Raw genomic sequence first — 72,089 nt, 5'->3', positions numbered from 1 at the left:
GAAAGACAAATATCATATGCTAACACATATATATGGAATTTAAGAAAAAACAATGTCATGAAGAACCTAGGGGTAAGACAGGAATAAAGACACAGACCTACTAGAGAATGGACTTGAGGATATGGGGAGGGGGAAGGGTAAGCTGTGACAAAGTGAGAGAGAGGCATGTACATATATACACTACCAAATGTAAAATAGCTAGCTAGTGGGAAGCAGCCGCATAGCACAGGGAGATCAGCTCGGTGCTTTGTGACCACCTAGAGGGGTGGGATAGGGAGGGTGGGAGGGAGGGAGATGCAAGAGGGAAGAGATATGGGAACATATGTATATGTATAGCTGATTCACTTTGTTATAAAGCAGAAACTAACACACCATTGTAAGGCAATTATACTCCAATAAAGATGTAAAAAAATAATAATAAGGAAATCCTCTTGTATGCTACAACTTGAAGATGGAGGACATTGTGCTAAGTGAAATAAGTCAATCACAAAGAGACCAACAATTCCATGATTCCACTTATATGAGGTACCTAAAGTAGTCAAACTCTTAGAAACAAAACTTAGAATGGTGGCTTCCAGGGAAAAGGAGCAGAAAAAGTGGAGTTGTTGCACAATGGGTATAGAGTTTCAGTTCTGCAAGATAAAAAATTCTAGAGATCTGCTGTACAATATTGTGATTATAGTTAACACTGTTGAACTGGATATTTAAAAATGGTTAAGATGGTAAATTTTATGTTATGTGTTTATTTTACCACAATGTTTAAAAAAAACCCAAACTAAGCACCCTGATTAATACAATTTTTTAAAGTTAAAAACAAACAAACTATCCTGTTGTAGACCCCTAGAACTTAAAGAATGTTCTTAACTAACTGGGGATAGATGAGCTCTCTTAGAGTGGGATACTTCTCCTTGGACATCCTGTAAACTTCAGTGCCTTTGTGTGGAAGAGGAGTCTTTCCTATAAGCTCGCTTAGTTTTCCCTCTGTAGGTTAGTGTCTCCCAGGCACCCGTCTTTTTAGAACCTGGTTGAGCTGCCTGAAGGAATCAGAACAGCGCCCCCAACTCTTCAGTATCAGAAGCCTCAATCTCAGAGATCTAGTTGCCTTCTGGGGCTGGTCTTAGATCAATTTTAAGCACTTCTCTTTGTTTCTTCTGTTGGTTACTTCCAGGTTTCCAGTAATGAAAGTAATGCTTTCATTACTATTTCTCGTTTATTTAATTTCTGATTATCTCTCAACTCCCTATCTTAAAAGATTTAGGCTACTTAAAATCCTCCCTCATACATACATCAGAATTATACACTTTATCCCTTAACTTAATTATTTTTTGCTCCATTAGTCATATCCCTTACAGAATCATAGCATTTTCCACACGAAATTATTTTTGCCATTTTCTTATACAAGCCTTTCATTCAGTATACTGAGACTCAGAGTGATTCAAATTAATTGAGAATTACAATAGGGAAGAAGTTTGAAACTTAGAGTTTGTGTCAAGCCCTGTGTAATTGTAAAGAGGGAGTTGTGAAGAGTGAATCTTACTTCTTTCATCACTTGGGTAAAAAGACTTCAGTACATAGATATGCATGAGTTTTCTTCTTTCCATACCCTCTGTTAACCTCATAGTCTAGTCCATTAATATCTTTTACTGAGAAAACTACACAGAGTTGCTAGTGTTAATTACCCCAAAACACAAATCCGATTATATCATTTTCTTACTTAAATGTTTCAGCAAAACTTAGCATGGCTTACAAGCTATTGCATTTTTCATTTTATAGAGGAGAAAACTAAGAACAAGACTCTAATAACTTTCCTAAAAAGAAATGACTAATAAAAGGCCAGAACCAGATTCAAACTTAGCTTTGTCAGTATTGACATGTTGAGGGCTAGTGAAATGATCTGAGACAGCTGAAAGAAAAAAACTGGAACTTTCAAATTTTTATCTGGTACCTGCCACACAACAGGCACTTTGTTAATTTCTGATGCTACAAAAATAAGTAAAATATTAGTCCCAGTGCAAGGTAAGGAAGAAGTAAAGGAAAGTATTAGCCTTTATGTCATTTAGTTTTCTTTCCTGTTAATCAAGGAGACTATACCGTGAGTAATTTATTAAGTTTCCTATGGTATGACTGTGGACTCTAGCCCAGCTCCATACAGTGTAGCTGTGGAGATTAAAAGTGATAATTCATGCAAAATTATTAGTCCAGTCCTGGTAAATAATACATTTTCAGTCCATAGCAGCTATCGTTAAATGAGTTTTTACTTATCTGTCTTCCTCCTGAACAGCAGGGTTCAGAAAGGGACTGTATCTTTAATAATAGAATTTTTAGCGTCTGACAATGCATAGACTATATATAGTACCAATTCGATAAACATTACTTGGACAAATGGCATGAATTATGGCACATAATTCTTTGCATGTACAAAAACAAAGACTCCCGAGAGGGTAAAACTGTTTCGAGTAGCTTAGTATGGATGGAGGCAGTGGAAGAAGCACGGGCTGTAAAGGTAGACAGATATACCTTGAACAGCTTTATAAGCCACATAAAGAAGAATGAGCTTCATTCTGAACAGGGGAACATGTAAAGCATTTTATGCTTAAACAGCACAATCCAATTTCAAAATTTTAAGCACAAACACTTTGACTGCTAAATGAAGGCATTACTGGAGAGGAAGCTGATGGGAAGCATGGAGAACAGTTAAGAGGACACTGATATAATTCAGGTAAGAATGCAAGGAAAGCCTTATGCAAGGCAGTGGCAATACAGGCATCCTTGTGAACTACTTGAAGGAAAAAATTCACAGAACTCTTTTGTGAATTATTGGGGTGCTAAAAAATAGGAAGAAGTCTATATAGTAATTCTTGAATACCAGTGTTTAGACTTGCAAAATCAAAACCACTCTGAGGAGCTTTTTAAGAAGGCAGTTTCCTGGGCTCATCCACAGAGACTTAATTCAGTATATCAAAGGTAGTCCTAAGTTACAGCTTTTACGCATTGTTTAAACTTGAACTGCACAATGTTCTAGGTTTTATTTTATTGCCGTAATACATGAATGGCAAAATTATCAATTTCATGCAGCCAATGGCTAGCTCTGTTCTAGGTGAAGTGGTGCATACAAGAGAAATGAAGACAATTCTTAATTCAAGTACTTTGCAATTTGACTGAGAGGACAAAGAGAACATACATTATACAACTAGAGACCTAACTGCTAAACCATAAGCCACTGGTGATGGATGGTATAAATGTTTTAGAGACACAAGATCATCATGGGAACTGGAGCAGATGTAAATTGAATGGACCCATAACAGGGAGAGTATTAGAAAATTAAAGGAGGAAACATGACAGCCCAACTACATGACCAGCACAAATTGAGCCACTCGTGGAGAAGAATGAGAAGAAAGCCATGAATGGAGTGAAGGGAGAGTCAGAGAGTAAATGGAAATCAGTATGATTTGATAGGCTGGGTAAGATAATGGAAAACTTCAAGGAAATAATATTCTAGGAAAACTGAATGGAAGAATGGAGAAACTGGGAGGAGGCAGACTAGCCTGGGGTGGGGGTGGGTATGTTTCAATAATTTCAAGCATGAGGTGATGAAAGCTTAGGTCTAAGTTAAATATATAAATTGAAAGGAAAGTGTGATCATTAATTTTATGTGTTAACTTGGCAAACCTGTGGTACACAATTGTTTGGTCAAACAGCAGTCTAGGTGTTGCTGTTAAGGAATTTTTAGATATGATTAACATTTAGAACATTAACATTGGGCTTCCCTGGTAGCGCACTGGTTGAGAGTCTGCCTGCCGATGCAGGGGACACGGGTTCGTGCCCTGGTCCGGGAAGATCCCACATGCCGCGGAGCCGCTGGGCCTGCGTGTCCGGAGCCTGTGCTCCACAACGGGAGAGGCCGCAACAGTGAGAGGCCCGCATACCGCAAAAACAAACAAACAAACAAAAAAAACATTAACATTGCCAGGCTTTGAGTAAAGCAGATTACCCTCCAGAATGTGGATAAGCCTCATCCAAACAGTTGAAGGCCTTAAGAGCAAAGACTGAGCTTTCTCAAAGAAGAAGGAATTCTCCTCAAGAATGCAACATAGAAACCCTGCCTCAGTCTCAAGCCTGGTGCCCTATGGAATTCAGACTCAAGACTATAACATCAACTCTGACTTGAATTTCCAGCCTGCTGGTCTGCCCTACAGACTTTGGAGTTGCCAGTCCCCACCATCGCATGAGCCAATTTCTTAAACTCTCTTTCTCTATGTATATATTCTATTAATTCTGTTTCTCTAGAGAACCCTACTAAACAGAAAGAATGAATACCAGAGATACTATGAAGGGAAAAAAACTGAGAATAAAAAGAACACTAAAAAAAATCAAAGGTAACTTCAAAGTTTCTAGAAGACTGATAACAGCTGCAGCTTCAGGAGCTGGCTACAATCTATTGCCTTCATGTGCTTCCCTCAAAGGAGTTTTGCTCCCCTGAGTGTTTAATGATGCTGGTAGATGAGCTGTATTATATCACTGTGCTGTCAGAAATCCCATTGACCTTTTAAGAATCTGGTTTCTTTTATTGTCAGTACTACACAATTTGGAATTTTCTTCTAAATTTTTGATGTTTTCTAATTTTAGTATGTTTCAAATATCCCGTTCAACTTAAATATAAGCTTAATTGCCTTGGAATTTAAATTTTGAGTTCCCCTTTATAAATATTTAAAAGAACTAGCAGAAGCTATTCCCCCTGGATTACAGAACAGGGAAGTAGACCCAGAAGGCAATATAATATCTCTGCTTTGATGTCAATGAGAGGGTGAGCACAAATGTAATGCTGGAGTAACCAATTATTCTTACTTGAAATTATGATTCAGTTCTTGTATAATATCATTCTGCCTCAGATCCATCAAGTACATTTTTCAATTCTCTCCTGTTCATACCAACCTCTGATGAATGTTTCCTATAATGGAAAGCCAAGGGGGAAAAAAATCTCAAAAGCCTTGTGTGGTGCTGTAATTTTCCTTACATATGGTACTATATGCCAGTAAAGTACTCTGTTGAGTGCTTGTTTAATCTAATTCACCACTCCTGCCAATTTCAGCGCATTTCAGCTAAATATCTAGTCTCATTATGCATCTTATAATTCCCAATGTGCTTAGAGAATTCAACAAAAGTTTTTGAATTAATCAACTATAATTTTTAATAACATTATATCTTAGTCACCTGCAATAGATGTAATAACTATGGTTCTTTTCAGCTTAGGAGATGACTGCAGCAGAGTACTCTATTTGTTAATCTACATGCAAACACGTATTTTATAAACTGCTTGCTGTAGAAGCACATGTAGCAGACACCACTTCCCTTGAAAACCAATCCACCCCTTTTTTGGAAACTCCAATTTTACTTAGGTATCTAGTCTCAGCTATTTGCTTCAGGGAAGGCTGGTAAGTCTAAAACACTTCTGCCCAAAAGAACATTCTGTAATGATGAAAGTATTCTATATCCATGTTGTCCAATATGGTAGCCTCATGTCACATGTGACTATCGAGCATTTGAAATGTGGCTAAATGCAACTGAAGAACTAAACAGCCACATGTGGAGGGTGGTTATCATATTGGACAGCATAAGAAAGCAATGATGATGGTATTCTTTTAATAATCTTGCAAGTGCTGGGTTTAAATATACATGGTTATAAGACAATGCTGACCAATAATGTGAAATGGAAAGTCTGAAGGGGGATTTATGAGAATATTTTAGCATATATACTAGAAATACAAGTCAACTAATACTAAGTGAGCAAGAATGTGGATCACCTAGAATTCTCATGTAAAATTTTCATAGGAGACTAAATAAATACAACAACTTTGGAGGAAATAAGTTTTATCTTGTAAAAGCTGTACTTCTTTATACCTAATGATCAAGCAATACTTTAGGTTTATACTTTAGAGAAATGTTTGTGCATATTCATGAGAAACAAAAAAAGAATAATCAAAGCATCACTGTTTGAAATTGCAAAAATTAGAAACAGCCATATCAATCAAGAGAGAACTAAAGAAAGGCATCGAAGAATCCTACATATCAGTGAAAATGAGTAAAGGACAACCGAATATGCCAAAAGAGATAAGATTTAGAATCATAATTTTTTACCTGAGAAAAAAGATAGTTACAGATGACAATATAAATCATGACAGTATTTTTATAAAGTAAAAATAAAACAAAATTAAAAGGTATACATTTTATGGATGCATACATATATGGCAAAACTAAAGAAAATCAAGGAAATCTTTTATTTAATTGAAGACACCTGAGGAGTTAGGGGTGAATAGGGCTAGAATCTGGGTGAAGTAAACATACAGGTTCTGCAGGGTTGTAAATATTCTAAGTTGTCACTGTGCTTCATAAATTCCATGTATATTACATACATTGTTTTGAATGTATGAAACCTTTCTTGCTTAAAAGAAAAAAGGAGACAAACAAGAGACAGGTATTTTACTGCATCAAAAATCAACAAGGGAAAACATCCAGAATCGAGATGATACAATACATTGCCTAAAATTTCTAGGTTTTAGTAAAAACTTTATGAGAGAAGCAAATAAATGGGAAAGTGTGACCAATACTGAGGGGAGAAAGCAGTGAATAGAAATTTACTCCAAGCTGTTCCAGATCATGGATGGAGCAGACATCAAAGCAGCTGTTATAAATTTATTCAAATAATTAAACTATATGAAGAATGAAAGGAAACTATGATGACAATAACTCATCTCATTGCGTTAAAGTAATCTCAAAAAAAGAAATACAAACTATTAAAAGTTGAAAATTACAGTAACTGAGCTCAACAGTAGATTTGAACTGAAAAATGAATCATCGAGCTTGAAGATAGATCATAAAAATTATCAATTAGAAGAACACAAAGAGAAAGACTGAAAAACAAAAAGAACTCAGTCTCAGTTATTTATGGGACAATATCAGGTATATCACCATATATATAATGGAAGTTTCAGAGTAGACGAGATAGAGAAAATGGTATACACAAAAAAATTAAAGAAATATGGCCAAAAACCTCCTAAATGTTATGAAAAAACATTACATCTTGAACATTTAGATCCAAGGAAGTCAGTGACATTCAAGTAGGAGAAACACCAAGAGATTCACTCCTAAACACATCACAGTCAAATTTTTGAAAGTCAAAAACAAAGAGAAAATCTTGAAAACAAAGAGAAAAGCAAATGAAAACTGACTTCTTATCAGAAATAACAGAAGCAGTGGAATCATATATTCAAAGTGCTGAGAGGACACACTTCTGGAATATAGTTTGCAGTTTCTCAAAAAGCTAAGCATAAAGTTATCATATGACCCAGCATTCCACTCCCAGGTATATACCCAAGAAAAATGAAAGCATATGTCCACACAAAAACTTTTGTATGAATATTCACGGCAGCATTATTCATACTATTAAAAAGTCAGAAACAACCAAATTTCCATCAGTTGATAGATAAACATGTGTTATACTCAAACAATTGAATATTATTCAGCTATGAGAAAGAAATGAAATTCTTATATATGCCACAAGATGAATAAAACCTGAAAACATTATGGTAAGTGAAAGAACCCAGTCACAAAAGGCCATATGTTGTACTTTTACATTTACTGAAATAACCAGAATAGGAAAACCTATAGAAAAAGAAAGATTAGTGGTTTCTAGGTTCGAAATAGAACCTAACAGAAGCTGGGTAACTTATGAAAAAAAGTTCAAAGACTTTTTTTGGTATGATAGAATGTTATAAAATTGGATTGTGATGATGAATGCACAACTCTATAAATTTACTAAATGTCATTGAATTGTATACTTATACAATGGGCAATTTACAGTTTGCAAATTATACTCCAATAAAGCTGTTAAAACACATATGCAAAAATATTCAACCAAATTCAGTATTCCTTCCATTTCAGTTTTAACTGTAACTTGTCAATTCAAAAGTTATCTAAGTTTCAGCAAACTGCTAAGGGAGTTCAATCATAAATAAATAAGCTGCCTGAAAAACCTAAAGTTAATTAACTAATTATTCATTTTTAACTCAGGTTTTGTATTGACAAAAATACTCTTTGAAAGCACTGAAATTAAACTGTGATTAAAAATGTTCCAAAAAACAAAAGCCCAGGACCAGATGGCTTCACAGGCGAATTCTATTAAACATTTAGAGAAGACCTAACACCTATCCTTCTCAAACTCTTCCAAAATAAAGCAGAGGGAGGATCACTCCCAAACTCATTCTACGAGGCCACCATCACCCTGATATCAAAACCAGACAAAGATGTCACAAAGAAAGAAAACTACAGGCCAATACCACTGATGAACATAGATGCAAAAATGCTCAACAAAATACTAGCAAACAGAATCCAACAGCACAGTAAAAGGATCATACACCATGATCAAGTGGGGTTTATCCCAGGAATGCAAGGATTCTGCAATATACACAAATCAATCAATGTGATACACCATATTAACGAACTGAAGGAGAAAAACCATATGATCATCTCAAGTCATGCAGAGAAAGCTTGACAAAACTGAACACCAATTTATGATAAAAACCCTCCAGAAAGTAGGCATAGAGGGAACTTGCCTCAACATAATAAACGCCATATATGACAAACCCACAGCCAACATCGTCCTCAATGGTGAAAAACTGAAAGCATTTCCACTAAGAACAGGAACAAGACAAGGCTGCCCACTATCATCACTATTATTCAACACAGTTTTGGAAGTTTTAGCCACAGCAATCAGAGAAGAAAAACAAATAAAAGGAATCCAAATCAGAAAAGAAGAAGTAAAGCTGTCACTGTTTGCAGATGACATGATAATATACATAGAGAATCCTAAAGATGCTACCAGAAAAGTACTAGAGCTAATCAATGAATTTGGTAAAGTAGCAGGATGCAAAATTAATGCACAGAAATCCCTTGCATTCCTATACACTAATGATGAAAAATCTGAAAGTGAAATTAAGAAAACACTCCCGTTTACCACTGCCACAAAAAGAAAAAAATATCTAGGAATAAACCTACCTAAGGAGACAAAAGACCTGTATGCAGAAAATTATAAGACACTGATGAAAGAAATTAAAGATGATACAAATAGATGGAGAGATATACCATGTGCTTGGATTGGAAAAATCAACATTGTGAAAATGACTCTACTACCCAAAGCAATCTACAGATTCAATGCAATCCCTATCAAACTACCACCAGCATTTTTCACAGAACTAGAACAAAAAATTTCACAATTTGTATGGAAACACAAAAGACCACAAATAGCCAAAGCAATCTTGAGAAAGAAAAACGGAGCTGGAGGAATCAGGCTCCCAGACTTCAGACTATATTACAAAGCTACAGTAATCAAGACAGTATGGTACTGGCACGAAAACAGAAATATAGATCAATGGAACAGGAGAGAAAGCCCAGAGATAAACCCATGAACATATGGTCACCTTATCTTTGAAAAAGGAGGCAAGAATATACAGTGGAGAAAAGACAGCCTCTTCAATAAGTGGTGCTGGTAAAACTGGACAGGTACATATAAAAGTATGAAATTAGAACAGTCCCTAACACCATACACAAAAATAACTCAAAATGGATTAAAGACCTAAATGTAAGGCCAGACACCATCAAACTCTTAGAGGAAAACAGAGGCAGAACACTCTATGACATAAATCACAGCAAGATCCTTTTTGACCCACCTCCTAGAGAAATGGAAATAAAAACAAAAATAAACAAATGGGACCTAATGAAACTTCAAAGCTTTTGCACAGCAAAGGAAACCATAAACAAGATGAAAAGACAACCCTCAGAATGGAAGAAAATATTTACAAATGAAGCAACTGACAAAAGATTAATCTCCAAAATTTACAAGCAGCTCATTCAGCTCAATAACAAAAAAAAAACAACCCAATCCAAAAATGCGCAGAAGACCTAAATAGACATTTCTCCAAAGAAGACATACAGATTGCCAACAATCACATGAAAGGATGCTCAACCTCATTAATCATCAGAGAAATGCAAAATAAAACTACAATGAGATATCATCTCACACTGGTCAGAATGGCCATAATCAAAAAATCTACAAACAATAAATGCTGGAGAGGGTGTGGAGAAAAGGGAACCCTCTTGCACTGTTGGTGGGAATGTAAATTGATACAGCCACTATGGAGAACAGTATGGAGGTTCCTTAAAAAGCTACAAATAGAACTACCATACAACCCAGCAACCCCACTACTGGTCAAATACCCTGAGAAAACCATAATTCAAAAAGAGCCATGTACCAAAATGTTCATTGCAGCTCTATTTACAATAGCCAGGACATGGAAGCAACCTAAGTGTCCATCAACAAGTGAATGGATAAAGAAGATGTGGCATATATATACAATGGAATACTACTCAGCCATAAAAAGAAACGAAATTGAGTTATTTGTAGTGAGGTGGATAGACCTAGAGTCTGTCATACAGAGGGATGTAAGTCAGAAAGAGAAAGACAAATACCGTATGCTAACACATATATATGGAATCTAAGAAAAAAATAAGGTCATGAAGAACCTAAGGGCAAGATGGGAAATAAAGACACAGACCTACTACAGAATGGACTTGAGGATATGGGGAGGCGGAAAGGTAAGCTGTGACAAAGTGAGAGTGGCATGGACATATATACACTACCAAATGTAAAATAGATAGCCAGTGGGAAGCAGCCACATAGCACAGGGAGATCAGCTCGGTGCTTTGTGACCACCTAGAGGGGTGGGATAGGGAGGGTGGGAGGGAGGGAGACGCAAGAGGGAAGAGATATGGGAACATATGTATATGTATAACTGATTCACTTTGTTATAAAGCAGAAACTAACACACCACTGTAAAGCAATTATACTCCAATAATGATGTTAAAAAAAAAAACTCTTTGAAAGATCCATCATTATTGACAAATTGATTTAATGTGAAATTGCCTAATTATGATTTCTTTCTGCATTGTACATGTACAATTATCCTAGGTATGTATTCAAATTCTATGCAAGAATAATAACATGAAATCACGTTGTAATTTACAAAATAAAATATAGTTAAAAAATAGATATTATCTAGCTATCTTTTTTTTTTTTTTTTTTTTTTTTTTTTTTTTTTTTTTTTTTTTTTTTTTTTTTTTTTTTTTTTTTTTTTTGTGGTATGTGGGCCTCTCACTGCCGTGGCCTCTCCCGCCGCGGAGCACAGGCTCCGGACGCGCAGGCCCAGCAGCCATGGCTCACGGGCCCAGCCGCTCCGCGGCATGCGGGATCCTCCCGATCCGGGGCACGAACCCGCGCCCCCCGCACCGGCAGGCAGACCCCCAACCACTGCGCCACCAGGGAAGCCCTAGCTATCTTTTTGAATGGCTTCAATTAACTCCCTACTTTTATACAGCCTATCTCTGTTATCTGCAGGAAATTTAACCTTAAATGCTTTTCTAAAATGAACTTTCCACATTAATTAATTCTAATTGTTCATTGCTCCAACATCAGATCAGCATTACTGACTTTTAAAGATAATTGTATGTTAATATAATCAGAAGTTTACTACTTAAATACCTTGATCCTATCTAGAATTTGGAACTGGAAAGGGTATATAAGTGTATGCAGTCTGGAACGGCTTACTGGCAAATATTTAACAACTGGATCTTCAGAGAAAAAATTCTGATTTATAAGATTGCCCAATTTTCATAAATAATATCACCAAAGCCAATTTCAAGCTGGTGATGTCAACCAACTTGCAAAATTCCTGCACATTTAATAATTGTCTCTTACAAGCTAGTACAAACAAATTCCAGCATTCCACTTCCAGAATGTCTCTTTTTGCTTTACTAAAATGGGAACGGTCTTGATTTGCACTTATTTTCAGAATCTTTGATTCATGATGCTGTATTATGTTTCCCCAGTAGAAGGGTAAGTTCATTGAGGGTAGGAATTCACACAGAACTCTTCACAGAGAGCATTTTTTTTCCTGACCATTTGCATTCCTGAAGGGTATATTTAAGGATGTAGAGATAGTTGATATGATCATCAGAACCCTGATTGAATTCACTCTGTTAGAATTATTGTCCCAGCTCCCAGGTATGATTAGATTCTGAAGCTGGAAGCCTTCTATGAAGAGAGGTCTAAAGACCCTGATACATCTCCAAAGGAAAAGTTGAACCTCTTACCAAGGTCATACAAGAGACTGTTAACAGTGGCACCTCCGCTTCTAGCCAATTCTTATACCTATATTTCCCAGAATCACCTTCCTTGAGTGGTTCAAGATTAAAGTTTACCAATGAAAGAAACTGGTGTAAGATTAAAATGTAGAAGGGAAGTGAAAGCCATTAGTCTTAGGAGACTGTGGTGGTCTCTCATGATGACATCAGACAGGGAAGTACAGACTGATGTGGTAGCTTTATAGACCTCCCCACTGCCCACCTCTCTAACACCTACATTACGGTCCCACTTTGGTGACCAAACACTGTGACCTCTCAGACTGCCCCCACATATTCCGGCTTTTACACCTGCTCCAGTACTTCAAGATGTAGCAATTAATGATTTGTATCATCCTCCAACACCCCCTTCCAAATCTTCAATTCCACAATTCCTCTCACATTTATGTAAGTCCTAATTCTTAAACCCCTCATTCTTGTAAAACATGTGTTATTGTTGCTAATTATTGCTATTATTACTCTTCCTTGGCTGAATCTAGACTAATACTGTCTTTAGTACCAGTAGCAGTCCTAGGAGGACAAAATTTAAAAGATGGGAATCTAGAATTAGTTATCTGCTATGATCAGATTTAAAGGCATCATCATTGGTAATGATAAATGGGACACTGATTGTTCATTAACTGAAGTGGCAAATCAGTTACTTAAATTATAACCTTTAATCACTTTAGAAAAAAGAATATAAAGTTGTGGGATGTGATAGCTATTAACTGTGATAGAGAGCTTAGAGAAAGAAAAGGATGAGCTCATGTTTTTCAGGACTTCTATGTATGCCCAGAAACAGTCCCGTATATTTTGTATCTGCAGATTGAGATTTCTGAAAACCAAACCAAAGTCGAATCCTGCAATTGGTTGAATTATAATACAAGTTAAATTCAAACTCTTGAGTCTCTTATGTTAAAGTTTTGGTATTGATTAAGAATGAGAGGGACCCTTAAAACTGAAATGGAGACGTTTGGATAGATACCAACTTTGTTGAAGACTTTTAGCTCCCAGATTCTACTGAGCCTCCCTTGCTAGTAGAAACAACTTTTCCCTTTCTAAGGATATCCATTTTCCTGGGCGGGGGGAGAAAAAAGCAACTGTAATTACCTATCCTGAGAGAAATGCCTTATAGAGAGTCTACCTATACTATCTGCCATTGCTTCTAAGCCTATAACTAGATTCAAATCCCAGCAGCCCCAGAAGAATAGGTACAAAGTCTGACCTGAATGGAAATGCAAAATTGCAAAATTTTACCAATTTCTATCAATAAAAACAGAGAGAATTTGTATGGCATTCAGTCAAGGTAGAATGGACATAATATTGAATGAAGCCAACTTTACTGACGTGAATACTACTAGTAAAAGATTCTAGATTTAATGTATTGTCTCAAGCAGCTGGGAGTAGATTTTAGAGGTTAGTTTTGCTGGTTGATTAAAACCTGTACTTAATGATGGCTTACATTACATCAAGTCTATATATCAGAACTTCTTCGTTGTACTGTTGTACTTGGTTGTACTTGGTTGTACTGCAGCAGCTTCCCACAAGCCATCCATTTTATATTTGGTAGTGTATATATGTCAATGCTACTCTCTCAATCGTTCCAGCTTCCCCTTCCCCACTGTGCCCTCAAGTCCGTTCTCTACATCTGCGTCTTTATTCCTGCCTTGCCACTAGGTTCTTCATGACCTTTTTTTTAGATTCCATATATGTGCACTAACATCCGGTATTTGTTTTTCTCTCTCTGACTTACTTCACTCTGTATGACAGACTCTAGGTCCATCCACTTCACTACAAATAACTAAATTTTGTTTCTTTTTATGGCTGAGTAATATTCCATTGTATATATGTGTCACATCTTCTTTATCCATTCATCTGTCAATGGGCAGTTAGGTTGCTTCCATGACTTGGCTATTGTAAATAGAGCTGCAATGAACATTGGGGTACATGTATCTTTTTGAATTATGGTTTTCTCAGGGTATATGCCCATAGTGGGATTGATGGGTCATATGGTAGTTCTATCTTTAGTGTTTTAAGGAAGCTCCATACTGTTTTCCATAGTGGCTGTATCAATTTACATTCCCACCAACAATGCAAGAGGGTCCCTTTTCTCCACACCCTCTCCAGCACTTATTGTTTGTAGATTTTTTGATGATGGCCATTCTGACCGGTGTGAGGTGATACCTCATTGTGGTTTTGATTTGCATTTCTCTAATGATTAGTGATGTTGAGCATCCTTTCATGTGTTTGTTGGCAATCTGTATGTCTTCTTGGGAGAAATGTCTATTTAGGTCTTCTGCCCATTTTTGGACTGGATTGTTTTTTTGATATTGAGCTGCATGAGCTGCTTGTATATTTTGGAGATTAATCCCTTTTCAGTTGCTTCATGTGCAAATATTTTCTCCCATTCTGAGGGTTCTCTTTTCATCTTGTTTATGGTTTCCTCTGCTGTGCAAAACCTTTAAGTTTCATTAAGACCCATTTGTTTATTTTATTTCCATTACTCTAGGAGGTGGGTCAAAAAAGATCTTGCTGTGATTTATGTCAAGGAGTGCTCTGCCTATGTTTTCCTCTAAGAGTTTGATAGTGTCCGGTTTTACATTTAGGTCTTTAATCCATTTTGAGTTTCTTTTTTTGTATGGTGTTAGGAAGTGTTCTAATTTCTTTCTTTTACATGTAGCTGTCCACTTTTCCCAGCTTCACTTATTGAAGAGGCTGTCTTTTCTCCATTGTATATTCTTGTCTCCTTTGTCAAAGATAAGGTGACCATATGTGCATGGGTTTATCTCTGGGCTTTCTATCCTGTTCCACTGATCTGTATTTCTGTTTGTGCCAGTACCATACTGTCTTGATTACTGTAGCTTTGTAGTATAGTCTGAAGTCAGGGAGCCTGATTCCTCCAGCTCCGTTTTTCTTTGTCAAGATTGCTCTGACTACTCTTGGTCTTTTGTGTTTCCATACAAATTATAAAATTTTTTGTTCTAGTTCTGTGGAAAATGTCAGTGGTAATTTTATAGGAATTGCATTGAATCTGTAGATTGCTTTGGGTAGTATAGTCATTTTCACAACGTTGATTCTTCCAATCCAAGAATATTCATTTCATTTAAAATGTCTAATTTGTGGGCATGTAAATTGTTCAGAATAGTCTCTTATGGTCCTCTGTATTTCTGAGGTTTCAGTTGCAACACCTCTTTCATTTATAATTTTATTAATTTGAGTCATATCTCTCTCTTTTTTAACCTAGCAAAGGTTTCTCAATATTGTTTATCTTTAAACAAATCTTAGTCTCATTGACCTTTTCTATTGTTTTCTAGTCTCTATTTCATTATTTTTGTTCTAATCTTTGTTATTTCCTTCCTTCTGCTAACTTTGGGTTTAGTTGGTTCTTCCTTTTCTAGTTCCCTGAGGTGTAAGGATGGCTTGTTTGAGATCTTTATTTTTCCTTAATGTAGGTATTCATTGCTGTAAAGTTCCCTCTTGGAAGTGCTTTTGCTGATTCCCATCAGTTTTGGAATGTTGTATTTCCATTTTCATTTGTCTCATGATATTTTTAAAAATTTTTTATCTCTTCTTTGATCCATTTGTTGTTCAAAAGTGTGGTGTTTAATTTCCACATATTTGTGAATTTTCCAACTTTCTTATTGTTACTTATTTCTAATTTTATACTGTGGTGGTCAGAAAAGTTAAACAATATAATTTCAATCTTTCTGAATTTGTTAAGACCTGTTTTGTGACCCAACACATGATCTATCTTGGAGAATGTTCTGTGTGGACTTAATAAGAATGTGTATCCTTCTGCTGTTGGAGGGAGTGTTTTATATATGTCTGTTAGGTCAATTTGGTCTAAAATGATTCAAGTCCAGCGTTTCCTGGTTGATTTTCTCTCTGGATGATCTATCTGTTGTTGAAAATGGGGTACTGAAACCCCCTACTATTGTTGCATTGCTGTGTATTTTTGCCTTCAGATTCTTTAGTAATTCTTTAATATTTTTAGGTGTTCCAGTATTTGTTGTGTATATGTTTACAATTGTTACATCCTCTCAGTGAACTGACACCTACATTATCATATAATGACTTGATCTCTTGTTTCAGTTTTTGATTGAAAATTTATTTTGTCTGATATAAGTATGGCTACCCCTGCTCTCATTTGGTTTCCACTTGCATGGAATATCTTTATTCATCCTGATACTTTCAGCTGAGGTTGCTGTTGAAGCTCCCTATTGCATTTTTATTTCATTTGTTGTATTCTTCAGGCTCCAGAATATCTGTTTGATTCTTTTAAATAATTTCTATCTATTTGTAGAATTCGTTCCCAGTTAACTCAGAGATCTCTATTTCTTTGATGTCAGTTACTGGAAAATTACTTGGTAGTACCATGTTTCCTTGCCTTTTCATGCTTTTCATGGCTTTGCATTTATGTCTGCACGTTTGAGGGCACAGTCACCTCTTCCTGGGAAGGCACAGCAGTGTAGTCTCTGTGTATCTCCATCAGCTGAGGTCACTTGGCACAGACTACAGGGGTCTCCTGTGGTCAAGAATGTGTTGGGCTGTGGATGGCAATAGTGGCTAGCACTATTGGGATCCTCAAAGGTGCTGCTGGGATCTTCCTATTCTCCTTTTTCTGCCCATGGGAGGAAGTTCTAGCCAAGGAGATTCCTCTTGGCACCTGGTCTGGTGTGCTGTCACTTGGACTAGTAGCAAAGCCAGGGGCCTGGGGTCAGGTGCACATAAAATTAACACAGCACGTTGGTCCTGGAGCACAGGTGTACTTGCTGCAGCAGTGGCACTGGTGTCGAAGGTGTAAGCATGCGCAGATCATCAACAGAACCAGGGTCTGAGTCTCTGCGGGTCAGAGATTCCAGCTGGGGTGGATACAACTGCAGCATGGGCCCTGGAATGACAAGATGCACCAGTGACTTGGACCTAGGGGGGCAGGTGGCAGTGTGGGGATGGTGGGTCAAAGTCCCAACTCTGACTCTAAGTGGCAGTCACATGACAGAAGCATCATGTCCACAGTGGTGGCCTATTAAAGCCACATGTCAGGAACCAGGGAGTAGAGCTCAGAGTAGCAGCAGTATGGTTGGGTAATGACAGGTCAGAGCCATGACCTGGGATGCAGGAGCAGAGGTCAGGGTAGTGGCAGTTCTGGTTTCATAGATGATATGGTATTGTGGCTACCCAATCCCAGAGAGCAAGGCACAGCAGCCACTGGGACCCCTGGGAGCAGATTTGCCCACATTGATAGCTCCAGCCCCAGGGAGAGGAAGCAGTGAGGAGACTCTGGGTAGTTCCATCAGCTGGAATCAGGTTGGTGTAGACTGTGGGAGACCTCAGCAGCAGACTGTAAACTGTCACAGTGGTGAGGCTTGCTTGGGTTCTTGTGCTCTCTTTTTCTTCATGGGGTGAACATTCTCTGAGGAGATCTCTCCTGGCACCAAGTTGCTCTGGATTGTGGGGTGGGGGTGATACAGATAAAATGCTTCCTGTACTTTTTATGTACTTTTATGTACTTGTTATGTAGCCTCAGTTTTTGAGCTCTGCTGGATTTTTGCTGCTTCTTCGTTGTAGTCCAGAGCTCTCTCTGAGCTATTAACATTGGTGTGTAGTTGTTTATGTATTGTTTTTGTGGGGGAGACGAATGTTGGGACTTCCTAGCCCTCCATCTTGCTAACCTCTTAACAGCATTTTAAATCTTTTCTGTGACTTGTACAGTCATCATTTTTATACATTTTCAATTATTTTATTAACTTTTTATTGATTTTTAAGAACTCTAAGTCTTGAAGATATTTACAATTTTATTTGTTGCAAGTAATTTTTTCCGATGTCACTGAATATTAGCTATTGGTAATACTGCTCAAACCTTTCTTTTTTCCTTTGATGCAAATGGCTGGCAGTATAGAATAACTACTTACCTTGAGATTAATCACTTACCTGAATCCTGGCATAGTTTTCACCACTTACATGCTGAGTAGGACAGTAAGCAAGCAAATTAACTTCTCTAATTTTCTTTCCTCATTTGTAAAATTAAATGTTTAATAGAGAACGCTAAGATACCTTCCAACTCTAAAATCCTAAGGCCTTTTATGAAATGTAGTGCATAACTGCCATACGTTGAATTTCCTAGGCACTTTGGAATGCCCTCCCCATAACCTTCAAATAATTAATAATGAATTTTCTTCCCTCTATAAGAAGCTCTGATATGTTAATTGTATTCTAATAACCATAATTGCATTATACAACTCTCTGCACTTCTCTGAAGCACTTTAAAGCATCACAGCTTTTCAAAGCTGTAAGAATCTTAAAAATCATATCCCCTAACTATCTCATTTCACAAACAAGAGAATGTTGGCTCAAAAAGATTAAGCAGATTGCCTAAGGCTTCCCAGCTGTGATATCAGATTAGAACCTACATTTTATGATTCTGAACCCAGTGTTGTTTTCACTATTTTTCATTGCCTCTGCTTTGGAGCTTTACCATTCTTTTGATTATCATAGTTGCCTTTAATATTTTAATCTTCATATCATTATATACAAAAATATTATTAAAAAATATTTCATGGCTATTTCTAGGGTTTCTAAAGTACTGGGCAGTTTTACGACCTGACACATATCTTTAAGGAGCTTATATTTTGAAAGAAACTTTCAAAACTTTCCATTCTTTGCTTACTTATTGACTTTTAAGACTACTTTTCATGATTCTGACTTGATTTTTGGGGAAACCCCAAGTCAATCTTGTTCTTTCTGTTTAGACAGATATCCAGACATCTGAGCATATAATACATGAATCTGAGAGCTCTAGTATAATTGTGGCTAGCTCTAGATGTGGACGTTCACAGTTATCCAAAGGGCTCTTATACTGCCATACCTGGTCCTATTTAAGCTCTATTAACTTAAGCAGCTTATCAGAGTGAAACCAGAAAGGGAAAAAAAAATATGACTCAAGCACAAAGAGTTCAAGGGGCCAATTGTGATAGGATTGTTTACCATGAATCAGAGTACTTTGCTGGGAGTTAGAGACATGGAGATGATAGACATACATCTTGTTCACAAAGAGATCAATTTGGTGGAAAGAATATACAAAATATAGCTAAGTAATAATGTGATTATTCTATGATAGAAGAATAATAACAACATGCGCTTATCTGTTAATAAGTTTGGATAAGTCACATAAATCAGATGAATATTAAATTGCAAATACTATTAAAGCATTAGAAAGCAGAAGCATGCATACAGTCAGGTGTAGTTAATCTACTGAGGGCTTCTCAGGTGAGTGATTCCAGATGAAGCAAGGCTTTTGAAAAAGGAAATAGACAAGAATTGGTGGAGAAGACTAAATAAGGAGGACAGCATGTTCAAGATGGACAACTCAGTTTGACTGGAGCCCATTTTGGCAAGTAACCATAAAGAAGTTAAGGAGACAGTGGGGATCTAAAATCATGGGAAATAAGAGGAGCAACTTCCTTTTTCCCCACGGTTTTATCCCAGGATATGAAAACATCTAACTAGATGAATTCAAATTAGTCCAACATCATTAATAGGAAGTTCAAATATCACTAAAGAGCATCTATTTAATTGGTGTACCCTACAGGTGTTGGAACTGATTCTGTCATCTGTGACTTTCTTTCACTTATTTTGGAATAAAATTTTGCTTTGAGATTTGATGTTTTTTAAAACCTGTGAAGTAAAGCCAAAATGTACAGTTTGCGTTCACTAAATTTATTTAGACAAGAAAACATTTCCTTTGGGAGATCTCTTGATCACAGAAACAATTAACTTGGCATAATAAACAGGACAGCAAAAACCCTTCAAATGATGTGAAGTAATAGATATTGTAAAATCATATTTTTGAATCCTCACTATGTAATTTAAAACAACTTTCAAAACTGTTAGCTTTAATCTTCTTCCCAGCACCATGGTGGCATGGACTGGTCTGTGACTATGAGGAAATTGCAATGGCTAATTAGGATGCTTGGAAACTGGAATCATTATTTAAGCTTCAAGAGTCATGATAGAACATGTATTATTTTTTGTTTCAAATATAGTTACTTATAAGAGTTTAAAATAAAAAATTAGAGTTATTGGCAACTCTAACACCCTCAGAAATGTATAGCTTGACAAACACATTCAAACATTTAAAGCAATACAGGTGTCAGAAAATGTATGTTTAATGTGTATTATTAAAAGGTAGAGGCCAGACTAAAATTGTGAAACTTAAACCAGATTTAAAATGTTGGGGGCTTCCCTGGTGGCGCTGTGGTTGAGAGTCCGCCTGCCGATGCAGGGGACACGGGTTCGTGACCCGGTCCGGGAAGATCCCACATGCCGCAGAGCGGCTGGGCCCGTGAGCCATGGCCGCTGAGCCTGCGCGTCCGGAGCCTGTGCTCCACAACGGGAGAGGCCACAACAGTGAGAGGCCTGCGTATTGCAAAAAAAAAAAAAAAAAAAAATGTTGGGATTCACCATTTTCACAAATTTATTGATAAATTCATCTGTAAATTTTAACCTTTTCACTTGTGTTGCTGTTATTACTTGTTTACAAGTTACTCCTATAAAATCTGTCAGATTATATCATCTTATATTAGAAGAAAATGGATTTCTACATACCTATGAAGAAAATATATTTCTTAAATGTCCTCAAGATGTAAATGTTGATGATTATTTCACAGATTGTATGAATTTTGATTTTGTTTTCACAGCTTTTCTTTTTTAATTTATTTATTTTTCATGGAAAGGCATTTTATTTTAAATACAGCAGTGTGTACATGTCAATCCCAAACTCCAAATCTATCCCTCCCGCCCTCCCTTCCCCCTGGTAACCATAAGTTCATTCTCAAAGTCTGTGAGTCTGTTTTGTAAATAAGTTCATTTGTATCATTTTTTCTTTTTGATTCTGCATGTAAGTCATATCATATGAGATTTGTCTTTCTCTGTCTGACTTACCTCACTTAGTATGATAATCTCCAGGTCCATCCATGTTGCTGCAAATGACACTATTTCATTATTTTTTATGGCTGAGTAATATTCCACTGTATTTATGTACCACATCTTCTTTATCCATTCATCTGTCAATGGACATTTAGGCTGCCTCCATGTCTTGGCTATAGTAAATAGTGCTGCAGTGAACACTGGGGTGCATGTATCCTTTTGAACCATGTTTTTCTCTGGATATATGCCCCAAAGTGGGATTGCTGGAACATATAGTAGCTCTATTTTTAGTAGCAATTTACATTTCCACCAACAGTGTAAGAGGGTTCCCTTTTCTCCACACCCTCTCCAGCATTTATTGTTTGCAGATTTTTTGATGATGGCCATTTTGACCAGTGTGAGGTAATATCTCACTGTAGTCTTGATTTGCATTTCTGTAATAATTAGCAACGTTGAGCATCTTTTCATGTGCCTCTTGGCCATCTGTAGGTCGTCTTTGGAGAATGTCTCTTTAGGTCTTCTGCCCACTTTTTGATTTGGTTGTTTGTTTTTTTGATATTGAGCTGCATGAGCTGTTTGTAAATTTTGGAGACCAACCCCTTGTCGGTTGCATCGTTTGTGAATATTTTCTCCCATTCTGTGGGCTGTCTTTTTGTTTTGTTTACGGTTTCCTTTGCTGTGCAAAAGCTTTTGAGTTTAATTAGGTTCCATTTGTTTGTTTATTTTTGTTTTTATTTCCATTACTCGGGGAGACAGATCAAAAAAGATCTTGCTGCGATTCATGTCAGAGTGTTTTGCCTATGTCTTCCTCTAAGAGTTTTATAGTATCTGGTCTTACATTTAGGTCTTTAATCCATTTTGAGTCTATTTTTGTGTATGGTGTTAAAGAAGAAAATATCTATTTTTGACATCCTATCCTATAACACTTCACTCATAAAAGTAAAACAATTATGAAACCTTCAACAGAAATATATATTTGTGTAAGTAAACATAAATGAATATGTATATAAATAAGTGGAAAATAGAATATAATGACATAATTTCATGTACACTGTCAATGAAATAAGTTTGCTATCCAGAAATCCTCAAAAGCTTTTTCACAAATACCCACATATATCCATGTTTTTCTCTTTCTCTACTGCCCTTTTCAGAACATTATTCTTCCATCTGGAGGCTTCCTTGAAGTTTAGGTCACTTGTCTATCTAATCTTCAATCTCTGATTTTTGTGTTATCTATTAGGCTCCTTTTCTCTACCAAGGCTACAATACCAGTCTCAATACCAGTTTTCTTCTCTATTCCCAAGTCTTGCCTAATTTCCAGTGATTTTAACTTCCTGTTGACTTATCCAATACTCTGGCCTCCCAGTTCACTCATGTTTAAATTTCCAGGGATCTTTATCTCTACTCTAAACACCCACAGAAACTTCTTGGTCATTAACTGTAACACTCCACTTCTATAATCTTCATGAAAGACCCCTCATTTACTAATCACACTTCTGTGCTTCTTTTCTCTCACTTAAATATTTTTGGTTCTTTGCAAAGGGACCTGTGGTCATTTGACCCTTCTGCTTTCTCCTCTTGTCCTCATTTCCTTTCCTATTTAGTTATATTTATTGGTTCATCATTATACTAGTATCTTGTTGGTATTTCAAATCTCTTTTTTTAAATTGAACTATAGTTGATTTACAACAATGTGTTAGTTTCTGGTGTACAGCAAAGTGATTCAGTTAAACATATATATACATATTCTTTTCCATTATGGTTTATTATAGGATATCGAATATAGTTCTCTGTGCTATACAGTAGGACCTTGTTGTTTATCTATTTCATATATCACAGTTTGTATCTGCTTATTCCAAACTCCTAATTTATCCCTCCCCCACTCCCTTTCTGCTTTGGTAACCATACGTTTGTTTCCTATTTCTGTGAATCTATTTCTGTTTTGTAAATAAGTTCATTTATGTCATATTTTAGATTCCACATGTAAGTGACCGCATATGATATTTGTCTTTCTCTGTCTGACTTACTTCACTAAGTATGATAATCTCTAGGTTCATCCATGTTGCTGCAAATGGCATTATTTCATTCTAGTATTTCAAATCTCTTGATGAACTATCTTTCTGTAGAGCAAACTCTGAAGTGTAAATTCATCAAATTATCTGCCTTTTCCACACCTATGTGACTGGATACTGCTCTTTCCAATTACCTTCAAACTTACTTCAATTCATACCCATTCTGTCTGTTACATTAGTACAAATATCTATCATCCTATCAAAAGTTAATCTTCCTATTCTCTGGACCCTAGGTTTACCTGCTTATTCAGGACAAATCACCATCAGTCATCTCTTTGCATTCCTTGGATTTTCCTCACATTTCAATCTCTAGTTCTCTCCCTTTCTGTCAGAAGAAAACGTCTCAACTCCACATTCTTTCTTGGATTTCCAAACTATACGTGTCTTCCCTAACAATTACACTTTTGAAAGAGTTTACACTTTGTCTTCACTCCCTTATTTTCAATTCAGCCATTACAATCTGACTTGTCTTTACACCATCCTACAAAATCCAAACTCAACCAGTTCTCCTAGGAGAACCTCTTTATTGCTAAGTTCAATGGACACATTTTATTATTTAATATCTCAGAATCTTTTTTTGGTGCTGTTCACTTGTTTGAAACACTTGCCCCCCCGCTTACCTTCAGGATGTCACAACTGCATAATTTCCTTTCTATTTCATAAAAGCTTCCTATTAATTCCTTATTTGGGTCTGCCTTTGCCTGCTCTTAAGAGCTTACTTCAATCCATCCCTCTTTCACTCTATGACTTTCTTTGAGTGGCTCATCTACACCCATGATTTCTGACAACTTACATGTGATGTTATCCAAAATTCCTGATCTCTCCCCTCAGCTAGAACCACATGTCCAACTTTCCACTGGGTACCTCTACTTGGCAGTTTCATAGATGCTTCAAATTTCAACATGCTATATGTGAACACATCATGTTCTACCAGGATTTTATGTTTCTGGTATCCTCTGTCCTCATAAATAGTACCACTATTAGTTGTACAGTTACCTATACAAGAAAGATTTTATGCCTCACTGCCTACATCTATCTCATTATCAAACCTAGTTAATTCTACATCCTAAATATTTCTCAAATCCATTCACTGCCTCCGTAACCATTTACACTACCATAATTCAAGTCATATTCTTGACTCTTCTGTATTACTCCATCAGGCTCATATCAGAACTTCTCATTCTAGTCTTGGACCCCTTCAATCCATTTTCCACATAGTAATAAGAGTATATTTCCCAAAATTCAAAACTGATATCACTTATCTGCTTATAACAATTTAATGGCTCCTGATTACCCTTTGGCTAAAATTTCAATTCTTAAATACAGTGTTTAAGATTCTTCATACTATTTGACTACTGATTATCCTTACAGGATTATTCAAGTCACTGTGCCTTATGATCAATACTTCAGCCAACAATAACTCAAAATTTTCTCAAATTCAACAATCTTTCTCTCATCCCGAAGTCATTGTACATGTTATTTTCTCAACCAGGAAAACTCTCCCTCTTGCCTCTTCATCCGACTGTGTGAAAATCATTCTTTAGGTATCAGCTTAATGACACTTTTATAGAAAGCCTTTAAGGATTCTATCAAATGTGGCTTAGATGCTCTTCCTATGGCTTCAGGACACCTCACAAGCACATTTATCATATTTTTCTCACAAATGCATTTATCATAGTTTGTTTATATATCCAGCATATTCCACTAAGCTTCTTGAAACTAAAAAGATTGTGAATCTTGTTCACCACTATCCTAACAGCTAGCATAGCTGTTTGTACCCAGTAGTTGAGTAAACAGATGAACATATACATAAACTTTAAAAACTCTATTACATTCTAGAATTGCAGAGGCCCATTGGGTGATAGTTGCACCTATGATAGCACCATTGTATTTCCTGTTTAGGTTGTAGTAATCAATGCTATAGAAGAGAAGTCATAAACATAAATGCCAGAAAGGACCAGGTAGGAAGCATACATGAATATAACCAGCTGGATGGGACGACAGTAAGCAAAAGAGTGGATTCTCTGAATAAAGGGAGTAGTCATTTATTAGCCATAGTTGATTGCCATGTGTAAATTAGAACTCAGTGTTGCTAGAGCTTCTGTTTTTTAAAATAATCAAGAAATCAAACTTTTATGTTAAATCCTCATTTTTGTGGTAGTGATTGGAAAATGTGCAGGTCAAATAAGACATGTCTGTAGTATAGATTCAATTCTTGAGACTCAGTTTATGACCATTCTAAAACAGTGTCATAAAAAGAGTGAGGTACTCACCAAACTAAGAAGCTCCTGTACAGCAAAATCCATCAACAAAATGAAATGGCAATTATGGAATAGGAGAAAATACATGCCAAGCATATACCTGATAAGGGGTTAATATTCAAAATATATAAAGAACTCATACAACTCAATAGGAAAAAAACAAACAATCCAATTTAAAAATGGGCAAAAGATTTAACTAGACATTTTTCCAAACGAGACAAATGGTTAACAGGTACATGAAAAAGTACTCAACATCATTAATGGACAGGGAAATGCAAATCAAAACTACAATGAGATATCATCTCACACCTGTTAGAATGGTTATTACCAAAAAGACAGAATAATGAGTGTTGGTAAGGATGTGGAGAAAAGGGAACCCTTGTGCATTGTTGGTGGGAATGTAAATTGATGTAACCACTATGGAAAACAGTATGGAGGTCCTTCAAAAAATTGAAAATAGAACTATCACATGTCCAGCAATTCTACTTCTGTGTATTTATCTGAAGGAAATAAAGTTAATATCTCAAAAAGATATCTGTACCTTCATATTCATTGCAGCCTAATTTACAATAGCCAAGAAATGGAAACAACCTAAGTGTCCACTGATGAATAAATAGATACGGAAAATGATACACACACACATACACTGAAATATTACTCAGCCACAGAAAGAAGAAAATCTTGTTATTTGCAACAACATGGATGGATCTTGAGAACATTATGCTAAGTGAAATTAATTCAGACAGAGAATAACAAATACTGTATGATCTCAATTATATCTGGAATCTATAAAACACAACAAAATTGTTTATAAAAACGTAACTCATAAATAGAGAACAAACTGGCAGTTGCCAGAGGTGGGGGGTTGGGGGTAGGTGAAATGAGTGATGGTGGTAAAATCTACAAACTTCCAGTTATAAATATGTCCTGGTAATGTAATGTACAGTATGATTATTACAGTTAACTGTTGTATGTTTGAAAACTGCTACAAGAGTAGATCTTAAAAGTTCTTATCACACAAAAAAATTGTAACTATATATGGTGATGGATGTTTAAACTTACTGTGGTAATCATTTTGCAATATATACATATATCAAACCACTATGTTGTATGCCTAAAACTAATACAAAGTTACATGTCAATCATATCTCAATTATAAAAAAGAAGAAAGACACTAAAAATTTACCTTTTCCAGGTTTCTCTTTCATGTAGAGATGGATATCTAACATGATAAGATGCAAACATGATTCAACATTTTTACTTTGCCTCAACTCTCACAATGGAATATGTTTTCATCTATGTGCACAGGTATACTCATTTGAATATTAATATATGACAGGGAAAATAATTATGAAGATACTGCTATGCACATACTGCTTTTGAAAACTTTCCTTCTGATTGTCTTTGCCTAGTCTGTTCCCTTCTATTATACGATATTGTTGGTTCCTAAGGATTTTACTATCATCCCCCTATTTATAATATTCATCTGTTCCTTTCTAACCTTCTTGCTAGCTCTCTTTGCATAACATGACAGCAAGCAATTAAGAATTTTGGTAGAATTTGTGTGTGAGTGCACAAGGGTGTGTACATGCATACATAGGCATGTAAACATGACTGGACAGACAAGCCAGAGAAGTGTTGTAATAGCAAGTAGAAGTGTTGCTGGAATCTTCTAAAATTGAGAAACACTCCACTATAGCACTATTTTTCTAGAGCACTACTTTTTTTTCACCCCACTACTCAGATGTCATTATACTAGGATACAATTCTGAATAAAAAACTCTGCTCATTTTGGATGTCAGACCTGATCTCATTTTCTCTCTCTGACTTCTTTATAAATTAAGTTCACCTGGGCTTCCAGAATACCATGTGGTCCAGTTATTTCTGATATGTCTAGACTTGTGCTACTGTAAGGCATAAAATGATAGGTAATTTAAGCAAAGTATTTTATATCATTTTTAAAGGATCTGTAGAATATTTTTGAAAAGTGGAAAGAAAAGCAACCTCAGAGCCATAGAGAATTGACATAAATTAAGTTTACACAGTCGGGCAAAAAATGCTCAGTGCAAAATTTTTACACTTAATTGGCTCACACAGGGCTGAGAATAGTTCATATTCCCACCAGTCAGAAAGGAAAAACCGAGTAACAGTAAGAAATCAACCAAAAAAAAAAAGGCTAGAACTAATAAGTTAAAGTAGTAAATCTGCAAGATGCAGGATCAATATACAAAATCTATTGTATTTCTAAATGCAAACAATGAGTAGTTGGAAATTGAAGTTCCATTTACAATAGCATCAAATTATGAAATTGAAATAAATTTGCCAAAATAAGAAAAAGACCAATACAAAAACTTCACTACTATGATAAATTAAAGAAGAGTGAACTAAAAGGAGAGTTATGTTTATGGATTAGAAATTCAATATTGATAAAAACCAATTCTTCCTAAACTGATCTATAGATTTAATGCCATCTCAATTAAAATCTCTCAGGCATTTTTGTAGAAATTGACAAAGCTGATGGCTTAAAATAAAATAAAAAAACCCACACCTGTTGACTTTTATTTCAACTGAAACTTGAAGACTTAGAAATCATTTTATTTTATTCCTGAGATACGGCATCATTGAGTAGAAAGACCAGAAGATGAAACCAGAAAATATTCTCTATTGTTGACTAATTATTTGACCTTAGATAGTTTAATTAACCCCTTGGTCTTCAACTTCCTTATCTATTGAACACCAATACTTTATACCTCATACGTATCTGTAGTGACAAAATGAGAACAAACTTTGATCTTGCAAATCAAATATTTTGAACTCAAATTCTTTCAGGTGCTGAGAAAATACCATAAATGAAAAAGGCAGGCAGAATATAAAGTGTAGAGAACTGACATACTATCTAGGTGGGGGAAAAGATGGCAGTTATTGCTCAGCTTTGACCAATCATTGTCATGAAACCATCCGCAAAGTGAAAATGAGATCCCTCTGTTGCCAGATCATCCAAATTCTCAAGAAAAGTAGAAATATGGATTTTTATATAACACACCCCATTCAAAAATGTTGGCAATCAATTAAAATGATTATACGTAGTATGGGCCAACAAAACATGTCTGTAGGCTGTGTTCAGTGAGTGAGAACCAATCTGTTTCTGCTATCATGAACTGTTGTACAAATGTTGGGTATTATTAACATAATGATAACAATATTCATAATGAAAGCTGTGCCAAACACATAAGTGGCTCTAAGCAACAGCAGAATGCAACTGATAAAACATACGAATATTCACGGGGTGATCGATATCAAATGAGAGATTCATATTTGAGCCTGGAACAATGGATAATATTTTAAAGAAAATTAGGCTGATCTCTAATTGCCAGGACATTTCCTGGTTGGACCTACAAGTTGTTGACTCTGATTTTCAATTAGTAAAGCAAATTCTAAAGAAAGCAACTATCATGGGATAGAAGGTGAGGGTGGTCGACCCTTGCTTAAGTAAACTACTCCACCAAAATAATCACATGTACATCCAGGCAGCTAACTTACATTGTCAAGGATTCAGAAAATCACTGACATCACCCAATTTCAACTCTTCTCTTTTTAAGTCCAGATAGCTCAGTATACAGTATCTCAATCACTGCATGAATATAATTTCTTTTCCATTAATTTTCAGCCCTCTTTCTATAGTGGTGTCTAATCAATGGTTGTATGTAAATTTTCTTCTCTCTCTTATGTTATTATAATCATTCCGTGGGATGATTCCCTACTCATATTCTACCCGCCAGAATTTTTTTGCATAATTCTTTTTTATAAGTGCAATGTAAGTACTGAATATATACATTTGATCAATCTAGAATCCATCACTAAGTTGAAGAAAATTAGTTAAATAAGTAAAATCTATTGATCCATTAATTCAGATAACCATTTAATAAGTAAAAAGTGAGACTTTGCTTGTATAAAATAGTTGATTAACCCTTTTCTTCCTACAACTTCCTCATGAAGTAAAAAGAGGAGAGTGAGAGAAAGGAGGGAGAAGCAGAATGAAATTCAAATTTTTTCCAGCTTTCAAAAAATGAAACTGAAAAATATCTCTTTAGTGAGCTGTATTTTACAGCAAGTAACTGGAATAGCTGAGGCTAGAACATAACCAAGCATACAGATTCAAAACTGAAGCTATAATCTCTTGCCGTATTTATCAGACTTATTACTACATTGAAATGAAAATAGAATCACCAAAAGAAGATCCTTGAACACAGTAAGAAACAACAGCTTTTTACTTCCACCAACTTGCAGGAAAGAGTCCTAGATTAAATCTGAATACCTTCAGGACTGAATTTCGACTCAAGAGCAGTAAGTAATCAGATAGCTACTGTTTCCTTAAAAGAAAAAAAACCTGTCAAAAGATCCTTTTTACTGTAGCTGAGTATCATGTGCTAAATCTCACCCATAAAGGAACATAGCACTAGCACTACTTGGGATCTCTCCTAGGAGACTGGATTGTGAATCCAAAAAGTTACAGAGAGAGAGAAAAATAGATTATACTACTTGGAATTTCTACATGTGCCATTTCCCTAAGCCTCCCATCTGTAGATACTCAGTAAGCACCCTTACTCCTTATTGTGTTTCCCTCTTCCCTATGAGCACTGGGGATTTATGAAGGCCAAAGTAGGGGGAATATGAATGAAAGAAATAAAGCAGAAGATGCCAAGAAATTTTTCCATCAAAGTTAAAATGAAAACTCTTTGGATATCAGAGGACCAAGAAGCAAGAGCAAGGGACTGGAAAAAAATAAAAGAGAACTCCAAAGATGCCCTGGTCATTGTACTCCAGTCAGTAAAAGAAAATGTATTGAGTCTTTGTTGATTACAGGATCTAATTCCATGAAAGAAGTGTCTTATCACTCAAATCCTTAAAAATATGTATAAAGCAGTGCAGACACAAAATAAGGAACCATTGTAATTGGTCTAGAAATGTTAAACTTTGGAAAGAATCATTTGAAGTCACATTATCTGGGCTCCTCATTTTTCAGGTGTGAAAACTGAGACTGCCTTGAACTAAAATGAATTACCTAAGGTAACACAGGTAATTAGCAGCTGAGCCAGGACTAAAAGCCTCATCTTCAGATGCCTGGACATATGTTCTGCTCCAGTGCTATTGCAACTGCAGTGATTAGTGAGTGTTTAGTAGCTGGGAGAGAATACCAATAAAAATTTTAAAAATCAGATAAAGTAAAAATTAGCTTGAAAAAGAATATTGTTACTGAGGAATCAATTAACTAATGCTCTTGCTTCTTTAAAAACATTATATTTCAAATTCCAATAAAATCATGTATTTAGAAATACACGTGCCACAATTCTAATTAACGATAGGGCCTCCAGAGAAACACATTTTCCTCTGCTTCTCACAGTGCAGAAGCTGCCTAGTCACTGTTTATATTTCTGGAGATAAAAAAGGAACCCAGTTGGCTAAAGTTGCCTTCTTTATTCTGCCTCTAGCTTTTCATCATTAACTTTTCCTCACATTGATCAATAACCCTTGAGTAATAAACAAGCAAAAGTGTATCTTCTGTAAATGAGTTACTCAAGAAAGTTAAGGTTTTGATTAAATGGTTTTACATATAATACTTCATGAGGACTTGGCTCCAACTAGTCTTTATTGAGGGTGTAATAGATGCCAGGCACTGTGTTAGCCGCTTTTTTATCTATTAGCTCATTTTCCTTTCTGAGCTTCTGAGCACACTCTGCACATATATTTTGGTGGACTATAAACCATAATTATGAGTTCTTCCTCTTAATATACTTTACTGGTCTCTTTCAATCCCTTTCTATCTCAAGTTCCCCAGTATAATGGATCTGTAGTTCCCTTAATTCTTCATTTTGTTTGGCAAATAGTTTGTTTGAAAAGGTATAAAATGCAGAGAGGAATATATAAACAAATGGTATAAACAGAAAAAGATAGATGTTTGAGACCCAGCCTTATGTTTTACCAGTTATAGGGCCTTGGGAGAACCACTTCACATCTTTAGGGATTAGTTTTCTTATCTATAAAATTAACCCAACAACTTCTCTTCCTGTATTATAGGCAGACTGTGAAGCACTAATGTGATGATAGTGACCCATTATTCAAAGGCAAAATATAAAATTTTCTCACTAAGAAGAAGACATGAATTTAATTAGCATCAAGAGTTTTTTTTAAGTTCAGAAAACTCGATATACGTTTTATATCAGACATCATGATTTGATCAATTTTGGGCCCTTACTGTTGAAATTGAATCTTATCACTAAATTTCACTTCTTTGTCACGAACAATCCTGAAACTTAATTCTGTTGTGCAAAAGAATTTTGCAATGACCTAATTTTTAAAGTAAATACTGTTCAAAATTACCAGGAAAGCATGCTGTCCTACAAAACACTTTATGGGGCAAAGAAGCACACTCAGAGCCGGACCATCATTTTCCACTTTTTTCCATGACCTTAAAAAAATTACACACTTGAAAACTAATAATCACATTCTTCTTGCTCATAGGAGAACGTGACCAGCTGAATACAAGCTCAGTCATGTTGAACTGGGTTCTTTGAGAACACAATACAACATTCTCATACTTAAATATAAATTCTGTATTTTATATATATAGACTATTTAACCATCATTGACCTGTACTATACCTCAAAAAAAGTGTGATAAAAACTGAGGAAAGAATTCAACAGGGAATCAATAAAGATAAATTATTTTTCCTGGTTGCAATGATTTCTTCTCATAGACTAAGTCATAGCCTTTAGCTTTTCCTTATATGAAATATTCACTTCTACTCTATATTAATTAGGGTAGCCTATTTGCTATAATAAATAGACCCCCAAAATTTGTAATGACTCAAACACAACAGAGGTTTTTAAAAAACTTATGCTCACATAAAAGAACCTGCCTGGTAAATACCTCGGTGGGATTGTCCTTTTTCACACAGCTATTGGGTGAACCAGACTGACAAGCCTCTGCTATCATCAACACATGGTTTTCAAGGCCATGCTGGGATCATCTCCATATCAGCTAGGTGGAGAGAGGAAAGATTATGAGTGAACACATATAGAAGGTTTTTACGGACCAAGCCTGGGATTTGAACCTATCACTTCTACTTACATTTTATTGACTAGGACTCAGTCATATAGCCACATATAACTGCAAGGGAGCCTAGGAAATACATGCTGGCTGTGTTCCCAGGAAGAAGAAAACATGAACTTAGTGAGCACACAGTCACATCTCCTGAATACTTAAATGGACATTATCTTGATTTTTGATAAATAGATTAAAGCCATTTTACACTCCAGTGCTGTATGTCATTCAGTAAATATTTCTTAAACATCCACTGCATATCTTTTCTATATAGGTAATGATCTTGTGTGTAGATGCGTACTCTAGACTCAATGGAGAAGAATCAAGCCCAACAGCCAAATTTATACTTAGAGAACTCAGAGCAACGACAATTGATGTTTCCACACTGATTTTACGTTTTTGACCAAAAGTAATTCTCAAAACTCCAGGCTATAAATAATGAGAAAGTTTTCTATGGGGTGTTTATTCTATCAAAACTTGCATGATCTCTTATAATGAAATCTTCATATTCTTGATTATGGGCTCAGCCAGGAAAGTCTGAAGGAGCAAAGTGCTTTCATGTGATGGAGAAGAGCTAGAAAATGAGGTCATCATACTTGGTTGATGCAGGAATTCTTTCTTTAGTTTGAAATAAAGCAGCATATTTCAAATGAACACAGTGTTATATGTGTTCCAAAGAAGTAAAAGTTTCAAGAAATATCCTTATCATTTGTGAATCACTGATACTTTCTATTCATTAAATTAAAAAAACAAAAACAACAAAAAAACACCAGCCACAATTTTATGACCAATGAGTCACAACTAAAGATTAAAAAAGCCATGGTGGAAAGAATAGAGCAAGGGCTTTGGACCTGTATGGAGTTAAATTCTTATCCCTGGGGCAAGTTAATGTGGTTTTAGCTTTAGAGTTTTTTCTTTTATATGATGATCCTACTCTTTATTGGGTGATATTATGAATTAAATGACCACTAATTTGTAATGTGATTGGTACATGTAACATATTCATTAAGTGTTTGTCTCCCAATAAATTTTAGACTCTTCTTATTCTCCCCCTCTTCAAATTTTCCCTTTGTTTCTATACTTTCTTACTGTGTTAATTACATGGTAAGCTAGAATTGGAAAAAAAGGGTTATCACTGAGATCTAAAAACTAGATACTACAATTGGGCTTGTCAGGATAATTGTGGCAATTCCTATCTCAACTGTCTTGGTAGTTTTTTTCCTTTGAACTTTAAGTGTTTTTTTTGTTATTTTGGGGTTTTTTTTTTTTTTTCCTGAGCACTGAAAATCTTAAGTGAAATAGAGAATATGTTCCGTATCATAGTAGTCATTGGTACTGTTCACTTATATTTCAGGTTGTCTTCCATCTAGGTATACGGTAGGGGTTACACTCCCTCCCCACCCTCCTTGAAGCGGAATATGAGTAGAGGCGACATGTGCTACTTCCCAGTGGAAGTCTTTGAAACCAAAAACAATTTTCCCTTTCCTTCACATTATCACAGTGATCAGGAGTGTTCCACGTTTGAAGACTCCAGCTCCTCTCTGAGAACAACTAGGAGGAGAGCCCCCTACTGACTGTAAATGGACATACAACATGAGCTAGAAACAAATTTTTTCTAAGACACTGAGAATTGAAGGTTATTACCAAAGCATAGCCTCGCGTATTTTGACTGATTAAAACAATTTTCCCTTATTTATATAAGTAATTATATTAATTTTCTTGGGTTGTCATAAGAAAGTACCATAGACTGGGTGGCACAAATAACAGAATTTTATTTTCTCACAGACCTGGAGGCTAGAAGTCCGAGATCAAGGTGTTAGCAAGGTTTGTTTCTTCTGAGATCTCTCTCCTTGGCTTGTAAAGGGCCATCTTTTCCCTGTGTCTTCACATGGTCTTCCCTTTGTACTTGTATGCCTTCTGATCTCTTATAAGGACACCAGTCATTTTGGATAGGGATTGACCTATCCTATTGACCTCATTTTAATTCAATTGCCTTATGTCTAAATACAGTTACATTCTGAGATACTAGGGGTTAGGATTTCAACATATGAATTTTGAGGGACACATCAATGACCATAACAGTAATATTTATTCACCTAGCCTAAGGTGCATTATTTTATATGCTTAGCCTTAAGGCTAAGCAGAAATGTAAACTTCCATTGTAACCTCGATTTTGACCAGAGGCTAGAAATTAATTTGAGATGATACCCCATGAATATCTAAACCAATTTAACTTACTATCAGTTTTGGGTCACAAAGCCATAAGCATTTATTTCTACTTTTCATAGACCAGCAATATCTAATAGTTGCATTCATATAGATCTAAAACCATAAAAATATGAATAATTGATCAAATAAAGAATTGTTTTTCATTTCATTTAATAGAATGTAACCTCTAGGAAAGTAAGGATTTCATGTTATTTTTCATTGAACAAAGACTGTCTGATAGTAGCTACTCAAATGAATAAATATATGAATTCGTAAACAAGAACCAAAAATCCAAAAGCTGTCACTGAATTGATTTGCATAGCCTGGGAATATTATGTATAACTTCTCCCAAACGATATTTCTATATGAAGACTGGGCAAATACGTGAGAGATAATGTATCAGTAGGAAGTACACTTCTAGAAGGTTAATACAAACAGCTTCATAAATTCTTATCTACTTCTTCCAATTACTCCTCTCCTATCAATAATAAGTTGGATAACCAAGACTGTTGAAAGGATTGAAAGTTAAAAAAAAATTTCTGGTGTCCCAAAACACAGCCAGATTTTGAGGTATAGGAAGAACGCCAAAGAAAAGGGAACAACAGTTGTCCCTATCAGAATGACACTATTTGGTAATAATAGCAATGATACCTGGTATAACAACTTTGGCCCCTCCCAATGTTTATGAATTATGGGCATTTCTCTGACCTACTGGGTGGAGGAAGAGCTGCCCACCCTACCAATGCTCCCAGGGGAATGTGTCTGATGAAAATGTATTTATGGCTGATAAATACTGTGCTCTAGTTATGTATTTTTTCCATTTTAAAACTACTGTTCTACAAGTTTTAATTCATCAGTGACTTGAATATGGAGGAGACAGTATAGTACAATTTAAGGGAGGAACTGAACTAGAAGTCAGGAATCCGGTTTTCTGGTTCATCTGTGTGGTAAATTAGGTAAGTGATCTTGAGTGAGTCACTTAACCTCTCTGGGCCCCAATTTCTTCATTCATAAAACTGGAAGCCCAACACAAGAGCCGATGAGACTCTTCTCTGGTTGAAGTAATGGATGGCGGGGAGGCAAAGCCTGGCTCTTTTGGCCAACTTGCCCCCAGACCTTGCCTCGACACCATCAGTGTTCTATGGGGCCCCTTCGTGGAACCCAGGGCTCCTCAGACCAATGAACACAGGCTGTCTAAGAGCTCGCTATGGTCCTCTCACTCACAAAAATTCTACAACCTATAGGAGTTTTTCTTTTGTCATTAAGTTTCTGAGTATAAGCTGAAGTCCATTTTATAGTTTTTCTGGAGAAACAAATTAGCCTAAATTTTGGGTGGGACACTAGCTTATGTTTTTTAAACATTTGGATGTCTACTGTTTCCTCTCCCTAAAATTTATTGCTTCCTTTTATCCTCCCTTCCTATAACACATTCACTATTTCTACTAGGGAAACTCCTATTTGACCTTAAAAAACCCTGTTCAGGGATTCCCACCTCTGCTAGTAAGCCTTTCCTGACTACCATTTAAGCCTTTGCTGACCCTCAAATCAATTCCTCCATTTTACTATCCTTCTACCATGTCCAGATCCCTATGATTACATGAACCTCACTGTCTTGTGATTGCTTCTTTATGTAACCACTTGCCTTCCTCTGGCATGAGCTCCTTAATGGATGAAACTATGCCACACTTAACACTGTGCTTAGTGGTTATTAATATACACTCAGAAGTTATTTATTGAACTAAAAAGATATTCTGGACATTAAGCAACCCTGTAATAGTAGTACACAGAAGTCAGTTGAGAGGTGAAACTGAATTCACAGGAACTTCCACATGGAGCTGAATTTACTGATCTGACAATAATCAGGTCTGAATTCCTCCCTAATACATTCAATATTAGGGAAACAGGATGAGAATGGGGGTAGGCTAATGCTAAACCACAGCAATGCTAAATCACAGAGTTCGAAAGAATATTTCCCCTTTGTAAAAGTGTTAATTTATTTATTCCCCTTTAGTCATTATTTTTTCTGGGAAATTGAGAATTTTCATTTGAAAATCAATTTTTTTTCTGGAGTACCCACCCTGGACTTAAGCATGATGTTCTAGAACAAAATATTTCCTGGAGAGATTTGAGTGAGGCAGAAACAAGATCATTTTCAAAACAGCTTCAAAAGTTAGTCTGCCTTCATGGCTCTTCCCAGAAGTAAGACCCAAGAGCTAAAAAGGAGTGCTCTAGGTTAAACCACTGATTTCCTAAATGTCGTTGCACATTTTACATACAGGCATTGCTCATTATTAAAATGTGGAATATGTTGACTTTTATCTGGGGGTTAGGTGGGATGGGACTGTAAAAGCATCTATTAGTGCTAATTATACCTTGCCTTTCATCTCATTAGCAAAGCAAACCTAAAATGTAAGGTCCTTGACAGAATGGCATTTTGATTGGGCACTCTTTATTTTAGTAGCTTATGATTTTTCACTTTCAGTAGCAGAGAAAACAATCAATTTGTCAAGGATAAAATGTTAAAACTGAAAACACTGCAGCTATTACAGAGGAGCAAGCCAGCAGCTGATTTAGCCATCATCTAAAAAGCAGCAACATCCTGGCCGTGGAATTCAGATCATCTAGTGAGAAAGTCCTGACTTGTCCTGGAAATCATTGGTGAGGGTGATGAATGTTGTGACCTTGCCTAAATAGGAAACCCTGTGAAGAGGGAAGGATAGAGTAGGCCTGAGGGACACTGCGGATTTAGAGTCAAATAAATTGACAACAGTACTTTGATCTTTTTATTCCTTGGCCAGTACAGAGAAAGGTCTAGGTAAAAGGTCAAAGCTAGGTAAATTAGGAACAGATACTTCTCTTCTTAAATTTGAAATCCCATGGATAGAGGGAAAGCAGCTAACTGGAGTGAAATGAACACTAGAGCATCAGAATATGAATTTGGCAATGTGATTTCACTAAGCCTTATACCATTTTTAAACTTTCTTATTAAAAAAGAATATTTTAATTCATGCAAATGGCTTCAACTGTATCTTATATCTGTGCCCCTTATATTAGTGATAAAGAGGGCTTGGTCTTTTATGAAGGGTTGAACATGGAGTATCTCATTTAACCCTCATAACTACTTTCTGGTGTAAGACTATTATTAGTCCCACTGTGTCAATAAGGCACAGAGATGATAAGTAATTTATCCAATTTTACCTTGGATAAATTTTTTAGAGTAAATTTATATTACAAGTAAAATTTATTTGGAGTAAATAAATTAGACTCCAAAGTCAACACTTTGCTGCTTTCATAGGAAAAATGGGAAAGATACAGACCGTGTATGAATTTCTACGGAACCCATGAAATAAATATTAGAACAAATGCATTTTATTAGTGCTCTGAGCATCTTCAAAGAGGCAACAACATAATTGGTCATAACCACCAAGGAATTTGAAATTTACCCTTCTGATGTCTTTTAAATATGTTGAGGAGACCCAAACCCTGAAAATGATGGTATTTGTCTTAGAACATCATAAAATAGTGATGTAAACAAAGGATGTCACTTGAAGTAAGAAAAATTTTACTCTCAGAAAATATATTTGCATTCTGTGTGTAGATCTGTTCCTGTCAGTAGGACTAATAGTAGATATATGTTATGGATTGGATGTTTGTGTACCTTCAAAATTCATATGTTGAAGGTGTAACCCCCAGTGTGGCTGCATTTGGAGGTAAGGCCTCTGAGGAAGTAATTAAGGTTACACGGGGTCATACGTGTGGAGTCCTGATCCGATAGGGTTAGTGTCCTCTGAAGAAGAGGCATCAGAGAGTTCAAAGGAACGGCCATGTGAGGACAAAGCAGCCATCCTCAAGACAGGAAGACAGTTCTTATCATAAACTGAACCCGGCTGGAACCTTGATTTTGGATTTTTCAGCCTCCAAAATTGAGAGAAAATGAATTTCTGTTGTTTAAGCCACCCAGTTTGTGGTATTTTATTATGACAGCCTGAGCAGACTTACACAATAAAATGTTTGGAGAAATCACATTTTCAAGCTTTCACTTTAATATATTTGTGTTAGTCATTCCTTTTGCCCTCTGCTAGCAGCAGACAAGTAGTAGCAGGTCTCAAAGATTTAAGAAAATCAGATACCAAATAAACAATACTCTGTATTGATTCATTTTTCTATAATTCTGGGAAAGAACATCATTTTTATTTCAAGTCAATAAGCTTGTTCAGTTCCTGGAATACCACTATCTCTCAGGGGACAACCAGGAGCCACTGGACAGATGAGAAATGTCCTAAGCTTTGTCATTTTGAGAATATCTTTTGGTATGAACGCTTTTGTGTTTTTATATTGTTGTTTATTTTGAAAACAATTTTATAACTAATGAATATTTATTGGAAATTTCCAAGGAATAAAGGTACCCATAGTACCACTACCCAGACATTCTGGTAACACTGGAGGAATTATAGTCTAAAGATACACGTCCTGCTTATACTATCCTCCTTTATAGAGGAGATACTTCAGAGCATGGGTTCAGAGGATTGAATCTGTGCCAAGCTTTGTCACAAACTCCTCGTGAACTCAAGGAAAGTGTGCTCTTCCTGGTCTCAATAGAGAAATACTAGTAATCTATGTTAACTACCAATTTCCAGGACTCTTTATATGAATGTATTTTTACATGATAGTAGAGCTTGATCCTTCTCAAAGAGGGAATAACATAAACGTCAATGTTATCATCAGTGACAGGCAGCCCCTAGGGTAGGTGGAACAGTATGATTTGTGCAGAACCCAACTTCTTAGTAGGTCCAAAAAAAACCCAAACAAACCAGAAATACTGGAAATTTTACAGAGCTGGACTTCTAATTCACAGTAAGTTATTCAGCATATATTTAGCACCAACTGTGTAAGCAAAGCAACCATAATCTTACTTGGTGCTATTAATGGAAGTGGGAGAAAGGAAAAACAGAGAATCTACTTTACTGTCTAACCCACTATTCCTTATATATTTTCTTATATTTACTCCTATATTAAATATCTTAGGAGTTGAAGATCAGCTCTAATTCTCTCCATTCCTCAGAGTCTTGGAATCACACACACAAAGAAAATAAAGTATGAGATGGAAGGAGGCTGCTCTTCACTATACACACAAGTCTAGAAGTCTATAACATATGGCAAACTCAAAGGCATAATTCTTCAGGTTTACTTATGGGCATTACTAAATAATAAAACCTAGTTTTTTCTTTGTAAGGCTACTTTTTAAGGTATTTTTTAAAGGAGGGTTAACAAAGCCTTAAGGAGTGCACTGTACCTGGCATGCTATGACAGAAAAACTATTGTAACACCAGCAGCTCCTATTCTCCAGGTATTACAGACCACAAAGAACATGCTACATTATGGCTTCAAACTCAATACAAAATCATAAAAGAACCAGCTTCAGACTACTGTTTCATCATTATTCTCTCACTAGGCTCTAGTGAGAGAATAATGGGCAAGTTGCTTAATATCTCTTAAGTGTCTGTTTCCTCATTGTAAAATGAACATAATAATGTCTTTTTCCATATTGCAATAAGAATGAGATGAAAGAACATTTGTGGGTATATCTTTCAATGTCCATCAGGAAAACAGAAACCATTCTAGAGATTTCAAACAGAGAGGGCTTTAATGCAGGGAGTTGATTACAATGACTTAAAAAGCGTTGTAAATGTAAAAGGCAGAGAGGTCGACTGTGCTGCGATAGGAAAGCAGCTATCACCACTGCTGCCACCTTCTGTCACTGTTATAACTGAACAGGAACCCAGGAGTCCACACTCCATTAAGGAGCCCACACACAATCTCACTGCTGCTGCAAAAAGCACTGCTACTTCTGCTGTTAGAACTGCTCTGCCACCACTTGGTGAGAATCCAGGTACTTAGATCACCACTGAGTACCTAGCTCTCCCATTGCTCCTCCTGTCCAAAATGCCTCCAAAAGCAGGGGGGAAAATGGCTTCCTCCTTCCTTTTGCCTTACCAATCTTCTACCAAGACATCATGCAGAACCATCTGTAAATCAGGTCTCAAGTTTTTCTTCTTCTACCAATTGACCAGAGGAAGCAAGTCAGGAGCTGTTTCCCAAAGGGACAGCACTTGCTTGCAGAAGTGGCCATGGCTTTGCTCCAAACTACCCATGAAATGTTAGGTGTGGATTGAGGGAAGATAGCAATAAAGCAGAAGTAGGAGTTACACAAGTCTGAGTCACTGGTCATGCAATTTACTTGTATTTTTAGGATCTTATCAAGGCTAATCTCATATACCCTGCTTCTAATTAATGACAGAAGAGTGCTGCCTTATATACCCCTGTTTAGAGCCTGGTGAACCAGATAATACCCAGTTTATAGTGGGCAGTTCAGATACTCAAGGATCAAGCATTGGTTTTGACCCGGGCCCACAAGAAAATCGGGAACTGTTTTTAGAGATGGTGGTTGTTTGTATAAGGCGTCATAGCTTTCCCCATAAACCCTCAGGATCTGCCCTAGAAGTCCCTACTGGAGCATGTCAGAACCTCCATAGAGCATCCCAATCTGTGATAGACATTTGGACAGCCATTGAATCTTCTGTCATAAAACCCAAGTGGAAGAGCCTTGAGCGCCACTATTTTGGTAGCCTTGCAAAGTTACTCAGTAAATACTCAAAACAGCACACTGCAATGTGGTATTATTTACCTCAACAATGCAAAGATGAACACAAAGCATTGCACCTCTTTCATAGTGGTGAATAGCGCAAGATGCAGCAACTTGTCTTTTTTATTATGTAAAAGATGCCCCAGAAGATTAGACTCCTCAACTCCACCAAGATGCCAGACCCTTGAGTTTTTATGTGGCTTATCCCCTACCTTCTCACACACATGTGATTTTCAAAGGCTGGGATTCTCAAACTTTAGCACTCATCAGAACTACCCTTAAGGCTTGTTAAAACACAGATTGATCCACCTACTGATTCAGTACGTTTGGGGTGGGTCTGAGGCTGAAGAATTTTTATAACATCCCCAGGTGGTGTTGATACTGCTGGTCCAAGGATCACACTTTGTGAACCACTTTCTTAAGTCACTGCTTTCTGATCACCAGGATCGATCAGCTTGTTATGATCTATGCAATGGATCTTCATTATGTTCCAAAGAATGTCGAGATAATCAAGGTCTCTGTAGACTAGATTATGATCAAGAGAACATAACAATTAACAAAGTCCTAAGTGAAGATGTACTTTTGTTCTTGCCAGATAGAAGCAAAATGTTCTTTGTAAATTGTATAGAAAAGAAAAAAAATTGCCAGATCAATAACTATATACCATGTGCAAAAAGTTATATTGTTTTGCTCCACAACTTATATTTATAATTAGAATTATTTATAACCTAATTACTAAACAAAGCCCTACATTCTCCAAGATCCACCTGCATTTTTCACAGACAATATTAATTAGGTTGGTGACAAGGAGGAATACTTCTGAATTTTTTTAATGTTTGATAGGGACATTAATCTCTGTGATTCCTCCCATGCATGAGATATTGCTTTCAGTTCGTATTTTGGTAGGGATGAGAAGTTTCAAGGGCTTCCACTTGGTCCTGCCTACAATAATAGCCCTCAATCCACAGTTCATGAGTCCATGCTGGGGATTCTATTTATTGCCAAAAATGTCGTTTCAACTTGTATTTGAGAACTGTGAAATCACAACAACATGGATCCACGGACCTATTAAACCCACTGTGACATGTAGTAAAACCAAAACTCCATACACTTTTAGTTGGATTAAAATGATATTTGAGGGCTTCCCTGGTGGCGCAGTGGTTGAGAGTCCGCCTGCCGATGCAGGGGACACGGGTTCGTGCCCCGGTACGGGAAGATCCCACATGCCGCGGAGTGGCTGGGCCCGTGAGCCATGGCCGCTGAGCCTGCGCGTCCGGAGCCTGTGCTCCGCAACGGGCGAAGCCACAGCGGGGAGAGGCCTGTGTACCGCAAAAAAAAAATAAAATAAAATAAAATAAAATAAAATGATATTTGACATCATCAGGGAATAGCAACTCAGAAATATTGATTTATGATGTTCTAAAAGTCTGGGTATTCCCCTTTCCTCAAGTACATAGCCATCCTGGTAGATAGATTCAGATCCCTCTGGGAAAGAATTTGAAGAGGATTACAGTATTTACTTATTACAGTGTCCCAGGGGCCTTCTTCAGAGATACCTAACTTTCCCTTCATTTAGGTGGGTCTGGGTCTTTGAACTGCCTCATGTCTGGAAACTGGATGAGAGAGTATGACTATCTTTTCTGCAGATTCGAACCAGTCTTTTCTCCCTAGTCTTAGGGTTTCACTAATTATAAGATGAGCTGCCAATATATTTTACACTCAAAGACTTTGTAAAAAATTAGTTATTGCTAAGAAACTTTGCAAGCTGAAACTGACTGTCACTGTAGCCCCAACTTAAAATATACCTAAAACTAAACACTGCTATATGGCCTCTGCCTTGGCCTTTTGGGATCTCATCAATACTACTGAACAAGAGGGTCCATTATATTCAGTCCTTCTTGGGGTACCCACTGAAAAGCCATTTCTATACATATTCTCTAGTTCTTTTTTTTTCCAGTATAAGCTGGCAAAATGTTACCATTCTTTTAATGTGAATCCCTTGGAACACTCTGGGATTTCTCCTAATTATGAGTCTAGAGACAGATGGGTGTGAAAGAGAAAGCCTGTGCACGGCAATGAAGACCCAACCCAGCCAAAAATTTTTTTAAAAATTAAAAAGGGCTTCCCTGGTGGCGCAGTGGTTGAGAGTCCGCCTGCCGATGCAGGGGACACGGGTTCATGCCCCGGTCCGGGAAGATCCCACATGCCGCGGAGCGGCTGGGCCCGTGAGCCATGGCCGTTGAGCCTGCTTGTCTAGAGCCTGTGCTCCGCAACGGGAGAGGCCACAACAGTGAGAGGCCCACATAGCGCAAAATAAATAAATAAAAATTTAAAAAATATTTTAAGCAAATGAAAATTAAAATACAACCTATCAAAATTTGTAGGATGCAATGGAAACAGTGTTTAGATGCAAACTGATAATACTGGATACATACATTAGGAAAGATAAAAGACTTAAAATGAATAATCTAAGTTTTCACCTTCAGAAACTAGAAAAAGAAGAAAATTTAATCTTAAAGAAGCAGAAGAAAAGAAATCATAAAAATAAGAACAGAAATCAATAAAATTCAAAACAGGAAAGCAACAGAGAAAATCAATAAAACCAAAAGCTGTTTTTTTGGAAAAAAATCAATAAAAATGATAAACCTGTAGGCAGGCTAGCCAAGAAAAAGAGAACACAGAATGCAAATGCCAATATCAGAAATTAGAGTGGGGTCATCACTACTAGTTTCACGGACATTCATGGATAATATGCACTTTAAATAAATATGATTATATTTGTCAATTATTCCACAATAAAGTTTTTTTTAAAAGATAGTAAAGGAATACTGTGAACAACTCTATGACACAAATTTGATAACAAGTGAAATGGACCAATTCCTCGAAAGACACAAATTACCAAATTCACACAGGGAGAAAAAGACTATCTGATTAGGCCTATATCTGTTAAAGGAATTGAATCAATAATTAATAAAATTCCAGAAAAAGAAAACATCAGACCCAGATGGTTTCACTGACAAATTCTACCAAAATTTTAAGGAAGAAATAGCATTAATTCTCCACAATCTCTTCCAGAAAACAGAAGCAAAGAAAATACTTCCTAACCAATTCTATGAAGCTATCATTATTCTAATGTGAAACTAAACTGTTAGTGACTAAATTTGCCACCCCTCCAAGGAGATTTTTAATATAAAGATTAGACCTCTACTAGTATGACTATCACTCTTTGTAGTATCTAGATGCCTTTGGACCTTCTTAATGTCACAAAGGTGACTCTGGGCAAAAAACTGATCTTTGAGCTATGGAAACTATGAAGAATCTTAAGCCATATAGGACAGAGCTGATGAAATTCATTTCTTGAGTGTTCATTTGTTTATAAGTTTGAAAACCCTTGGCGAATTCTTGATAACATTAGAGGTATCTAGCCTTCATGTCAACAAAGCCAAAATCTAACAATAGCCTGAACACAATGGTCTTGCTCTGACTTCAGCCCTGTCATATGCCCTTAACCTCCACATCCTGGGAACTTCCTGTGTGTGGTCTGGCCTGCACCCTCTCCCCTGTTCCTCCTTCCCTGGTTTCCCCTCAGATCTCAATAGTCCTGGTTCTTCTCTTTCTCCCTACTTCTCCTGCCACCCACGGTCCTGGCACAGAGCACATCATCCAGATGTGTTGTCTTCCCCATTTCAAACATCCAGATATCTGGATACCATACAATGAACTGAATTTTTCATTTTCCTTCCAAGGGGTGGTAGCCTGTGATCCAGACAGAGTCTCTGTTTTGTCTGATTCAGCTCTGAAATTGTCTAATTATCTATAAAGAGGAATAAAACAGACATGAGGGTGAGGGAATCCAGTGGGTTTGAAGAGATCACCCTAATCTTGACCTCTGCAGTCAATGTTACTGTGGTAAGTAACATGTGCAAAATCTGTATCTCCATACTAACATGTCTTTTGTTTAGAAACTCAGCCTTTGAGGGGGTGAGGTCAGGGAACAGTCACAGAATTGTTTCTCCTTGTAATATGCTAAGAACTTCTATCCCAGAGAGGGGTAGGAAGATAAACTTCCTCTTTAAAAGCTATTAAGCATATCCCTGGAAAAAGCAGAAACTTGGATTGAATGAGACAATGCAATGGAATTCCATATTCTTTGATGACTGGGAAAATACCGATTCTGAATATAGGCAATGGGTCACATTGTTTCCATCTGACTCTTCCAAAGATGCCACCACCATATTTGGGAATTGGGAACTGGAAATGAGAATTTAGAAAAATATGATCTGGAAATTACAAGTAAGAAATGATTCACAAATTGAAAATAAATAATCCTAAGAAATATATGCAAGCTTTATGAACATTAGCTTAATTCAATTCCTTGATATTTATTAAATATCAACAATACAACGACCAAAACTTCTTATCTCAGTTCTTCCTCCAAAAATCAATTAATAAATAACCCTACAAACAACAAACCCACAAAGCACTAAAACAATTCTTGATACGAAATTTACAGAGATTTTTGGTTTTTCCAACCAGAGCTTCCAGGGAAAGGCTTCTAATTTAATTCTAGAGCAATTATTTATTGTTTTTAACTATGAGATAATCAAATATTGCCTTATGTAGGTAGATATTGCTTCTAGGTGATTTTATCCTTAACATTACAAAACAATGACTACAAGCTAAATCCCAAACCTCTGACATTTGAGTTTAAGGTAAGGACAGCTGACATGCACCATTTCAAGTATGATTCACTATAAATAAAGATCATGATGCCCAGAATTTGGAGGCAACTACAAAGTCCCTGAACTACATAGGTTTCTGTTTCCTTTTAAAAATTTTTGTTATTTTTTTTTATTAAGCTAAAAAACACACAACAAAAATTTACTCTCCAAACAATTTTTAAGTGTACGTTACTCTCTTAACTATGCACATTGTGGTACAGCAGATCTCTAGAACTTTTTCACCTTGCGTGACTGAAACTATCCCATTGAACAACTTCCTGTTTCCCCCTCCCCCCAGGCCCTGGCAACCACCATTCTTCTTTCTGCTTCCATGAGTTTGATTACTTTAGATCCATCACACAAGTGGACATAGGTCTCTTTTTGTAATTTCTTACTATGTCATGATGACCAATATTTAACACATACCCATTATGGTATAGTTTTATCAAACAGTTGTAGTGGGCATGATGGACTGTTTTGCTCAACTTTATTTCTTGTTGGTTGTGTCTTCTTGGACTATAGACAGTGGAAAACTAAAATTAAGATTTCCCACACCCACAGCTGAGTTCTAGTTGTGATTTTACTTCTGCCGCTTAGATCCATTCATGTAAGATTTGGAAGCAGAAGTGAGACAGGGGCTGTGTTTCCAGCAGGCAAAGATACTGGAGACTTAGACTTTTCTGCAATGGCAAAGCAGGGTCCAGTCATTTTCTTTGTGGGTGTTGAAAGGCAGTGTGGTAGTACCGGTGGCAACTGGAATCCATGTTCCAGCATCAAGTTACCAACTTTGTTGTGGTCAAGAAGCAGTTGGAGCTTCCTGATCCTGATTGCAACTACAACAGACTGTTCTTGAATTCACCAGTTCTAGTGGTCCCTCCTGACCCTCCAACTTCCTGATTCCATGGTCAGGCCAGCTGTTTCACTGGCAGTTTAGTTCAGCTGTTTTATTCTAGGAGTCTTTCACAGAGATGCAGCCTCATGTAATTCTTTGTAGCAAACCACTTTCCACTTCAAATTACCAAAGTGTGCCTCATTCCTCCAAATGACCCTTGGCCGATTCACCAACTAGAGGATGATAGCATGTTTTAACTAGATTACAGCTTTAAAGCCCCTCCCTCTGCCCTCAGTTTATTAGATGCTTTTGGCTTTAATTAAAGCCAAGTAGAGATGGAAACTCAAGACCAGTCATTTTAATGCTAGTCTTCCCAATTGCTCTGATTACATTACTGCAGCAAAATGATCAACTAGCATTTCAATATTTCTTCATTATTTGAAATAATATACCAATACCAGCATTTTATTTTAAAAGTATTTAGAATTCACAATATTTTTAAACCAACGAAACTTAAAAATGTAATAGATTTTAAATAAAAAACTGTCTAAAATTTAACTTAGTGTGTGTGTAAATATTAAGCACATATTCTAACTCTGAATTAACTATTAGATTATTAAATTAATGCAAAAAGTATTATCAAGTTAGCAAGCTAAATACTCATGTAAGATAAAGATAACACAATAAATAGTAGAAACTTTAAAACAAAACATTATTTCAGCTATTTTTTTTAAATTTAGCCTTTTTGCGATTTATAAGAAATATACATATTTGATACAAACAGCTCATGTAACTCAACAACAAAAAAACAAACAACCCAATTGAAAAATGGGAAGAAGATCTAAATAGACATTTCTCCAAAGAAGACATACAGAATATGGTACATATTCATGGTACATACTAATAAGTACCAGCCTATTCACAGCCCTCATCACATTCACCACCCTCACTCCATTAACCATCCTCGAATTCGCTGTCGCCTTAATTCAAGCCTACGTATTCACTCTACTAGTAAGCTTATACTTGCATGACAACACATAATGACCCACCAAACCCACTCATATCACATAGTAAATCCCAGTCCTTGACCCTTACAGGAGCTCTCTTAGCACTTCTTATAACATCAGGCCTAATCATATGATTCCACTTCAACTCAATAATCCTACTAACTTTAAGTTTACTAACAAACATTCTAACAATATACCAATGATGACGAGATATTATCTGAGAAAGCACTTTCCAAGGCCACCACACACCAACCGTCCAAAAAGGACTTCGATATGGAATAATCTTATTTATCCTATCAGAAGTCCTATTTTTTACAGGCTTCTTCTGAGCCTTTTACCACTCAAGCCTTGCCCCCACTCCTGAACTAGGCGGATGCTGACCACCAACCGGTATCCACCCCCTAAATCCCCTAGAAGTCCCACTTCTCAATACCTCTGTACTATTAGCCTCTGGTGTATCTATCACCTGAGCCCATCACAGTCTCATAGAAGGAAACCGCAAACACATACTTCAAGCTCTTTTCGTCACAATCATGCTCGGCCTTTATTTTACCCTACTCCAAGCATCAGAATACTATGAAGCCCCATTCACAATCTCAGACGGAATATACGGACCCACTTTCTTTGTAGCCACAGGCTTCCATGGACTACACGTTATCATCGGATCCACCTTCCTCATTGTTTGCTTTATACGGCAAATAAAATTCCACTTTACATCAAGCCACCACTTTGGCTTCGAAGCCGCTGCTTGATACTGACATTTTGTAGACGTTGTATGGCTATTTCTCTATGTATCTATCTATTGATGAGGTTCATAGTCCTTTTAGTATTAACAAGTACAACTGACTTCCAATCAGTTAGTTTCGGTACACCCCAAAAAAGAACAATAAATCTCCTACTAATACTATTAACAAATACAACTCTAGCCTTACTACTCGTATTTATCGCTTTTTGACTCCCTCAGCTAAATGTATACGTGGAAAAAACAAGTCCCTACGAATGTGGTTTCGACCCAATAGGGTCCGCTCGCCTACCCTTCTCCATAAAATTCTTCCTGGTAGCAATTACTTTCCTCCTCTTTGACCTAGAAATCGCCCTCCTACTCCCTCTACCCTGAGCAACCCAAACAAATAACCTAAAAATAATACTCACCATGACCCTATGCTTAATCTCCCTACTAGCAGCTAGCCTAGCCTACGAATGAACCCAAAAGGGCTTAGAATGAGATAAATATGGTACTTAGTTTAAAATAAAACAAGCGATTTCGACCCACTAGACTGTGATCCAAACTCACAAATACCAAGTGTCTCTAATCCATATAAATATCCTAATAGCCTTCACCATATCCCTCACAGGGTTATTAATATACCGATCCCACCTAATATCCGCGTTACTCTGCTTAGAAGGCATAATACTATCACTATTCATTCTAGCAGCCCTCACAATCCTAAACTCACACTTCACTCTAGCCAGCATGATACCAATTACCTCCTAGCATTTGCAGCTGTGAAGCAGCTATCGGACTAGCCCTATTAGTCGTAATCTCCAACACATACGGCACTGACTACGTACAAAACCTTAACCTCCTCCAGTGCTAAAATTCATTATTCCTACCATCATACTGATACCCCTAATTTGATTATCAAAAAACAGCTCTATCTGAATAACACAACCCACAGTTTACTAATCAGCTTTACAAACCTACTCCTACTTAATCAATTCAACGATAACAGTCTCAATTACTCTGATATTCTTCTCTGACCCCCCTTTCTATACCACTCTTAATCCTGACAATATGACTCCTCCCCTTAATACTAATAGCAAGCCAATTCCACCTTCTCAAAGAATCACTTGTCCGAAAAAAAACTTTACATTACGATACTAATTATGTTACAAACTCTTCTAATTATAACATTCACTGCCACAGAACTAATCCTATTCTACATCATATTTGAAGCTACACTAATCCCCACTCTTATCATTATCACCTGATGAGGTAACCAAACAGAACGACTCAATGCAGGACTCTACTCCCTATTCTACACGCTCATAGGATCACCCCCCTTGCTAGTAGCACTAACATACTTACAAAACACATCAGGATCTCTAAACTTTCTACTATTACAACACTGAGCCCAACCACTACCCACTTCCTGATCTAATATCCTCATATGGCTAGCCTGCAGAATAGCTTTTCTAGTAAAAATACCACTTTACGGTCTACACCTTTGATTACCCAAAGCACACGTAGAAGCCCCCATCGCAGGTTCAATAGTCCTTGCGGCTGTATTACTAAAACTCAGAGGCTACGGCATGCTACGAATTACATCAATTCTTAACCCTCTAACAGAACATATAGCTTACCCCTTCCTCATGCTATCCTTATGAGGAATAATCATAACCAGCTCCATCTGTTTACGTCAAACAGACCTAAAATGACTCATCGCATACTCCTCAGTCAGCCACATAGCACTCGTTATCGCAGCTATCCTCATCCAAACCCCTTGAAGCTACATAGGAGCTACCGCTCTAATAATCGCCCACGGCCTTACATCCTCTATACTGTTCTGTCTAGCAAACTCGAACTATGAACGAATCCACAGCCGAACCATAATCCTAGCACGAGGCCTACAAATCTTTCTCCCACTAATAACGACCTGACTACTAGCAAGCCTAACAAACCTCGCTCTACCCCCCACCATCAACCTGATCGGAGAACTACTTGTAGTTATATCAGCTTTCTCACGATCAAACCTCACTATTATCCTAATAGGAACAAATATTGTAATCACAGCCCTTTACTCCCTATACATGTTAATCACGACACAACGCGGCAAACATACTCATCATATTAACAACCTCACCCCCTCTTTCACACAAGAACACGCCTTAATAGCCCTACACATCATTCCCTTACTACTCTTATCAAGTCCCAAAATCATCTTAGGCCCCCTTTATTGTAAGTATAGTTTAAAAAGAACACTAGTTTGTGAAGCTAGTAATAGAAGATCAAAACTTCTTACTTACTGAAAAAGTACTGCAAGAACTGCTAATTCATGCCCCCCACATCTAACAGTGTGGCTTTTTCAAACTTTTAAAGGATAACAGTTATCCATCGGTCTTAGGAACCAAAAAATGGGTGCAACTCCAAATAAAAGTAATAAACCTATTTACTTCCTCTGCTTTACTCACATTACTAATATTAACTGCCCCCATTGTAATATCTAACACAAACCTCTACAAAAGCGACAAGTACCAACACTATGTAAAAAATATTACCCTTTCCGCCTTCATCACTAGCCTGATCCCAATAATAATATTTATTCACACAAACCAAGAAGCACTCATTTCAAACTGACACTGAATTACCATCCAAACCCTTAAACTATCACTTAGCTTCAAAATAGACTACTTCTCACTCATATTCATACCTGTAGCACTATTTATTACATGATCTATCATGGAATTCTCAGTATTATATATATGCTCTGACCCCCACATCAACCAATTCCTCAAATACCTACTTATTTTCCTCATCACCATACTCATCCTCATCACAGCTAATAATCTTTTCCAACTATTCATTGGGTGAGAAGGAGTAGGTATTATATCCTTCTTGCTAATTGGCTGATGATTCGGACGGACAGACGCTAATACAGCTGCCCTCCAAGCAATCTTATATAATCGCATCGGAGACATCGGATTCCTCATGTCAACAGCATGACCCTTATTTAACATAAACGTATGAGACTTACAACAATTTTCATACTCAACCAAAACTCCTCAAATCTTCCCCTCGTAGGACTTGTACTAGCCGCAGCTGGAAAATCAGCCCAATTTGGACTACACCCCTGACTCCCTTCAGCAATAGAAGGTCCCACCCCAGTCTCGGCCTTACTCCATTCAAGCACACTAGTCGGAGCAGGGATTTTCCTACTTATCCGTTTCTACCCTTTAATAGAAAATAACAAACTCATTCAAACAGTAAACCTTTCTCTAGGTGCCCTCGCCACTTTCTTCACAGCCATTTGTGCCCTCACCCAAAATGACATCAAAAAAATTATTGCTTTCTCCACCTCCAGCCAACTTGGCCTAATAATAGTAACAATCAGTCTTAACCAACCTCACCTAGCATGCCTATGCATTTGAGCACACGCCTTCTTCAACGCCATATTATTCTTATGCTCCGGCTCCATCATTCTTAACCTAAACAACAAGACATTCGAAAAATAGGAGGGCTATACAAAATTCTTCCCTTCACCACAACCGCCCTTAACATTGGCTGTTTCGCACTTACAGGAATACCATTCCTCACAGGATTCTACTCCAAGGACCCTATCATCGAAGCCGCCACTTCGTCTTATACCAACGCCTGAGCCCTATTACTAACCTTAACCGCTACCTCCCTCACAGCTATTTACGGCACTCGCATTGTCTTCTTTACTAGGACAACCTCGCTTCCCTCCCCTCATAAACATTAATGAAAATAACCCTATATTAATTAACCCTATCAAACGCCTATTAATTGGAAGTATCTTTGCCGGATTTATCCTCTCCAACAATAACCACCCCCTTAATAACTATACCCTTACACCTAAAACTAACGGCTCTCACAATAACAACCTTAGGCTTTATTCTCGCATTCGAAATTAACATCTACACACAAAACTTAAAATACCTATATCCATCAAACTCCACTAAATTTTCCACTTTATTAGGATATTTCCCCACAATTATACATCGCCTACCCCCTCACCTAAACCTAATAATAAGCCAAAAACTAGCAACTTCCTTACTAGACCTAACCTGAATAGAAACCATCTTACCAAAAACTACAGCCTCCATTCAACTAAAGGCTTCCACACTAACCTCAAACCAAAAAGCCCTTATCAAACTCTACTTCCTGTCTTTCCTCATCACTACTACCCTTAGCATAATCTTATTTAATTACCCCGAGTAATCTCCGTAATAACTACAACACCAATAAACAATGATCAACCTGTAACAATAACCAATCAAGTACCATAGCTATATAAAGCAGCAATTCCTATAGCCTCCTCACTAAAAAATCCAAAATCCCCTGTATCATAAATAACCCAATCCCCCAACCCATTAAATTCAAATACAATATCCACCTTCTCACTCTCTAAAACATACAATACCACTAAAAACTCCGTCATTAAACCTAAAAGAAATCCCCCTAACACAACTTTATTAGAAACCCAAACCTCAGGATATTGCTCAGTGGCTATAGCTGTAGTATAACCAAATACAACTAACATTCCTCCCAAATAAATCAAAAGTACTATTAATCCTAAAAATGAACCACCAAAACTGAAAACAATCCCACACCCTACGGCACCACCCACAATCAACCCTAAAGCCCTATAAATAGGCGAAGGCTTTGAAGAAACCCCCACAAGACTAATTACAAAAATAATGCTTATAATAAAAACAATGTATGTCATCATTATTCTCACATGGACTTCAACCATGACCAATGACCAACATTCGAAAAACACACCCACTAATCAAAATCCTCAATGATACATTTATTGATCTCCCCACCCCATCAAATATCTCTTCATGATGAAATTTTGGCTCCCTACTCGGTCTCTGCCTAATCATACAAATCTTAACAGGCCTATTCCTAGCAATACACTACACACCAGACACCTCAACTGCCTTCTCATCCGTCACACACACATCTGCCGAGACGTTAATTACGGCTGAATCATTCGATACCTACATGCAGACGGAGCCTCTATATTCTTCATCTGCCTTTATGCTCACATTGGATGTGGCCTATACTATGGCTCCCATGCCTTCCAAGAAACGTGAAACATTGGTGTACTATTATTATTCTCAGTTATAGCTCCCGCATTCGTAGGTCACGTCCTACCTTGAGGACAAATATCATTCTGAAGCGCAACCGTTATTACTAACCTCCTATCAGCAATCCCCTATATCGGGACTACTTCAGTAGAACGAATTTGAGGTGGGTTTTCCGTAGACAAAGCAACACTAACACGCTTCTTCGCCTTCCACTTTATCCTTCCATTTATCATTACAGCACTAGCAGCCGTCCACCTACTATTCCTTCACGAAAGGGGATCTGATAATCCCACAGGAATTCCATCCAATATAGACAAAATCCCATTCCATTCCTACTACACAATCAAAGACATTCTAGGTGCTTTATTACTAATCTTAACCCTACTCGCACTAACCCTGTTCACACCCGACCTACTAGGAGACCCTGACAACTACACCCCAGCAAACCCACTAAGCACCCCAGCACACATTAAACCAGAATGATACTTTCTATTTGCATACGCAATTCTACAATCAATCCCTAATAAACTAGGAGGAGTACTAGCACTACTACTTTCCATCCTCATCCTAATATTCATCCCAATACTCCAAACATCTAAGCAACGAAGCATAATATAACATGAAAAGATGCTCAACATCGCTAATTATTAGAGAAATGCAAATCAAAAGTACAATGAGCTACCACCTCACACCAGTCAGAAAGGGCATCATTAAAAAGTCTACAGATAACAAATGCTGGAGAGGGTGTAGAAAAAAGGGAACCCTCCTACACCATTGGTGGGAATGTAATTTGGTATAGCCACTGTGGAAAACAGTATGGAAGTTCCTCAGAAAACTAAAAATAGAATTACCATATGATCCAGCAATCCCACTCCTGGGCATATATCCGGACAAAACTCTAATTCAAAAAGATACATGCACCCGTTGTTCATAGCAGCACTATTTACAATAGCCAAAACATGGAAACAACCTAATCATCCATCGACAGATGAATGGATAAAGAAGATGTGGTGCATATATACAATGGAGTACTACTCAGCCATGAAAAAGAATGCAATAATGCCATTTGCAGCAACATGGATGGACCTAGAGATTATCATACTAAGTAAAGTCAGTCAGAAAAAGACAAATACCATATGATATCACTTATATGTGGAATCTAACCTATGACACAAATGAACCTATCTAGGAAATAGAAACAGACTCACAGATATAGAGAATGGACTTGTGGTTGCCAAGTGGGAAGGAAGGTGGGGGAGGGACGGATTGGGAGTTTGGGGTTAGTAGATGCAAACCATTAAATATAGAATGGATATACATTTTTTTTGATATTCTTTTCCATTATGTTTTATCACAGGATATTGGATATAGTTCCCTGTGCTATACAGTAGGTCCTACTGTAGGTCCAATATCCTGTGATAAAACATAATGGAAAAGAATATGAAAAAGAATGTATATATATGTGTAACTGAATCACTTTGCTGTACACCAGAAACTAACACAACACTGTAAATCAACTATACTTCAATTAAAAAAAAAAGAAATATACATATTTGGTCATTCTCAGATGTATTTGGTCTTCTTCCACAGTTCCCGGCTCACAGCTCCCCAAACCCTTGGAATTTTCTGATCAGTAAGAGCAATGGGAGCATCTCTTGTTATATTTGGTCTCTTGTCCTAACTCCATGAAACACTTCAGGGCCAAAAAGGTGAAATGGGTGTCTTGTTTTTCATAACAAGCCCTTTCCATCACAACTGGGTTTTATGTTAACGAAGGTGACTTTGGATCCCACCCCAGGGTGTGGGGCCGGTTGCCGGGAGAATCAACCTCATGATCAGAGGGTTGGAACTTTGAGTCCTGCCCCCTGATTTCTGGGGAAAGGAAAGGAGCTTGAGGTTCAATCAATTGCCATTGGCCAATGATTTAGTCAATCATGACTATGTAATGAACCCTCCATAAAAGCCCCAAAGGACAGCTTTTTGGCCCTTTTTCAGAGAGCTTCCACATTGGGGAACCAGAACACTTCTGCATGCCACTTTTCAGGGCCCCAAGTTCCACGAGGACATAAGATCTCTTGTTCAGGACCTCGCCCTATGTATCTCTTCATCTGGTTGTTGATTTGTATCCTTTAGTATCCTTTTATAATAAATCAGTAATCTAGTGAGTAAATGGGTTTCCCTCAGTCTGTCAGCTGCTTTGGCAAATTAAACCCAAAGAGAGGGGTCATAGGAACCTCGATTTATAGCCAGTTAGTCAGAAGCACAGGCATCAACCTGGACTTATTATAGGCACCTGAAGTGGAGGGTGCTCAGGGGATGGAGCCCTTTACCTGTAGAAGTGATATTATCTCTGGGTAGATAGTGTCAGAATTGAGGGAAATTGTATGACACCCAGCTAGTGTCCAAGAATTGGATCCAAGAATCCTTTTTCAGTATATGTGTGAGGCAGAGGGTGCCTGCATGACCAGCCCCAATAGAAACCCTGTGCCCTGAGTCTCTAAGGAGCTTCCCTGACAGAGGGCATTTTCTGGTGTCAGAGAATCAAGCATGTGGTATGTGACTCCACTGAGAGAAGGCTCCAGAAGCCTGTGCTTGGTTTCCCCCAGGGGCTTCTCCCCAAGCCTTTTTCCTTTGCTGATCCTGCTAAGTATCCTTTTGCTATAATAAATTTAGCTGTGAGTATGACCACACACCGAGTACTCCTAGCCAATCATGGAACCTAGGGGCGGTCTTTGGAACCTCAACACAAATGGGTTTCATAAAATATACTATTAAAATAAATCTCACCTGTTTCTTTTTGCTTAACGCGGCTGCTGGAAAATTCATCATGATGGATGTGCTCACGTTATGTTTCCATTGACGTTACTGCTCCAGCACCTTGGAATGGCAAATGCTGAAGCAGTGAGGCCAGAGCTTCCATTTTATAGGAGAAACTGAGGCCCAGAAGGGGTGGTGGGTGTGGCTGTGACCACAGATCAAGGAGGGAATAGGAGGATGTGAGCAGGGAGCCTGCTGCAGGACTCCAGCCCCCAGGTACTTACCGGATGGACCTCGAGTAGTCGTCTTGAGGACTGAGGACTTTCTGGACAGGGGTGTCCGACTTCCTTTGTCACTGGACTCACTCCGGGCGCTGAGTGGCCACCTGGCCCAGTCCCCACTGGCCAGCCCCTTGATTTTGGCAGCGGTCACTGGAGTGGTTTTGGGGGTGTCAGGGCCAGGGTTTGGGTGGGTGAGTGACTTCCGGGCATGGCCGAGGCGCCCTCTCAGCCGGGAGGCAGCGTCTAAGGGGTCCACCATGCAGATACTAGGCTGCGTGGGCAGAGATGGGGCGATCTTGAGCGGTCAGGAGTGTGTCCTCATCTGAGTCCGAGGTGCTGGGAGCGGCAGGCAAGGGGTCTGAGTTAAGACAGGGTGGGCAGACACTTGCTGACAGACGTGGGTGATGTCTCCTGGACTCCTGGAGCGCCCGCCAGCTCCTGGGACCGAGCGCTGCTGTCGTTGGCGCTGCCAGGGGCCACGTGTGCCAGAGCCATGGGCACGGCCACCCGTTGCTCAAACTCACAGGATGACACCAGGCACAGGGCCATGTCGTGAGGGGAGGCCCTGGGCCGTGCTCGAGGGCCGCAGAGTGCGAGGTTCAGCCCGGCTTCACTCATGGCGGCAGGTGGTAGTGGTAACACCTGCTCAAGGGAGACGAACAGGGACTCGTCCACCTCTGTGGAGCGTGGGGAGCCCACCTCGGTGGGCAGCAAGAGCGTGGTCACTGAGGGGGAGGCATCCGGCCTGGCCTCCCCACCCCGCAGCAGGCTCAGTGATAGTGGCCCACAGTTCTCACCTGGCCCCTGGTGGGCCCCGACGGGCGAGGGTGTGCATGGCTGGGGCGTGCTGGGGGGCAACAGCAGCTGCAGGGTTTTCTCCTCCAAGACGCCATCCTCCTTCCAGCCGGTCTCAGCCCCAGCTCCGGACTGCTCTCCTGGCTGCTCTCCTGGCTGGGCGTGGCCACCACGGTGGGTGGTCTGGCGTCTCCGCACCGGAAGCGGAGGGGCGGGGGCTTCGGGACCCATTCTCTACTGTCGGGACACCTGTGCGGGTTTCATTAGGTGCTCTGCGGGGCTTGGGAGCTAGCTGGCCGTCTGCCTTCTTGCTGCCGACCACAGTGGAGGCAGCCCGGCACCTCCTGTGGTCGGGGTCCTTCTTCACCTCCGTGGAGGTGGGCAGGAGTGAGGGGCGGCTTCGAAAAATGCAGGCTTAAAAGACAGAGTGCAACAAGCACGCACGCATTGAGGTGTCAGCTATTTTGTGCAAAATATTTTAAGCTTCAGTTAAGAATTCTGATTTTTTATCTATAAGTAGAATGTCGAGGAGACAGTGTTATGTCAATCCAAACTTGTAATTATATAATTGTATATACATATATAATAATTTTTTGAAGACTTACTTGGGGGGAAGGGATCAGAGACTGAAATCTTTACATGGATGTTCTTGTTTAAAGAAAGCTTTTCTAATCTGTCTTCCTCTTCCTTAGTTTCACTGTGTATAGATGGAGATTCTGATTTAGAATTACCTGTGTCAATTTTGATACTCTCATACTTTCCATGGTCGAAAGTCTTCTAACTAAAATAAAATTTATTCTTCCAGTAGAAGCTTTCTGGTACCCTAATATGGCCGCTTATTAAGCTCATACAAGCTGGAATGTGCCTAAACCTGTGGACTGCATATCGACTTGGTCTTCGTGCACACAAAAACTCAGTCATTTAACTTAATCTCAAGATGCTAAATTACTTGAATTTCAGATTTTTTTTAAATAACAATTTACACCCACAAAAATACAGTTCTCCAACACATCTCCCACAAGGACTTCATTTCTCCCTGCGCCCCAAATGCATTTCTCTGCTCTACCTCTCTGACACCCTCAATCCCACCCTCTACCCTTCCCGTCTGTCAAAGGATTGCACTCTCCTTCCTTATTGTAAAATTAGAAGCCTTCTAAGAAAAAACCTTGCATGATGATTTCTCATCACTCCAAACCCTTTTGTCTTCACGAGTTTCTTTTCTCCCGTTCCGTTCCAGGGGAACAGGTGTTTTTCATCTCACCTGCTTCTAATTCTTCCTGTTTCCTGGGAAACTTATTCCGTTAATTATCCATCCCCCTTCCCAATTTTCCATCATTTCTAACTTCTTTCTCTCTGTTTCCAAATATGTCAGTTGTCCTCATATTTTTAAAATCACCGTTGATCCAGTTATCTCCTATCCATCTCTTGTTTCTTTTACACAAGCAGTAGAGTAAGTGGGTCCTGGCTAGATAGTCTGCTGCCCATCTTCCTGGGTTTGCAGCCCAGCTCCACCACCTGTTAGCTGTGTGACCACAAGCAAGTTACTTAATCTCTGAGTGTAAAATGCAGATGACCATACTGCTTTTATTAGCTCATTATTATATTTTTATTTTCAAAAAGATTAACCATATTTCCCCCTATCTTTTTTTCTGTGGCCTCTCTTCCCTACCAAGTGTAGAAGGTTGGAAATTTAAAGTCAAAACATAGATATACAAAAATGCAACTTCATTTTCTCACAGGTGAATTTAACTTACTCATAAGCCCGGTTTCTACTCCATGAAATTAGCCCTTGGAGGAAAATGAGGAGCTGCTGATTTTAAAGGTTGTCTGGTGCATCAAAGCTCAATTTAAGCCTCTTCCATTGTATGTACCTAATTACATCTAAGGGAAGAGAAGGACGCTCAGGGCAGTCCTATCAATAGCCTTCTAGGTGAAAAAGAATGTGTAGCAGGTTTAGCCTTAGAATCAGAGACAGAAATTTTTATCTCTACAGCTCAATGTCAATTTCATTGACAAAGACAATGAGGTGTAGCCTGTGAGGGTATGCTTTTGATCACAGCATTATTATCTGAGAAAATAATTTTCCTGTGCAACTGCTGGGTGTATCTTTCCAAAGGATGGACAAGAATAGGAACAATACTGTAAACAGTATTTCATTATTCTGAATTTTTTAGCTGACTCTTCTGCAATATTCTCTATTATATGTTAACACTCATCTAGCAAAATACATACATATTTACTAAAACAAAAAGCTTAGAACTTTTTAATAAATATACTTTAATACATTGTGGTATAAGGAAGTCTTAGCATCAAGTGCATTCTAAACAGTAGCTGCTAAATTGACCCACACCAAAAGAACAGCAAAACACAATCTTGGAGAGTTAATCTCTGACTGCTCAACCTTTTCTCACGGTGGGGTGAGAAAGGATTAAAGACTGCATTCCTCAGACCCTGCTTTTTCTCATGCGTTGAATCTTGTCTCAGGATACTGGAGCAATGCCTACAATAGCCTGAATTGCAGGAGGTAAGGCAGCTTAAATCAGAGAGACCATTCTGATTAGATGAGACTTGTTGCAAAATTCACCAGGTTTCAATTAGACTGAGGTTCTAGAATGAAGGGGGGAGGTAATTAAGCAGCTTGTGGACGGAAGATTATTTCTACTCCAAGGAAAAATGTGCTTTGGGATTTTCTTCCCTCCTAAAGTCAGCCAAAACTCAGCTCCCCTCCCTCTTCACTTTTTCCTATTTACTGCCTAAAGGAAATAGTATTCACAAAGACCAATTACACAATTATTTAATTATTTGGATGGCCACCTTCCCTGAACAAAATGATAGTATCAGGTGCTCATCCAGAGTGCAGCTTATGCAAGAGTGAAGACATCTGGTCATTTGGGTCACCGTGACACAGAGCTCAGATGTGGGGATGGGTGTGTACTGTGACACCAAGCCTAACTGATGGTCAGCCATTAAACCACAGCCGATAAAAAAACATCATTTTATAGTTGAGTCATGATTATTGCATTTTCCTGTAGGCATTTGAAAAGAAATAAATGTGAAGTAATCTGTTCAGAACTACGGGAAATAAGTGAGCAATTCATGTACTAAAAATAATTGTCCCCTTTATTATTGAAAAAAATGTTCATTTCACTAAATATGTCTGCTAATTTCTCTGATAAATATTTTAATAAAGTAGATTTCGTAGAATCTTAATATATGACACAAATTCTCAAACCATCCATTAGCCAAGCTCATTTGTTTATTTATAGAAATACTAAAACATTTTCCATTACTAACAGAAGTTGGTAGGTCAAGACTATCCCTGCAGGCATGGCTAACACAAGATATCAGGAAGTATAGCCTACATATTATTTTTTTTAAGTTTTAAGTCAAGAAAATGCACAAATCATAAGTATACAGCTCAAAGAATTTTTACAGAAGGAAACATACCCGTCCAACTACCACACAGATCATGACACAGAACATTACCAGAATCCCAGGAACTTCCTTTGGGTCACATCTCTGTAACTACCACTTAGAAGGGAATTGCTCATCTAACTTCTATCACCACACTTTAGTTTTCACTGGTTTTGAACTTTAAATGGAATCATACAAAGCGCATATACATGTGCTCTTACGCGTCTAATTTCTTTTACTCGATAGTTTGTGAGATTTATCTATGGTATCACAGTAGTTTTCATTGTTGCATAGCTCCCTTGTGGAAATATACCCAAATTTATTTATCCATTGGTGACATCTGAGTTGCTTTGGGCTGTTACAAACAATGATGCTCTGAACATTCTGGTACATGTCTTCTGGTATACATGCATAAGCATTTATCTTGGGAATAAACCTAGGAGAGAAATTGCTGAGTCATAGATTATGTGTACAGTTTTCCAAAGAGGTCTTGCAAATTTAAACTCCCACCATTAGAATACAGAAGTTCCAGTTGTTCTACATTCTCACCAACTCTTGGCATTGTAAGATTTTTAATTTTTGCCATTCTGGTAGATGTGTAGTAGTATCTCATCATGTTTTAATTTATATTTCCCTGATGACTAAAAATTTGAGTGTCTTTAATGCTTATTGGTCATTTGGATATATTCCTTTGGGAAGTTCTGGTTCAAGACTTTTCCTACGTATTAATTAGAATGTCCTATTTTTTATTGATTTGTCAGACTTAATTAAATAATCTGGATGAGTCATCTATTGTATATAATATATAGCAAATTTCTTCCTCCACGCTGTGGATTGTCTTTCATTCTCGTCATGATAATTTTTAAAAAGAGGAGCTCTTAATTTTAATTAAATTAAATTTAGTAAACTTTTCTTTTATGATTATTGCTGCTTGCTCTCCGCTTGTGAAATCTTTGTTTAATAAATCTTTGCCTACCACAAGGTCATAAAGATATTTTCTCTCTTATATTATCTTCTAGAAGTTTTATTGTTTTATTTTGTTCTATTTCACCTGCATTTGATTTTTGAGGCTTGTATGAGGTGGGGATCAATGTCCATTTTTTCCCACATTGGTAGCTAGTTGATTGAGCACTATTTGGACCTGAAACCATCTATTGCAATAATATTTTGTTTTTAATCAGTTGACTAAATATGTGTGAATCTGTTTCTAAATTACTCATCCTACTTTATTGGCCTAGTTCTCTATCCTTGGGCCAGTATCCTACTCTTGATTATTATTACTTTTAGCAAGACTTGATATCTAGTAGTCTAAGTCCTCCAACTTTGTTCATCAATGTTCCCATATCTATACTCAATTCTTTGCTTTTTGATATGAATTTTAGGATCAGCTTTATATTTCCTAAAAAAAAGCCTACTGGAGTCTATAGATCAATATAGGGACAAATTATATCATTGTAATATTTAATAATTTTATCCATAAACACAAGTTATTATTCCATGTATTTAGGTCTTTAATTTCTCTCATTAATGTTTTAAGCGTTTGTATTCTTTTTTTTTTTTAAAGTATCATTAGACTTTAATACTTTTTTTTTCATGAAAGAATCAGCAATTGATTTTGGGTTTTTTCTGGCTCCAATCTCATTGCAGAGTTTGTTGGAACCATTTTCAAAACTGCTCAGCTTTGTAATTCAGAATGCTGCCTTCACTTTGGCCCACCTGGTGCAGGTGTGTGGCTTATGTTATTGAGCTTTCACTAAGGTAAGGTTGCATGTGTGTATGTGTCCCTGGGAAACAAACAGCTGGAAGAAACATATTCTTTCTAATCAGTATCAAATCCCTCTTAGGTTAATTGCCTTGATATAGTTAAAAGTGAGTAATTCTACTGAGGTCTAATAAAAATCATTAGAAGGAAACACCTTGCACACACAAATATATAAACTATATGTTAAATATGCAAATTTGGAGAACTGAGGGTCATGTGGTTTAGAAGAGAAGAGGTATTTTGAATGAAGTGAGATAATGGTCTAAATGACCTCTAATGTCCTTTTCAAGTTCACCATCCTATGATTAGTGGGCAAGCCATCAGTACATATCAATTTTATACCCAGAGTAGAAAAATATCAGCTTGTCATTGGAAGAAGACTGTGGAGAGCTCCTTAATTCTCATCATTTGTCTGTCTCCCCAGTTCTGGGTTCTTGGCCTCTGAGATTGTAATCTCATCTTTTGTCATCTTGCTTTGATAATGGTTTCTCTATTGCATAATCTTTAGTATCCCCTGCTCCACTACTGAGGAAGTGGAAAAGCACTGCTTGCCCAGCGCATATAGCAGCCTTGTTCGTGCTGGTAGACACTGTCCTAATGGAAAAGAAGAAGGCAGGGCAAGTTGAGAACATTTCTGTCCTTAAGAACAATGCACAAATGTTACTTTTCCAATTTCCAAATTTTCCAAGTTTATTTTTAGTGGGGTTTCTGTTTCTGTTGTTCCCTCTTTTTTATTTTTTGCTTTTTATTTTTTCAATTTTATTTATTTTTAAAAATTTATTTATTTTTGACTGTGTTGGGTCTTTTATTGTTGTGCACGGGCTTCCTCTAGTTGCTGCGAGCTGGGGCTACTCTTTGTTGCAGTGTGCAGGCTTCTTATTGTGGTAAGCCTTTGTATTCTTATATGTCTTCAATAGATTTATTCCTAGGTCTTTGATATTTAAAATTTTCATTTAAAAACTAAACTTACAATTTTAAAGAAGTTAAACTTCATTTTAAATAGTTCATTACTAATATATAGAAATACCACTGAAGAAATTTGTACAAGATTAGTGCTATTTCTGTCTTAAACATTTGGGGTAATTTATGAACAAAGCTTTCTGGGCTGAAAAATTTCTTTATGGAAGGTTTTAAGTTATGGATTCAACTTCATTAATAGATATAAAATTCAGGATTTAAATTTCTTCTTATGTTAATTTTATTTATTGTGTTTTGCAATAAATGTGTCCATTTTATCTTAATTGTCAAATTTATTGGCAAGATGTTGTTCAAATATCTTTAATTTCTAAAGTTTCTATAGGATCCATAGTGAGTTAACCTTTTTCCATTTCTGATATTGGTAATCTATACTTTTTCTCTTTTTTTAAACAATTTTTCTAAGATTTATAATTTCAACTCTTTGAATTTTGTTGAAATTTGTTTTACAGACACTTGAAAAATGATGCATATCCTGCAGTTTTCAGTACGGTGGTCCATGTATGTCACTTAAGCCAAGTTTTAAAATTTAGTTATTTAAATCTTAACTTTCCTATATTCATCTGACCTTTTTTTTCTTTTTTTTGTGGGGGGGGTCTATACATTTGTTACTGAAAAAAAGTGTGTTAAATCTCCAAATCTAATAGATTTGTATATTTCTATTTTTCTTCTTAGCTCTATGTCAGAGAGAGAGACAGGAAGACAGAGGGAGACAGAGAGAAAAGCAGAGTAATAGAGAGAGAGAGAGGGTGAGAAGGAGGAGAAGGAGAAGATTCTTTGACATAAATCATAACAATAATTTTTTGGATCTGTTACCAAAGACAAAGGAAACAAAAGCAAAAATAAAGAAATGTGACCTAATTAAATGTAAAAGCTTTAGTGCAACAAAGGAAACCATTGAAAAAACAAAAAGACAACCTACTTAATGGGATCAGTTCTAAGAGGGAAGTTTATAGCAATATAATCCTACCTCAAGAAACAACAAACATCTCAAATAAACAATCTAACATTACACCTGAAGGAACTAAAGAAAGAAGAACAAACAAAACCCAAAGTTAGTAGAAGGAAAGAAATCATAAAGCTCAGGGCAGAAATAAATGAAATAGAAACAAAGAAAGCAATAGCAAAGATCAATAAAACTAAAAGCTGGTTCTTTGAGAAGATAAACAAAGATAAACCATTAGCCAGACTCATCAAGAAAAAGAGAGGACTCAAATCAATAAAATTAGAAATGAAAAAGGAGAAGTTAAAACAGACACCGCAGATATCAATAAAGTTAGAAATGAAAAAGGAGTAGTTAAAACAGACACTGCAGAAAGCATCCTAAGAGACTACTACAAGCAACTCTATGCCAATAAAATGGACAACCTGGAAGAAATGGACAAATTCTTAGAAAAGTATAACCTTCCAGGTCTGAACCAGGAAGAAATAGAAAATATGAACAGACCAATCACAAGTAATGAAACTGAAACTGGGATTAAAAATCTTCCAACAAACAAAAGGCCAGGACCAGATGGCTTCACAGGTGAATTCTATCAAACATTTAGAGAAGAGCTAACACCCAACCTTCTCAAACTCTTCCAAAAAATTGCAGAGTAAGGAACACTCCCAAACTCATTCTATGAGGCCACCATCACCTTGATACCAAAACCAGACAAAGATACTAGAAAAAAAGAAAATTACAGACCAATATCACTGATGAATATAGATGCAAAAATTCTCAACAAAATATTAGCAAACAGAATCCAACAACACATTTAAAGGATCATACACCATGATCAAATGGGATTTATCCCAGGGATTCAAGGATTCTTCAACATACACAAATCAATCAATGTGTTACACCGTATTAACAAATTGAAGAAGAAAAACCATATGATCATCTAAAGAGATGCAGAAAAAGCTTTTGACAAAATTCAACACCCATTTATGATAAAAAAACTCTCCAGAAAGTGGGCATAGAGGGAACCTACCTCAACATAATAAAGGCCATATACAACAAACCCACAGCAAACATCATTCTCAATGGTGAAAAAAGCATTTCCTCTAAGATTAGGAACAAGACAAGGATGTCCACGCTCACTGCTATATTCAAGATAGTTTGGAAGTCATAGGCATGGAAATCAGAGAAGAAAAAGAAATAAAAGGAATACAAACTGGAAAAGAAGTAAAACTGGCACTGTTTGCAGATGACATGATATTATACATAGAGAATCCTAAAGATGCCACCAGAAAACTACTAGAGCTAATCAATGAATTTGGTAACGTTGCAGGACACAAAATTAATGCACAGAAATCCCTTGCATTCCTATACACTAATGATAAAAATTCTGAAAGAGAAATTAAGGAAACACTCCCATTTACCACTGCAACAAAAAGAATAAAATATCTAGGAATAAACCTACCTAAGGAGACAAAAGACCTGTATGCAGAAAACTATAAGACACTGATGTAAGAAGTTAAAGATGATACAATCAGATGGAGCGATATACCATGTTCTTGGATTGGAAGAATCAACATTGTGAAAATGACTCTACTACCCAAAGCAATCTACAGATTCAGTGCAATCCCTATCAAATTACCAATGACATTGTTTACAAAACTAGAATAAAAAATCTTAAAATTTGTATGGAGACACATAAGACCCTGAATAGCCAAAGCGTTCCTGAGGGAAAACAACGGAGCTGGAGGAATCAGGCTCCCTGACTTCAGACTATACTACAAAGCTACAGTAATCAAGACAATATGGTACTGGCACAAAAAAAGACATGTAGATCGATAGAACAGGATAGAAAGCCCAGAGGTAAACCCACACACCTATGGTCAACTAATCTATGACAAAGGAGGCAAGGACATACAATGGAGAAAAGACAGTCTCTTCAGTAAATGCTGCTGGGAAAACTGGACAGCTACATGTAAAAGAATGAAATTAGAACACTCTCTAACACCATATACAAAAATAAACTCAAAATGGTTTAGAGACCTAAATGTAAGCCCAGACACTATAAAACTCTTAGAGGAAAACATAGGAAGAAAACTCTTTGACATAAATCACAGCAAGATCTTTTTTGATCCACCTCCTAGAGTAATGGAAATAAAAACAAAAATAAACAAATGGGACCTAATGAAACTTGATAGCTTTTGCACTGCAAAGAAAACTACAAACAAGATGAAAAGCAGCCTTCAGAATGGGAGAAAATATTTGCAAATAAATCAACAGACAAAGGATTAATCTCCAAAATATATAAACAGCTCATGCAGCTCAATATTAAAAAACAATCAACCCAATCCAAAAATGAGCAGAAAACCTAAATAGACATTTCTCCGAAGAAGACATACAGATGGCCAAGAAGCACATGAAAAGCTGCTCAACATCACTGAAATGCAAATCAAAACTACAATGAGGTATCACCTCACACCAGTTAGAACGGGCATCCTCAGAAAATATACAAACAACAAATGCTGGAGAGGGTGTGGAGAAAAGGGAACCCTCTTGTGCTGTTGGTGGGAATGTAAATTGATACAGCCTCTATGGAGAACAGTATGGAGGTTCCTTAAAAAACTAAAAATAGAACTACCATATGACCCAGCAATCCCACTACTGGGCATATACCCAGAGAAAACCATAATTCAAAAAGACACATGTACCCCAATGTTCATTGCAGCACTATTTACAATAGCCAGGTCATGGAAGCAACCTAAATGCCCATCGACAGACAAGTGGTTAAAGAAGATGTGGTACATATATACAATGGAATATTACTCAGCCATAAAAAGGATCAAAATTGGGTCATTTGTAGAGACATGGATGGATTTAGAGACTGTCATACAGAGTGAAGTAAGTCAGAAAGAGAAAAACAAATATTGTATATTAACACATGTATGTGGAACCTAGAAAAATGGTACAGATGAACCGGTTTGCAGGGCAGAAATTAAGACACAGATGTAGAGAACAAACATATGGACACCAAAGGGGGAAAGTGGTGGGGAGGGGGTGATGGTGTGATGAATTGGGATATTGGGATTGACATATATACACTAATATGTTTAAAATGGATAACTAATAAGAGCCTGCTGTATAAAAAAATAAATAAAATTCAAACAAAAACACTTCAATATTGTTAAAATCAAGTAATCTACATATTTGGTTTTTTATTGTATCACACATAGAAGTTATGAAATATCAATGGCTGTGGAATCAGAGTATCTAATTTTTATATAAATGTAAGTATAAATAATTTTCTGTTTGTTTATTGTATTACCTTGTTAAATAGAAAAATATAATTTCTTAAATACACTGATACATGTTAGTTGAATATTTTCTAATATGAAAATCATAAAAGCAAACCAAGTGATAGGTCACAAAATCTCTGCCTTAAATTTTCCATAACTTGTTTAGGGTGACAAGCACTGTTTACAAAATTTTAAAAAAGAAGTGAAATCTTCTATCGCTTATAATTTTCTTGGGGAAGGAAAAAAACATTTGCATATGAAAGTATCTCGAGCAAGACTTAAAAGCAACTTAAAATGCAGTAGAAATTAACATATTGCAGTTGAAATAGAAACACAATTAAGAAGATTGAGTAATAATTAACATTTTTATAGATTACACAGCACTTTCACCTGTACTATCTCATCTGATCCTGGCAACCACCCTCAGAGCAAGGTATTATCTTCCACACTATCATTGACAGAGTCAGCCAGTAGAGAGACCTGGGCTGAAACACAGGTCTTCTCATACATTCATCCTATCTCCCAAAAGTAATGACAACTTACCAATGGTGGGCTTTAGCTATGACAGGAGACACATTACAAAGAATAAGACTCAAGTAGACACTGCTCTCCTGGAGCTTATGAATCATGAGGGAGGCAGACAATAAATCAATGGTCACAATACATAGTGATAAAATCTGTGATGGTGGCAGTGTGAGGTCATATGAGAAATGAAGGGGACCTAAATCAGATCTGGAAGACAGATGATCAGGGAAGTCTATTCTATAGAAAGAAGCCTCTAAGAAAGATGAAATAAAACCCAGAGCTGGGAAAGTACAGCCTGTCTGACGGGCTGAAAGGAGACCCTCGTGGCTGGAATATAGATGTAGGGCCCCCCGGCCATGATGAGGCTGGACATTTCAAAATCGGTATTGTTACTTTATACTATAGGGTTAATAAAAGAATACTACCAATTATTGTAAGTATTTAAGAGATTTATAGGAATACTAGTAAGTATATTAGATTGTATTAATGGATTGTAGTTCTCAAAGCAGATTTACTTAATTTCTAATTATAAGCTTATTGATAAAAATTCTAAAAGGACTGTTCTACTCAGATATTTTGGGGGCTCTGCAGAGATTAGCAGAGACCTAGTGGGTTCTTGATACATATTTGTGAGGTTGAATTATCAGAAATTATAACTGAGTGCCAGAAGTATAAGATGAAACATATCATGCACCCTAGGAGGGCCAGGTGAAGCTGAGAATTAGAACTGTAGGCAAGATTGGAGCATGTACCACATTTCTAGAATGCTGTCTCAATCAATCAAAAGGAAGTTAACCAAGAAAGCATCAGAACTCTAATTCCAGGAAGCAAGACTGCAGTTGTAAAAATTAAGAACAGACTAGTACACTTGGACCACACAGGAAGCCTGATGTTGAAACAGGAAGGCTTTCAGATCCTATGCCTCTTTATAGTGAAACTGCACGATCTCCAAAACACCTGGGTAAATCCTTTTGCAAGATCCCTTAGGATTCCAAGAGGAATCTGGCTTCTTCCAGTCAAGGGCTTGCACTTGCAATGCAGATCTTGTCTCTAAGCCACAAAATGTGCAAAGGCATTTTTGGCCATTTTCAGTCACATAGCCAGCCCAGAGAACTCTTCTGGGAAAAGTGCGTTCCTGGGAGCAAAATGGTCCCTTAATTGGGCAGCTGTGAGAATGCACTGGACTAGTGGGCCACTTTAACTAGGATCCCATCAAGGTTGCAAACTTGGAGTGAGCAAGCAGTGCCTTGTGGAAGGAGATAACTCTTCCTAAGACAGGGAAAGGACGGCATCAGTCAAGCCCATGTTATGAATCCTGTTCATTTACTTTACCTCATATTCTATCACCCCTTTCCATTGCTGAATAGTGCTCATTATGATGCTCCAGGTACATTCCAGGAAATTTTGTACCAAGCCTCTTCTATCGTCATCCTTGTAGCTCCTAGCCTGGGTGCAGATGTCACTGTCAATATTCATTTCATGCCATTCTAAAGGCTTACTTTAAACGTTACTTCTGGAATTTATGAGTGAATTAATGTATTTCTTAGGTTTAGAAAGCCCAACTATTTGAACAAATACAATTTTGGATCTATAATTTCAGATCCTGAAGATTATTTTAATAAGTCAAGATAATAAATGTTTTCCAAAATTTTAATTCAACCTCGCACTCATGACTTGATAAAACCTTTCTCATTCATAGTCATGCAATATGTGCTTATATCTTCAAAGGAAGCGGGATAGTCCTAAAAAGGATAATAAGCTAAGGCAACTGCAGAGATATCGAAGGTTTGGTATCACCTTTTAATTCCCTCTGTATTGGCTTTCACACTGGGAAGGTTGTAAACAAACCATTATTCAAGTCGCTTAATATCATGAACCCAGATTGGTAAAAAACTGGTGAGTTGACTCGTCTATAACAACCTGTTGATTGACTTAATTGTTCCATTTTCCAATCCTGTTAAAACTCTTTTGGTGTCTATGTGAAGGTACTCAATGCATCTCCATTGGCAGATTACTATTCCTGGACATACGCTAATGTGACATGAAGAGCACCTTAGTCTAAATTCTCCAAGCGTGCTACATAATTTCATTCCTTAGACTTCCCCTATCTGATCATTCTAGTGCAGAAACAGCATGGAGTCAGATGGGTCAGATCTAAGCCCTGGCTCTGCCACTTTTCAGCAGATATTACTTCACCTCTAGGAGTTTCAGTTACTTCATCTATGAAGTAATAGTGATATCAAAGTACCTTGTAGAATACTGAGTGGATTAAATGAGATGTTTATGAATCCTCCAAAAACCTGTTTGGTACAAAATAGCGAGACAGTATATACTAATTTTTTCTGTCAATGGCTGGAATCTACAACCTAATATCTTCTCTTAATGCTTTCTCCACCTCCCTTGCCTTAAATAAAACAAACTCTCCCCAGAGCCATCACTCAAGTGCTTATTCTTCCTTGTTTCCATATAGTCAGGTAAGAAGAGGCTATTTTTTTAAGAAGAGGCCATTTTCCCACCTGCTTACTAGCTCTTCCAGACCTTATTCTTCTACCCTCCCTTGAAGACCTTTCTTTCCATAACTTCATCCTCTTCCCCTCTGTTGATTTATTTCCTTCACCTATGGTCATATTCAAACATTTCTTATCTTAAAAAAATAGCTAAATAAATAAAAAGTGTTACCCTTGACTCTGTGCCCCTAATTACCATAACAATCTCTTCCTTGACATAAAAGATAAGCATATTCCTCTTCCGGATCCTGTGCTAAGAGCTGAAAGTGAAATGAGTAAGTCAGAATTCTTGCCCTGAATTTGTTCATGGTACTGGAAATAATGTATCTCTATTATCATATTTAGTACATTGTATTTCCATTCTGTTTCCTCACTTGTAAACAGGAGATAATAAAATTGAGGTTTTGCTCATGCAAATCTGATATGGATCTGGTAGCCTTCCACAGATTGCATGCCTGGGGAAGAGAAAGCTTCAGGTCCTATGGGATGTTCTGAAGGACCTGGTCTGCCACTCGCTTACATCACTTATGCCCACATCCAACTGACAGAACTAAGTCACAAGTCCCCAACCTAATGGAAAGTACAAGGAAGCCTGAAAATGCAGTTTTTATGTGTTCCCTGGAAGAGAAAACTGTGGTAAACATACACTGTTATCTCTGCTTAACATTAATATCGTCTTTTAAATTACTGTTTCTTTCAGGAGTATGTAATCTCTTAAGGGAAACGTACTCATCTTTACTAATTTTTTTTTTTTTTTTTTGCTTCTCTACAGTACATGGCAAGCACTCAGTGAATGTTTGTTAAATGACTGACAGACTCATTGACTGAATGAATGAGTGACTTGAGAATGAATGAATGGTTGATTGTCTGAAGTCATTTGTTGATGGTTAAAACTAGAACACAATATCACAAATACTCCTATTGGGAGACAATTCCCCATGGGTCTTTCACGTTTCTATACATCTTACAAGTGAGTCACTGGCTACCCTTTTTTCTAGTCCATCTCA

The 72,089-nt window shown here is 37.2% G+C and overlaps 2 long non-coding RNA genes and 1 pseudogene across 4 annotated transcripts; all 3 read right to left on the bottom strand.

Annotated features, from left to right (window-relative positions):
- Positions 1-39,370: 39,370 nt before the first annotated feature.
- On the bottom strand, positions 39,371-54,447 carry LOC116743923. 3 transcript variants are annotated; one of them, XR_004346923.1, is made up of 3 exons: positions 54,204-54,447; positions 45,608-45,612; positions 39,371-39,381 (listed from the first exon to the last, which is right to left on the bottom strand). It is a non-coding gene; the product is annotated as an uncharacterized LOC116743923 (long non-coding RNA). The 3 variants fall into 3 exon arrangements; XR_004346921.1 differs by lacking the exon at positions 45,608-45,612 and adding an exon at positions 49,368-49,376 and having other exon boundaries at positions 54,225-54,447; XR_004346924.1 differs by having other exon boundaries at positions 54,225-54,447.
- Positions 50,100-53,827, bottom strand: LOC116743929. The gene is made up of 3 exons (XR_004346926.1): positions 53,549-53,827; positions 52,365-52,370; positions 50,100-50,109 (listed from the first exon to the last, which is right to left on the bottom strand). It is a non-coding gene; the product is annotated as an uncharacterized LOC116743929 (long non-coding RNA).
- Positions 54,448-55,595: 1,148 nt separating the features above from the next.
- On the bottom strand, positions 55,596-58,430 carry LOC116739587 (annotated as a pseudogene).
- Positions 58,431-72,089: the final 13,659 nt, after the last annotated feature.

Source organism: Phocoena sinus, chromosome 1 (assembly GCF_008692025.1).
Source record: "Phocoena sinus isolate mPhoSin1 chromosome 1, mPhoSin1.pri, whole genome shotgun sequence".
NCBI classification, from domain to species: domain Eukaryota; kingdom Metazoa; phylum Chordata; class Mammalia; order Artiodactyla; family Phocoenidae; genus Phocoena; species Phocoena sinus.
The sequence above is the reverse complement of the archived record's forward strand: the minus strand, read 5'-3'. Positions and strand labels throughout refer to the sequence as shown.